Below are 72,089 nucleotides of genomic sequence, written 5' to 3'. Positions count from 1 at the left end.
CAAGATCTTGAGGTGGATCAAGGTTGGAGGTTCGAGGATGAATCCCATACAAGATGTAGAAGGGACTCTTCCCGGTACCCGAATGAACTGAATTGTTGTAAGCATATTCAGCTATCCAGAGGATGTCCTTCCAGTTACTCTCCGACTGTTGTAGCATGCATCGTAAATATTGCTCGAGAGTCTGGTTTGTTCTCTCGGTTTGCCCGTCGGTCTGGGGATGATGGCTGGTCGAAAGTCTTACATCGATTTGAGCTAATCGACAACAGCTACGCCAAAAGTGGGAAATAAACTGGCTCCCCCTATCTGAGATTAGTACTGACGGGAAGCCGTGTAGCCGGACGATGTTTTCAAGAAATACTTTGGCTAGGACTGATGCTGAAGGTAAGCCTTTTAGCGGAATGAAGTGGGCCATTTTAGAAAACAGGTCCACAATAACAAGAATGGTGTTGTACCCGGAACAGGAGGGGAAGTCTGTGATGAAGTCCATGGAAAGGATATGCCAGGGACATGGTGGGATGTCTAATGGTTGCAGAAGACCAGCCGGCCTCTTCTTCTGACCCTTGTTTTGAGCGCACACACCGCAGGACATCACGAATTCCTTTGTCTTTTCTCCACGAAGGCCACCAGAAGTGTCTCTTCACCTTTTCTGTGGTTTTGGCAATGCCAGGGTGACCCTCAATTAATGAATCATGATAGCAGGAGATTACCTGTCTTTGTAAATCGGCGTGTGGTAGGAACAATCGTCCTTGGAAATAAGGCAAGTCATTGCTTACGGTGAAATCTTTTCCTTTTTGTAACCAGTTCAGTAAGTCTGGTGAGGTTACAAGTTGTTTAGTTTTTTCTTCAATATCCTCAATGGATTGTGAAGAAATCAACCCACGATCCTTTGTTCAGGAATTATTGGTACAGGTTCTGGATTGGCAACGTTATCTCCCATTCCAATTCGGGAAAGAGCATCCATTTTGCAGTTCTTGTTGCCGGGGCGATAAGTGATCACGAAGTCAAATTCAGCAAAGAATAGAGCCCAGCGAAGCTGTCTGTAGGATTGAGCCTTGGCGGTTTTCAGATACTGCAGATTTCGATGTTTGGTGATCACTGTGACGGTGTGTCTGGCCCCGAGGAGATAATGCCGCCATGCCTTAAAGGCTGATTTAATCGCTAGAAGCTCTTTGTCTGTGATGGTGTAGTTGATCTCAGGCGCCGAGAACTTCCGAGACCAGAATGCCACAGGATGCAGTTGGTTAGTCTCTGGATCTCTTTGTGATAGGACTGCTCCCATTGCTAAGCTGGAGGCGTCGGTTTCAACGATGTAAGGGAGGTCCGGGCGTGGGTGTTTCAGTATTGGCGCCGAGGTGAATTTAGCCTTTAGCTCTTGGAAGGCTTGTTCTGCTTATGCGGACCATTCAAAGCGTTTATTTTTTCTTAAGAGGGCGGTGATGGGTTGTACCACTCATGAAAACTCTGGAATAAATCTACGGTAAAAATTGGCAAAGCCTAGCATGCTTTGAACGCCTTTCACGGAAGTAGGAGACGGCCATTTGAGGATAGCGTCTACTTTTCTCGAGTCCATGTAGACTCCTTTGGGTGTCAGAATAAATCCCAAAAATTCGACCTCAGTGACATGAAAAACACATTTTTCGAGCTTGGCAAAAAGTTTAGGTTGGCAAAGTTTTTCAAGGACCGCCCTAACATGATTTCGATGGTCAGCTTCTGAAGATGAGTACACAAGAATGTCATCTATGTAGACGACAACGCAGACATCAATGAGCTCTCTGAGGACATCATTCATAAAATATTGGAAGGCGGCCGGTGCATTGCATAGTCCAAAGGGCATCACTTGGTATTCAAATAGCCCATACTTAGTGCGAAAGGCCGTCTTCCATTCATCTCCTTCCTTGACCCGTACCAAGTGATAAGCTCCCCGGAGATCAAGCTTAGTATAAATACAGGCGTTTTTTACCTGGTCAAGGAGTTCCGGGATCAGAGGTAAGGGGTACCGGTTTTTTACTGTTATCTGGTTCAGAGCACGATAATCTATACAGGTTCTGAGGTCACCTTCTTTTTTTGGTACGAAGAACAGAGCCGAGGATGCAGGGGACTTCGACGGACGGATAAAGCCATTGGCCAGGTACTGGTCTAAATACTGTCGCAGATGAAGGTTCTCAGGCTCGGTAAGGGCATAAATCCTACTGCAAGGGGGAGTTGCACCGGGTAGCAAATCTATCTGACAATCGTATGATCTGTGGGGTGGCAAGGTGTTAGCCTGTTCCTTTTGAAAAACATCTTGGAACTCTCGATACTCTAGAGGTAATTGTGCACCGTCAGCCGTTACTGACGCTAGGCCAATGTTGGGTCGTGGATAACAAGTTGGTGTGCACTCTGGGAACTTTATCGTCTTTGCTCGCCAATCAATCTGAGGATTGTGTTTCTCCAACCAAGGAATCCCTAGAATTACTTGGAATTGAGGAGCCTTGATCACGTCGAACACAATTACCTCCTGATGCCCGTCTTCGCCTAGTATCGTCACTTCAGTAGTGGTATGGGTCACTGGTCCGGAGGCAATTTCCGTCCCATCCACAGTGGTAATGACGTCTTTAACCACCTTTGGACAAAGAGGTAAGTTCATCCTGGAAGCCAATTCGCGGTCCACATAATTTCCAACTGCTCCGCTATCAATGTATGCCTTAATTGCATGCAAACAATCCGGTTGCTCTGGGTTTACGAGGACCATTGGCATTATGAAGTGCGAGGTCAAAGAACTGGTTTTTACGCTCGGCAAGCGGACCTCTACACTTGTCGGGCGAGGTCGTTTCCCAGCTCAGGCTTTTCAGAACTCTTATCAGAAGCTCCCACTGTCTTCTTAGCTGGTTTCACCAAGCAATCTCGAAGAAAATGTCCTGAATTTCCACAATAGAGACATAGTTGCATTTGTCGTCTCCTGTCGCGTTCTTTCTGGGTTAGGGGACCCTTTACAACCCCAATTTGCATAGGTTCGACGGCTTCAACTCCTTTGGTGTGACTTTGAGGCTTAGGGAACACTCGTGTTTCAAACCTGGATCGATCCGCCTTTCAGTTTTGTAGTCTGTGATCCAATTGGACCACCAAATCAATGTACTCTGAACAATCCTGAGGAGGATTCACTACCTGGGCAAGGACGTCTTTGAGTTCGCCACGCAAACCCCTGTGAAAAAGCGTGATTCTTTTGTCCTCAGGCCATCTGGTTTCCACGATTAGCCTATTGAATGATGCAATGTAGGCCAAAAGATCTTGATTGCCCTGTCGTAGGGAAAGGAGTTCGTTGTCCAGGGCCTGCCCCTGGGAATGCCTTGCAAAAAGTCTTTCCATATTTGCCTGGAAGGTCGGGAAATCACGAAGGATCGGGTCATCCTGTGTAACCAGAGGGATCGACCAATCAGCGGCACTGCCGCTAAGATACGAAAGCACAAAGGCTACCTTAGTCTGGTCAGTCGGAAAAGCTGCAGGTCTACAAAGAAAGTGCAATCGGCATTCATTTATAAACACCGCAAACCTTTTAGGGTCACCAGAGAAGCGTTCAGGCGGTGCCAATGGCACATTTCCGGGTAGGTTGATTTGAACAGGATTGGCTGAAGCCGCTGGGATATAGCTCCCTCCTGAATTAGGTAGCGGGGTTTGCCCCGCTTGTGTCTGTAATAACTGTCTGGCGAGATCATCAGTTCGTTCTTTTGATATTATCAATTCCCTCCTAAGGGCATTCGTTTCCTGGCGGGCAGCATGAACTTCAGCTCTTAATTCCCCTAATAACTGGGCCAGTTGGTCTGTGTCGGAAGTTTCCATAGCGCCTGGGTAGGAGGTTATTGGTGGGCTTCGCGTTCTGTAACGCTCACCTGATTCCCACGGAGGCGCTGATCCCGGCTGGGCTGCTATCATTTCTTCAATTGAGAAGCGTAGAGCTCGGACGACTCTCAGGACTGGGCTTCCTCTTATCGAATGTCTGACTTGCAGGGTAAGTTTTCTGCAGGTGGAAGAAAAAGGGTTAATCACCGTTTGATGGGATTCCTTCTCCCACCAATCGCCAGTTTCTCCCACAGCCTAGCTTTCTACTTGTCTCGGCGAGCTCTCACCTTAGGCGTATAAATGCTGAGCTCTCCATCCTGCGTCTGGTGCAGGGGTGCGTGGATTCCAGTTACGTCACTGGATGAGTTCAGTGTTGAGGCTCAAGTCTTTTGTGGCCTTAGTTGTGGCACTGGTGCTGGGATGCCGAAGAGCGATGCCGCCATTACTGCACGAGCGGATGCCTGTAAGTATACTGTAGTCTTTAGGCTTTAAAAGATGGGCACCTCAATAATGTCCCTTTTCCTTTGTTTCAGGCCTCGGGATGCTGTGGGCGTAGTTTTCCATTGCCGCTGCACGTGCCAATGCACGTAAGTATAATGTTCGTTGGCCGCTTTTAATGGCACCTCTAATAATGTCCTTTTTCTAGTTTTCAGGTGCCGGGATGCTGCGGGCTTTATATCCGTTGCCACTGCACGTGCCGATGCAGGTAAGTATAATGATCGTTGGCCGCTTTTAATGGCACCTCTAATAATGTCCTTTTTCTAGTTTTCAGGTGCCGGGATGCTGCAGTTGATGCGGCCGCTTCTGCGCGTGCAAAAACTGGTAAGTTAAGATGAATGCGACTGCCTTCACCCGAACCCCTTTTTAATTATGTCCTTTGCCTTTCAGGTGCAGAGAAGCTGCCGAAGAGAAGGCCGCGGTTAGCTCCGTTGCAATCACGGATGGATCAGGTAAGCGGGCGCGGCTGCGAGCGAGTTGCACTTTTCTAACCTTATGTTTATTCTTTGCAGGTTTTGCCGGTGACTGGATTCCGGGATCTGGTAAGTATTGTTCTGTGTCTTTCTTCATCCACAGGTTGCTGCGCGGAAGCTGAAGATGACTCTGGACCTGGAATGCAGGAGCCGACTCGGTGAGCGTCCTGCTGCTGCTGCAGAATAACGCGAAGCACGTGTTTTCCATCGGGCGTGGTTTAAATAGCAGAGAAGTGCTTCCAGTGTGTGTTCTTCCACCGGTTCCACCCAGGTAAGAAAAGAGTTCCTGAATGGAGGGAATAGTTCCTCCCAGCCCTGATGGCTGGGGACTTCAACCAGACTGGATTGTTCTGGGTAAATATGCAGCATGGTCTGCCTCAGGTAAGTCCACCCAAGCATTATTACACTGTTTATCAATATGAGCCCGGCGCCTATGGCGCCTGGACTGAAACCCTTCATGAGTCTGGCGCCAAAGGCGCCAGGACATGGTCCAAAGGGCCCCTGTAGGGGTCTGCTGGGTCCGGAGTAGTGGAAGACGGGTCTGCTTCCGAGGGCGCTGGGCCAGTCCTGGCCCCTCGGGAGTAGCGCCCATGACACCTATTTCCTGTCTGATTATGGCGGTGCGTTGACATTATTATTGTGATTTCTGGCTTCCAATTGGGGTATGCCTTGCTGATCCATGCAGGTGTGTGCCTCCTCTGTGCTCTCGAAGAAATAGGATCATCCATTTTGCAATACTTTGAGTTTGGCAGGGTAGAGCAACATGTATCTCAGGTTTGCTCTCCTAAATCGCTCTTTCGTTGGCCCAATCTGTTTCTGTACATGCACAGTATAATCTGGGTAGATTGCAATTTTTGAGTTCCTGGTGATCGCGCCACTTTCTCTTGAGAAGGTCAGGATCTTTTCCCGGTCTTTAAAGTTCATGATTTTGGCTATCATGGGTCTCAGTGGATCTCATGGTGGGGGCTTTCAAGCTAAGGATCTGTGGGCCCTTTCTACTGCAAAACCTTGCGACAGCGTACTCACCCCTACTTCCTGCAGCAGTAAGTTCTCTACATAGTTCGTAGGGTCATTGCCCTCCTCTCCTTCGGGTAAGCCAACAATGCAGATGTTGTTTCTTCGGGTCCTACCCTCTACATCCTCTGCTCTGTGCTCCAGGGCCTTTATCCGCACGAGCATGCTTGTGGTTTTGGCGGTTATGTTCTCCATATTTTCTTGCACCTGAAGTTACGCTGTGCCCATCTGTTACCCTAGAACCCTGACGTCCTGGCACAGCTGATCCACATCTACGATCAATGCATCCACTTTGAGCTCTAGCGCAGTTTTTAGTGTGGCTATTGCCTCTAAAATGGGTCAATTTTCCAACCGCCCTGCTTGTTGGTTCAAGCCCGCCGTGTCCGCTGAGGTAAGCAGGCTGTTTTCGTTCTTATGGACATATGTCTCCATGCTTGCTCGTACCCCCTCTTTGTTTGTCTAGCATGTCACTATCTTCTGTCTTACGCCTTTGACTCCTTCTGCCCCTGCAGTTGTCCTGGCGTCTCTGTTAGTTTATTGCTCGGTGTTGCAGGGGGCCGCGTGGGTGCCAGATCTCTTAAATCCTGCCCTCTGTGTTTCACAGCCTGTTTATCTGGTCTTGGCTTGCACAGTAGGTTGGCGGTTTAGTTCTAGTCACTGCAGCTTATATGTTGGACAGTGTTGTTACTCTTCAGGCTTCCTCTCCACTGATTCACCCCCAATTTTGTGGGGGAGAGGGCCAGGGGTGATGGGGCTGGCCTCGGCTGCGCTTTTTTCATTCCTTGTGTACGTGTTCATCACTTCCCCACGTGTTCAGCTTGCAGTGCTGCTTTAACACCACCCTAAAGTCTGGGGTGGATGTCCCACTCTCTGCACCTGGCCTCATGGGGTGTCTCAGTGCGTACTGTCCAGTTCTCATTATTAATGCACTTATCATAACTGAGCCATTATCATGAGCACCAGGGCGGATTTATAACGTTTCCCAGCTGCAAGCCTTATGTTCTGCCTTTTTTACATTTCAGTCACTTCCAGTAGTATTAAAGGAGGGGGAGCTTGCATTGGCCGAGTTCCACCCTTCTTGTATTCTGCTGCTGGTTATCTTCTCACCACTATACTTTGAGCGGGTGTGCTCTTACCTCCACTGCAGTCAGAGAGATGCAGCCCTTTTTATTTTCGCTGTTCCAGGTGAGGATTGCATCGAGGGTCCTTTGTCTCCCCTATGAGGTTGAGCGCCCCTTTTTGCCACGCCTGTGTCCCCCAGGCCTAAGGTGGGGAGAGTCTTTTTCCGTGATGGCTTAGCTCAGCTGCCCTTTGCTGTAGGCCCTTTGTGTCCCCCGCCGTCTGCTTCTTGTTTGTTCCTCATGTGTCTCGCTGATGATGCTTCTCCTCAATGGGAGGGTTCTCGGAATGGCAAGGCTGCTTTATCTCTGATCTTGTCTCCCGGTCTGCATGATGTTCGTGCGCCCAAGCTGTTGGTCTGTCCCTCCAGTGCTCCGCCTGCAGTCTGCCCTGCTGCCGGTCTTCTTTGTTTTCTCCTTTCGTCCTCGCTGTGGGGGATGAAAGGGGTGAAAGGGGGGCCGTCACTTACCTCCGCCAGCTGCCTTCCCTCCTTCGGCTTGATCGGCTGTGCGCGCTCCTCCCCAGGCTCTAACACGCTCCTACTCGGCTGCCTGTAGTCACCTGCGGGGTTACCAGCTCTCCTACGTAGGCAGCAGCCTCACCAACTCCTTCTTCCCTGGGCCTCCTTCAGTGCTGTGACCGGCACCAGACCAGCTGCTCCGCTCTCTTACCTGTTGCCCCAATTGTCCAGGGCTCACACTGCTTTCCGACCCTTGTTCTGCTTCAGGCGCTCGAGCGCCCATATGATTGCCTTCGTATCAGCCTCCTACCACCTCCTCTTCGGATCAACTATTTTGCGTCCGCCATCTTTGCCCTGGAGCGTACCCCGCTCCTTTGCAGGCTGTCATTTATCGGAACCGCGCTTCTCCACACAGCGGTTTTCCAACCCGCCTGCTCTCATCAGCCTCCAACACCTTTCTGTTGGTTTTCCAGGCAAATCGGACCAGTTAAGCAGGTCTAATCACAGGATCTCTGAGTAGCTTTGTAGGTCTGCTTCTTCAACTCATTGCCACTAAGCCACGCCCACAAACCTTTCCTAGATTATGCGCAGGCTAGAGAAAACATGTTTAATAGACCACAAATGTTTAAAAGTCTGTCCTTGGAATAGACTAACACTTAGAAACGATGGGTTATTGGATTCTTGACGACCACTGAATGAATAAATACAATGTTGTCTCAAGGGGAATGAGTTGGATGGCTCAATTACATTTAGTTTGTTTTGTTTTACTTCTCATTTTCTTCTTTTGGGGAGGGTGGGTTGGACTGTATTATTATACAGAAAGAAAATAAATTCGACTGAGAAGCATCTTGCAGCGGTCTATTATGGCTATTGTATGTTTCCATTACTGTCAAATTTCGAAGAAAACACCATTTCCAATATCGGGGTGTTCACATGTAGACAAATAGTTGGTTGGCAAAATCTACACAGGAGCCACAGTGATTAGGACTACCTGCCATGTTCACCGTTTAGCACTGGCCCTCGTATCAGCCAGCCTGCAGTGTCCCTGCATCCTCCCAGCTTCATGGTCCAGTTCCAACAACCATTTTCAACTTTTTCTTCTTGAACAGTGCTGAACTGTATGTATGTATGTATGTATGTATTTATGCTTGTAAAGTGCCGGTAGCCCGCAGGCATCAGGGACTCTTCCCTTCCCAAACCATAACAAAATATGCCACGTTAAAAAGTTGAGATAATTACAAAAAACCTTTTAATTCCTATTCACAGTCATCTTTTTCATTTCACCCCATTTATCCCACCCCCACTTTGCAATAGCCAAACCGCTTCATCAAAATAAATCAATCAATACATACAAATACAAATGGCCAGCATTTCCCCCCATTTTTCTGTGCAGGTTTAAACTAACTAACTTCCTACAAGGCCCAAAACATATCAGCATGTCAACAGATCGCACGATAAATATGACACATAGGATGTAGGTATCTCATTCTGTAATAGCCAACATCTATAGGACAATACAGGATGAGTACATCAGCGTCAGACCATAACCCGATCTATGACCCTGTTTCTTAAAACCCTAACACATACGTGGCACTGTAAGTTTCCTAGTCCGTGGAAGCAACCAGCACTACCACACCCCTATCACGCCATTTCAGGTGGGTGAGCATCACACACTCACAGCCCCCTATCAACAGCTTGAGGGAATCATCAATAGAGGCGTTCCTGCTATCCTTTTCAACCTCAAGGTAAGCTCTCTAGACAGTGGTGTTTGCAATTATTTTGAAGGGTAATGCCAGTCCAAACATCCAATACATGCAAGTCACCAACGGTGCACAGGAACATTAATGCTTGAATGCATTTTAATGCTTTAATTAATGTAATGCTTTGCTATTAAAAATGCCATGCCACAATGAAAACATGTCTAACTGGCTTCACATTATAAACCAGTCTAGCAACGTAAAAACATATTACAGTAAAGCATGCCAGGTCACATTTAGACATAACTAGACTGGTAGCACCAAAATGTCAGTCGAAGCAATAACACGTATCATGGTTGTTTTATCACAGATGCCCAAAAAAATATACAATGCCACTATAAGAAACGGCTAGACTGGCAGCAGCCAAATGCCAGTCTAGACAGGTAATTACACTTAGCGGGATTGCTTTATCAGAGATGCCCAGTTAAAAAAAGTCAAGCCAAACTAAGAAATGACTAGACTGGCTGCACCAAAATGCCTCTAGCCACTAATACCCCATATCATGCCTGCTTAGCCTGGAGATTACCATTATGATTTATAGCACAATCCCTGCCCCCCACACACACCACCCCCTCCCTCTAACCCCCTCCTCCATCCCCCAATTTGAGCACCTCGGCCCAGATTTAACTCCAGGTCCCTCTTCCTTGTCCCAGTGCTTACATACGTATGAGCCACCTTGCCTCATAGGTAAGTACTAGGACAAGGACGAGCTTGGTTAGGAGTAATGAAGATTACAAGTAACTAAGGCAGGCATTACCTTCATGTCACACTACCTCATCCAAATTGCCTAATACACAAGTACTGGGACAAGGAGGAATGTTGCTACAACTAATGGAGATTACCAATAAGTAATCTTGGCATTAAACACAAGCAGTGGCACAACACCATTGATCTGAACGGGCTTCACTGTTTGTGATGTCATCTTTGATGTCCTAGGTGTTAGTCTTAGCAATGCCGGGTGGTGGTGCGAGTTATTGTTGCTAATCTTACCATAACTGGTGAATATCTGGGGTTTTTCAATTTTACTTGTAACCATGACGTCCCTTTAACAAAGGTTTTTCATTGAATGTCATAGTTTTTTTTTAGTGCAACTTAACTATAACGTCCCATTAACAAAGGTTTTCAGTGATATTCATGGGTTTTTACCAGTGCGTACTATTTTCCAACAACTTACTAATATCATACTTATCCATTATAGCAATTTTTATTTGTCCATTTTACATAGTGTAACCTTAAAACATTTCCATTTCCCACCTTCTAGAAGTATTTTTAACACTGCTATACACTTTTTGCAACAATTTCAACTAGTTTTGCATCCGTACATGTCTATGAACATCTGACTTCATTGCGAAGCCTCCGGACAGTGCCACATGACCATACGCTGGCGCGCGGCATGATGATGTGTCCGAGAACCCATCTGCACTTCAGGATCAAATCCATACTTCGCTGACAGCTCGAACTGCATTTGCTACTCATCTAGGAACTTTCAACTTAAAAATGTCCCTTGCACAGATCCAACACCTATTCCTACTCATCCATTAAAAATGTAGTACACACTGGATAACTGCGGGAATAACAAAAGTGGGAGATGTGAATCGGGACGGGGGAATTGTGACATTCGAGAGGTTGGTGGAGGAATTCAACCTCACTGCAATTAAGTCATGCTCTACAGCGGTATTTGCCTAACCTACGGGACATGGCAGACTGCACCCCCATAGAGAGGAACCTGGTAGTAGATAGCATAAACGCCAAAATCACCTCAGTGATGTATAATGTTCTCACCTCGTTTGCCACACCGGAGCTATCGAGTCTAAAATCTAAATGGGAAAGGGATGTGGGAGAAATACTGCCTGAAGACTGGATAACAATCCTAATGTACCCGAGGGAAACTGCCATTTCGGCCAGGTTACGCCTTGTCCAGCTCAAAATACTGCACAGAGTCTACTATCCACGGGTTGCATTGTATAGATGGGGTAAAATCACAGACCCGGATTGCCTGCGCTGCCACTAGGAAGAGGGCACCTTTTTCCACATCATATGGGGCTGTCCACACATCACGCTATACTGGCAACGCTGCTGTGACACACTTAGTAAGGTACTGGGTCGGACTGTGCCCAGAGATCCGAAATTGATGTTGCTGGGTGTCGAGGAAGAGGGTGAGATGTCTCGCACCGACAAGCTACTGTTTGCAACCACCACGGCACTGATCAAGCGCAACATTGCCAAGCTATGGGGCTCGGATGTAACCCCTGAGCATGCTCAATGGATAGTTGATGTAGAAGCATGCATTGCGATGGAGTGAAGAGTATATGCGGCCAGAGGATGCCCTGGGAAAGCGGGGAAAATATGGGAAAAGTGGGAGAATGCACAATAAAACTATTGCATGACACAGGCCAGTGGCCAGTATGTAATGGCAAAGCAAGAGTGTATAAGTAATTGTTAACATATCCTTAAGTTGTCGAAAGACAGACCTTATTTTCTTTTATGATGTTACTGGTGGTTGGACCCCCCCAGGGTCACTGTTACTTTTGTGTATTATGTAATAAAATCAATAAAATTGTTTGATCAAAAAAAAAATGTAGTACACAGTACATACTTTTAGCAAAACTGCTATTTATCTTAAAATGGAATCAGCTAATGCCATCCCTCCTCCCCAAGAGACACCACCACTGCTGTAATCAAGGAGTATAAGAAACACTACCCCCTACCTTAGAGATAACACATGCACAACATGTTCCCCTGTCCACCTGCCCCTCCATAGTAGTGTTTGGTGCCTCTTCCCTCATTTCCCTCCCCACCTTTCGTTCTAAGCTCTCCTGCGCAAAAAATAATACATCCAATAACAATAAAAGAAATTTTCCTTTAGGACCCACCTTTCACAGTTAAAAAATAGAGCAAAAAAACGTATAGACTCCATCTACTTTAAATTTATCAGTAAAGTACATAGACGCAATTAGATTTTCCAACATTCCCATTTCAGGGACTGGAACGATGGATACCGGCCTGGCAGCCCAAGTTATCACCCAAGCGAAGCGAGGGTAGATAACAAATTCTCCTGACAATTATCCCCCCATTCCAGCCCCTGCAATGGGGATGGAGGCCATTAGCACCCTAGGTTCCCAATGCGGGAACCCGGGGTGCTAAAAAAATAAAATGTTCTTCCTACAACAGTATGCCCCCGGTGTCCCGATGTAGGAAGGAAAATACTTTTTCCAAGATGGCCTCCATGCAAAGGGAAGTCAAGGTTCTGTACAGGATCCCTCTTCGCTTTCCATGGCAGCCTGTAGAAGGCGAATAGAGGCGAATAGAGAACCCTATGACCATATTACCATGACCACATTTTTCTTCCCTTTGAAACCTTTGGCAATTTCGATTAACTTTACCACAAAGTCAGTCCTAGGTGGACATGGCCACTTTAACCCCATGTGTTTTCCCTCGTGGTCATGGCCAGTAACCAGATTGTCCGGGTCATGACCTTATTCCCTGGCCCAGACAATCTGGCCACTGCCCATGGCCATAGGCTACACCTCAGTCACCAAAGGTATATCACTATGTTTTGTACCTACATTATGACACTTGTCAAAAAATAAAACACGGGCACATTTGCAAAACCATGCTTTCAGGTCCTTGCCAATGTTCCTCACACAAGTTTGCTGGAAATCCACCCACGTTTAATTTTTTCAAAAGTGTCAAATGTATGCACATACAATAGTCCTATAACCTAGGTCCCACTTGACAAAATCCATTCTGACTTTACGAAAACATTTATATCTAGATGTATAATCTTTTTACAAACCTTTGTGTGGATTTCTCAAATTGCACCACATTTATAAGCCTTTACAATATTTTGGAACCCCCTTAATTTTGCCCCCTCTTGACAAAATCCCACCAAACTTTAAAAAACATGTATATGTAGATCTATTATCAGTTCGCCAAAGTAAGTATAGATTCGTCAAATGGCACCTCATTCATAAGCCTTTACATTATTTTGGGACCCCCCTTTAATTTTGCCCTCTCTTGACAAAATCTCACCAAACTTCGCATAAACATTTAGATATAGGTCTGTTATCAGTTTACCAAATTAAGTGTAGATTCGTCAAATGGCACCTAATTTATAAGCCTTTACATTATTTTGGGACCCCCTCCTCTAATTTTGCCCCCTCGTCACAGAATCCCACGAAACTTTGCAAAGTCATTCTGAATTAGGTTGGGAATAAAATTGCAAAATTTCATGCAGTTTCATTAAGGGAGTAGTGCGCTCAAAAATATTATTGTCCCAAAGGTTCGAGCATATCACATACGTTGATCGTAAAAACTTTTTCTATGCAATTTACCGTGTTTTTCCTCACTTTTACATATGTGAAATCAGGTAGCAGGGCGTGGCCATGTTGTGCTAATCTTATCCATTGCCACATCACCCTAAGCTCAAGTGTCCTTTTGGCACTAAATCATAGTCCCCGCCCCTGAAGCTGACATCACCATTCATACCGATATTCTCCCCCTATATCTGTGACGCTACTGTGCAACGTAGCCAAATGCAGCCAATCATCACCTACGTCCAGACGTCAGTTGACGCTAAACCCGGAATATCAACACACATCATTTCACAGCACAGCGTGTCCCAATTCTGAATACAAAACACTATCTTTAAAGGAAACCGCAATACTCTGCAATTTAGAATGTGCTTTTATTTCACAATAAATTCTCCGAGAACATCCGCTGATTACCATATTCAACCACATTTTTGGTTGCTTTCTTTGTTGTCCATACAGAAATGTTTATCGTGAGACACACAGTGTTCCTTTGGATAAAAGCTCATTGGATGGAGGCACTGTGATTGGAAAAGCTTCGGCATCAGCTTGTTGCTACACCACTGTAAAATATGCCAAGGTACTCCTTATTGCAGGTAACGCGAAAGTGCATATGGGCCCTGGGCGATCATCCCAAAAAAGCGTTATGCTCATCCAACCATTGAAGTGTATCATCAACTGCCGGCTGAATAAGCCATCAATTAGTATCTGGAAATTATGACATTCGCAGTAGAGCAGGATGTAGCTATGTAGAAAACATAACAGAAATGTGTCTCAGTAACCGCTCTTAATTGAATTCTAACCGATCAATTATTTATACACCGTGTGACAACTAAGAATTAACACAAACGAGAAACAATGCAAACACAGAGAATACAACGTGCAATGTTGGCATCAACTATGTGATTGAGAGGTTAGTGCTATGCAGTGTGTTAAGCTCGTAATGGGAGGCAGATGCAGAAGTTGACTGAAGAATTTGAATAACACATAGACATCATGTTAACGTAACATTAGACTAGAATTGGGCGTTAGTGGAACCTGTGCTAACACTGACGTGGACTCCATGCATTTCGGTGCTGGCCTGCCCACGTGCCATGGGACACATACAAGTACACACCAGTTGTTTTTGAATCTGCTCACCAATTACAAATTAATCGATCCATTACTTATCCACCATGTGACAACTAAGAATGAACACAAACGAGAAACAATGCAAACACAGAGAAAAGAACCTGCAATGTTGGCGTCAACTATGTGATTGAGAGGTTAGTGCTATGCAGTGTGTTAAGCTTACAATAGGAGGCCGATGCGGAAGTTGACTGAAGAATTTGAATAACACATAGACAGCATTTTAACGTAACATTAGCCTAGAATTGGGCATTAGTGGAACCTGTGCTAACACTGACTTGGAGACTCGATGCATTTCGGTGCCGGACAGCCCACGTGTCATGAGACAAATACAAGTACACAACGGTTGTTTTTGAGTCTGCTCACCAATTACAAATTTGTCTACTGTAAAACTTACATAATAATCGGCATTTCCATTCTCTTGGTGTAACGCAGAGTGTCTGTTCAGATCAATGATTTTTCATCAAATGAAATGAAATGTTACTTTGTCCAGTTTAAGAATGCTGACCCTTAACATGTTTGACGTTTTTACATACCTCATTCCATTCCTTTTTTTTTCCTTACGAATACTCCCATTAGATCCAAGGACAGAAAACAATACAGGCTTATGCCTAGCTTGCTTTTGGTAAATCGAAGCAACAAATTCCCTCCGCAGGACGCGAGGGAGTAGACCGCTCAAGCCAGTGACCTTCAGGCCCATGGCAGCGATTCCCACGTGCACCACTGTAGCATTAGGAATATTTATTGAAAACAAACTGTTTGCTTGCATACAGCAATGCCGCAGGAAATTTCCAGAGATTTACTCATTTTATGAAAACACTCGGAATTCATAATCCACCTGTCAGCTGACCACGTCTCCAATTTCCTGCTAGCGAGCGCCGCACATAGCAAGCACCAACAGCCCCCACGTTTGCAAATGCTGCGTGCAACAAACAGTGACTGCCCCCCACCTTTTTCCTGCAGCGCCTATGTCAGACTACCTATTTGTCATGCCTGGTCCACTGCAAAGTGTTATAATTCAAACAGTGTATTGGTTTTGCTTCCACTCATAAGGTCTGTGAAGAGCAGTACCCCTGTACTCCCCACCCCTGCAATCATTTGGAAATGGAATGTTTGATATAATGTTTTACAGGGTGGCAGAGTTATCGGTGCACACAGTGAGCACCAACAGCCCCCACGTTTGCAAATGCTGTGCGCTACAAACAGTGACTGCCCCCCACTTTTTTCCTGAAGCGCCTATGGTAGACTACCTATTTGTCACTGCTGGTCCACCGCAAAGTGTTATAATTCAAACAGTGTATTGGTTTTGCTTCCACTCATAAGGTCTTTGAAGAGCAGTACCCCTGTATTCCCCACCCCTGCAATCATTTGGAAATGTAATGTGTTTAATATAATGCTTTACAGTGCGGCAGAGTTATCGGTATGCTAAATCTCTATGAAGACTTTATTCTTCTCAATGCCACTCTCCTACTCTCATTCCCTTATGGATGTGTATAATAATAATTGTTATATTTTGTATTTAGGGGACCTTGCGCCTTCAGACCTGACCATCGCACCACCTCAAACTCACCTCCCATATACCTAATATCATGGTCTTTCGCTGTGAAAAACACCTTTTTTTTTGCTTCTTGCAGCCATATACCATCCCATCCCATCCTCATGACCCCTCACCTCCTCAGAGATTATTTGATAAGTTTGACAAGAAGAATGTTGTGTTTTTTAATATGTTTTTGCTGCAATATCCGCGGACACCGCTGCTGTCCCCGAATTCAAGATGATGGGCGTTTCCAAAAATCTGGCGCACTTTGCGCTTTTCACCGTCCAATCAGAGGGCGCGTCAGGGAAGGGCATCCGCGGAGTGGACATAGATATCACTAATTTTTTGGTACCTACTTTTTGATTGTTTTAAAAAAAAATACTTGACAGATTTCCACCAAATTTACAAAAGCACACTTTCGGGACCAATCCGCCACTCCTGCCACAAATTTGGTGAAAATCCATCCAGCGGTTTGGGCTGTAGGCGTGCGCAAAACTTTTCCTCCATTCAGTCGATGGGAAAAAAAGAAATTTTGGGACCCCCCTATAACTTTGCCCCCCCCCCCCCCTTGACCAAACCTCACCAAACTTTGCAAAACAATTCAGAGTGGGCCATATACTTTTTTGCAAAGTTTGGTGAGGATTCGTCCAGGGAGAGCGAAGTTATAAGCCACCAAAAAGTGCTCTTCCTATGGGTTTAGCAACTCAACCATAACTACATGGCCGCTACCGCAGGCCATGTAATATATACACACACTTACATGCACGAACACACATTTAAAGAAAATACATTTTCTTACCTTTAATCTGTTTATTCAGGGAACAAGACCTTCAGCTCCCTGCAGCAGCCAGGGAATGCGTGTTCTCGTGATCTGCAGAAGATCTGGAGGTCCACGTGTCATGGGCTGAAGGGAAGCCCCATTACTTCAAAAAGAAATGGTTTCTTTTTGAAGTCACTGTGACTTCATAAACAAATTATTTCCGTTAAAGGACCAAACCAGAACAGAAATAATTTCTTTATGAAGGCAGAGTGACTTCAAACAGAAACTATTTCTTTTTGAAGTTATAGGGCTTGCCCCGCCCCATGACAGGGAGGCATCCTGCCTGTAGGCTTCCATGTCTTGGGGTGAAGGAGCCCTTGGACGTCATAAATGTTAATGTTAATGTTAAAGGGCACTTGTACTGAGCACTACGACCATTGGAATGTTCCTCTGGCACTATGGTGTATCTGAAAAGGAGAGTGTGGAAGGGTATAGTTAGTATGGTATAGTGGCAATAGGTAAAGTGAGAGTTGTGATGTCCTGTTGACAGCCTCAGTTCAGTTTGCACTGTTCGCTGAGCTTTGGTGCGATTTTCAGGTCGGTACAATTCCCATGTGCAGTTGTGCATGACTATGTGTTGCTTGTTTTGAAGTTGCCATGTGGTGAAGTGTGTGAGGACTGCTGTGCAGAGATGTAGTTGTGTGTGTTTGTGTTATCAAATCATATGCGGAATTGAGGTTTTTAGAGTTGGATTATTGTGCATTTTATCTTACCTAATTGCTTTGGACTACTGTGCTCATCATCTCTGTATGTTGGCTATTATCTGGCAATATAATCGACAGGAATTTTGTAGGGTGGTGGCTTTCCTCTGTAGTTTTCTTGGGGGTTTGTGGGCATGCAAGGTTGTGATGGTCTCCTCCACCCCCTCGCTAGAGAAAATTAAGTTGGGAGTATTGGCTGCCTCCCTGGGTTTCTTGTGCGTGATCTCTACCTACCGGGGTTCGGTCCCCTGAACCCTCTTAGAGACAACCAACGCTGTAACAGAAATAATTTCTTTATGAAGGCAAAGTGACTTCAAAAAGAAACTATTTCTTTTTTTCTGTTTTTTTATTTAAAAAGATGTATTTATTTTTTTTGTCTGAGGGGGCTCCCTCCCAGGAGTCGTGTGGGGCCCCCCGTACCACAAGGGCCCCCGCTATGCCAGTGTCTCTCAGGAACCTAACCTCCTTCCCTTCATAACCTACAACAAAGTCAGCTTGCTCCTGCATTCATAGTTCAGGGTTGTTTGATCTTCAGCAAATACTTTCATCATTTCCTAACTTAAAATTGCAATCACAAATTAATGTAAATTATAATAACAAAAACCGTTTCAATAAAACGGAACACTACAAGAAATCTGTACTCCAATCCAGGATTTACTTCTCCAATTGCAATGCAATCTGGGAGATGAAGTTTCCTTCCTCTTTTATTTATCAAAAGCATTTCAAGCATAAACCACACACCTAACAAAATGTCCCTGTCCCATATTTCCTTTAAATGGGTAGAAAGCAGACAAAACTATTTAGAACAAGATGCTGGCCTCCAAAACAAATACTGAAAAGAATTTGAACATGACCATGGGAAAAACAAAGCTGAGTTATTTGTTTTCTATTCCCAATACTAGCGTTCACCTTGACCCTGTCCCGGTAATGTGTATGGGTATCATCAGTATTCCGCCTGGTGGATATTCTGACCATGCATGGCTAAGGAGCAAAGTTTTGTTTTCTGTCAGCTTTGTGTTAAACTGTTTGCATAACAAAAATAACTTTTGTGGGATTCCACCCCATGATCTAACCTTCTTTGGCCCTTATTCCGTTTACAATAATTCATTACAAACTGCAGTATTTGTGGGCCCGTCTTCTGGTTGTCCAACAGCATGTGAATCCTTGCGTTAGTAATTTGTCAATATGTTTCAAGAAGTCCACTATTATACCGGGCACCATTTTGTGTTCCCCAACCTATGCTAACGAGGCTTGTATATTGTTGCAATGGAGCTCTTGCAGGGGTGGTTGAATCTTTATTATGTGGACATTGAACTGATTGCGGGCCTGTCTATCTGTCACTATGGGTCTGTTTTATTCTGTAAATCTCAACATGGGGATGGAAGATTACACAAAGTATTTACTTTGTTTGCTGAAGTCAACAGAAACAGCTGTGCAGTTACTCCTAATTCTTCGTAACATATGGGCCCCTCCCACTGTTTTTGTTTGAAAAACAATAATGGATTCCATCGACATTAACCTTCTACTGCGTTTGTTACTCCTTTGTTAATGTTATTGTTTGCAAGCACCTTAGATTTGCTTACTGATGGTTGGTGACAGCGTCAAACATCTATAAGGAATACGTTATTTACCTGTAAACTCCAGTTCTCCAGCATTGGTATCTTTCATAAATTTGCATGCTATGGATATTTCCCATCGTCAGGATGGGAATACTCAGTAACATACAGACGATCTTTTGAACGAAAAATGTTATTTGTGTTTCTAGTTTATTAAAATTTTAACACAACATTGTCTATAACAATTAATTATACATTATCAAATACAATTCACACTTATAATATCAAAACACAATCAATCTATATTAATACAAATCAAAATGTGTGGGGTTGTGGCTTGGCGAAGCGTTGTTCCTTATACAATTTGTAAGGAAGGCATGGCATCAAAGTAAGACAGACACAAGTGATCACAGTTCAAGGGTGTTTTTTAAACTGTAAAATGGGTGAGATAAACACCTAATCGAAACCTAAATCAAACTACAGCCATCGAATAATAATAATAATACCGTCCTAGTGTAATCTAGTCAAATAAAAAGGGCCTATACTAAACAAAAACTATTGCCAATCCTTACTGCTATTCTACAAAAGTGTGTGGGATAATGTTCACAAGAAAAGAAAGAAGTGTTCACAAAATTATAAGTCAGGATGTTCTGGCTGGGGTGGGGTCTCCCTTCGCCACGTTTCTATCACGGGGCAAGGCGGGACTCTCGAGCACAGCACAATCCTGGCTTCTCCGGCACAAGCTTACAGTTCCTATTCTCTATATCAGGGCCTTCTGTGCCGAAGTCTCTTCTCAAACAAAGTCTCTTGCTTCAGAGGGCCTGCTACTTCAAAACAACAAAACAAAAGTTCCTTCCGTTATCCTTTTCTGTCAGGTGATTACCCTTCACCCTTTGATCCCCCTAAGCCTTCTCTGTCATCAGCCTCCCTCAGTTGGGTTCAGACCAATCACTCACTGTGGACATCCCTCAGTCGGGTTCATACTTCACTATTTGCCTCTTGATTGCCTTTCAATCCTGATCATCCTTATTTGCTTATTCACGAGTCTTAATGTCTTTTTAAACAACCCCTTTGTTTTTAGTAAGGTCCCCCTCATCCGGGCTCAGACCTTCCAAAGTATTTTGCCAATTCAAATAAGGACTTCTGAAGGGCGATTTCGTCTCACTTGGTCACTCTGTATGTATATGGCAAGCGTGGGTTTCACACCATCACAGTTCGCACAGCGTTCCCCTCAGCCGGGCGCAAACACCTGCTTCACAACATCAAAAAGTTCTGCAATGCGTCAAGGACTTTCGATTGTACAATGGATTTGATTCGACCCTTGTATGACCACCTTAACACCTCATATTGTTTTTACCCATAATGTTCACTGTAGTCTCTTTATTCAAGAGAAGGGTACCATCCAGGGACCTTCGACTGAGCGCCTACGTGCCGGACCACTCTATCTCTGGTACCAAATTTGTTCACAAAGACCTTTTGTCTATCTTCTCTGCGTTGCCTCTGCAACCTTAAGCCTAACACAGGCTAGTCGACTATCAGGTTCTTCCGACTCACCGGGTATGCTGGACTCGTTGGTGGCTCCATTGCCGCTGGAGTCAAGGACAATACCATGATGACAGCCACGTCCCCCCGCCCTGGCTATCAGTGCGGGAGGGTGCCATGTGCCGCTGACATCCATCGCACTATCTGCCAGCTGCAATTCCCGGTCTTATGTTTCTTTCATCAGAGGCTTTGCGGGTCTGGGTTGAAAAGGGCAAGGGTAACTCCCTCCTTGACGCCCTTTCAGGTCTTGACGACTTTCTCATCCCTTTGAACTTCCGTCCTGGAATGGCTGCTTCCTCGTGCATTCGACCCTGCTTGGAGTGTGCTCTGGTGCTCCAACTTTTATCCCAATGGGGAAGGGAAAGGGTAGTCAGGTGTGTGTGGTTGTCGGAAATTGCCTGACTCTGCCTGACCCTTATTTTGGGACATGTCAGGTAAATGGCTCGGTTTTTAAGTATCCTACAAAGCAGGATAGGGAAAAGGTGTCACAAGGAAGCGGATACCACGTCTCAAACTTTCAGTGTTCCACTTCCAATCCCAGAGGACCCCCCTCCAGAAGATCCTCCCGCACTGGTTCACCCCAGGTACTGGATCCAATAGCGTTGGCCGTGTCCTGGCCACCTGGATGACAGATTCCTGGGGACTAGTGAGTGAGACACCTTCAGGTTTCTCCAAATGCCACAAAGTTTCATCAATCTGCACCGAATCTTGCATAGTCATCTGTTAGGACTCTCCGGAAATTACTGGCTACCTGACATTTGGACACCTCACCCCTTTGCCTGGATTCCAGCAACACACTAAATTTGTTTGTGGGTTTGTGGCTTGGCAAAGCCTTGGTCCTTATATAATTCCACACTGTTTTACCAATCTTCACCAAATTCTTCAAAGTTACCTGTTAGGTCCCTTTGGACATGACTGGCTACATAACATTTAGACACCTTCACACATGAGACGGTTGCCTGAAATCGGTGAAACATCAATGTGGTCGTAGAAGGAACGGTCCCAACATGAGGAACAACACTTGAGGTCCATGTTGGACCTCAAAAACCATGCTTCAAGGCTCTAGGATGCACAGTATCTGAGATATTTGCACCGCAATGAACTGCACCATGCCAGGGTGAGGCAACAGGTGGGGAGAGAGTACAGAATGTGCCAGTATGCAGCAGCTCACCAACTCATGCCTCCCCCCCCAACATTTACTCTGGGGTATGTCAGCCAGCCACACGTGCCCATTGTCAGTGCAGTATACTTCAGGGTGCAAAGCACATCAAGCAATAAGCGAATCTGAACAGCAACATACAAGATCACTGATTTTCAGCAATTGATGAGAGTGTTATCATGTCTGTCTACCGAACCCATTCGGATTTGCAAGTATATTATAAAATCCATAAACAGTTCATAGTATCTACTAATATGACAGAAACACAGAATCAAAATAGTAATGACAGAGTTACACATGTTTACTGATGTGTGTTCCAATAAAACAGACCTATACAATAAATACAATCAATTAAGGTATACATTCTAAAATCCTCCAATAGAATTTCACCTAAGAACTGATGTGTCACCAATTAATGATGCATGTTCTAAATTCTTTCAATAACATTTTCACCTAGCAACTGGTATACCTTCTCAATAAAACGAACAAGCACAATAATTACTGGTTTGTTACTGGCCATAAACAAGCCATAGCGATTCTGCTCAATCGACTAGTATGTCGGGATCTGTGCGATTTGGCCATGGAAGAAGTGTTCGCGGCGGCATTGACCGCAGTCAATTTTGCGGCGAAACCAATTTTGCTGCGTCCAAACTCCACAAATCTATGCCCACACTCACCCTCCTAATACATCCCCATTCTCCCCCCCACTTACCTCTTGCATGTCTACTTCCTTCTGACCCTGCAGCGTCAGTTTCATCCCTCTTACACGGGTTGGATCCGATGCCACAGGGACCCATTTTCTCTTTTTATTTGTCCCCCTCCTCCAATACTCAGGAAGCGGGGGCCACCCCTGCTATCCCCCAAGGCCATCAATACCGAACATGGGGAGCAGGTGGCACCCCTGCAATCCGTGCTCCCCATGTTCAGTAGTCATCACCCAATTTGATCGATTTAAATCGATCGAATGGTACTGGACGAATTCGGTCAAATGATGTACCATTCAATCAATTAAAATCGATCAAGTTGGGTAATACCGTATGTCAGATACAAATCTCCCCAACCATCGGTCTCTGGGGAGACTTGTCTTGTGGCATTCAACAATCAGATGATTCCATGACTCTTCTTCAGCCTTACACAGACGACAACCTCTTTTTTTCATGCACCAGTCCTTGCTGGGAAAACAGCACATCTAAGGAATTCAAGATATTAAACCTAAATTACAGGTATGTCATTCCGATACGGCAATAGGGAAAAAAGTACAAGTATTCTGGCAAGTTGCTGGTCCTCTTATTTGCATATTTATAATGATTTTATACTTTATACTCTCGCATTTTCTCACATTGGTTACACCAATCCCGCAACTTTACTTTGTTTTTTATTAAACTGGGGTTGAATATCAAATCCTCACATGTGGAGCCTATATTTTCCAGATTTTTTAAGTGTTCAGAATACAATTTATTCAGGAATTCTGACAAATGTTCCCTAAATCCTCGTACAGTGATAGGATTTAGTATCTTGTATAAATGCATTAGTATTTTATACAACAATCGAGTCTAGTGATTGTAATCCTAACTCGATCCTTACAAGCAATATAGGTAAGGATTTAGGGAGACTAAAGCATTGCTTCAATATAAATCCCTCCATCATATCTAGGGAATATTGTAGCATTGAGATAGTTTATGAGGGGACATAATGTGAAGGCACAATACTTTATGCATATCTTTCGCATTTGAGCTTCCAAAAGGACTAGTTTATCATTCAATCTTCCAATAGATGACACAGTCTTCCTTGTTGAGTAAAAAGGAAAATGTAGGTAAACAATGTGATCTACTATGCCCATAGAGATGTTACTCAAATACCACTTACATTTACGTCCCTTTTTCCCCTTGCTACAGGCCATGACTTATGATGTAGCCAAATTTATTTTTAAAACATTATTATTTATGTGATGTACTAGTGTGGCTATAGACCTAGATAGGTGGGAACTCCCGTCTTCTGCACTCTATGGGTGGCTCAATGAGGATTTTTGTTTATATTTGGTTAATTATTTGATGATATAAGTCAAACTGACCGTATAGTACTGAACATTTTTACATCTATATGTAAAAAGGTTCAGTACTATACGGTCTGTTTGACTTATGTCCACAAATAGGTTGTTGATCTTTTGAAAATGATAAATATGGATTTACCATATAGTATTTTGTTTTTTGCGAAATTCTACAATTTATTTAGATTATTGGGACTAATATGTATTTGCTTGAATATTATTTTTTCCAGATTTCTTTAAGAAAAATTGTGCAAATTGCCCCTGAAGAAGTGCATTTGTTCACGAAAAGCGTTGGGCTTCCAATAAATCATTTGATTTGTACCAACGCATTTAACTGTGTCAATGTGTATTGATATATGTTACTAAGTAATTACCTATTTATTTAAAACATAAGACTATCATCAAATAATTAACCAAATATAAATAAAAATCAGGGCTCCTCATAGAGCCACCCATAGAGTGCAGAGGACGGGAGTTCCCACATTTGGGAACTTGATCTATCTTGTACATTTTTGCAACCCATATGCCAGGGTTGTTATTTATCTCCTCTGAACCTTAAAAATACTAAATCTCAGAGTATAATCCTATGAATCATGCTTACGCAAAAATCAGGTGTGCAGATTGATCTGTTCTCGTTGTTGTATAGACCTAGATAGCCCAGTGGGGGTCCTATCAAAAATCATGATGTCGTCAGCAAATGCTAGTGCTCTTACTGTAAGATTACCAATTTTTGGTGGTGGGGAATTTTACACCTTCTAATGAATCAAACAAGTCAGAAAGGTACAAGATAAACAGGCGGGGTGCTAATACGCACCCCTGCCTCAACCCCAATTTAGTTCATATCGCTCTAGTAACATTGCCAGTCATATTTAGTCTCACCTGGATTGTAGTGTCTTTGTGAAGGGTAATCAGGATATTAAGCAACCCCTCTGGAATACCCCATCGATATAGTTTGTTCCCAGTAATGATCGATCCACATAATCGTACGCAGAAGTAATATCAATGCATGCCATATATAAGATGTCATCTATATTTTCAAATGCTTTATACTGAAATTAACTTACTATGAGGCAGTTTAAAGTGCACCCCAAGCCTGTCTTAAACCCAGTGTGATATTTCAGTGCTATATTTGCTAATTTCTCAAGATCTTGTAGGACCATAGATACAAATGTTACTACAAGAATCCAGCAGAGCTATCGGATGATAGATTTGCAGAGCTGTATTGGGTCATTTCTTATGAATAGGAACTATGTAACTCTGATGCCATGATTTGGGAAGCAACCGAGTATCGATAATTTCCACAAAAAGACCATGCAAAATAGACTAACAAAACAATTTCTCTTTAGAAAATGAACACCACACATCTTCAGGGATTCTATGGATCTGTAGCTCATACTGAGTTTGACCCAAACTGTTTACCATTTGCCAAACGTCTTTGGTATTATTTGTAGTCAAGGTTTGGACCATGTTAGAGTTGTCTTTACGATTTCAAGTCTATGAAATTTCATCCAATTTGTATACATTTGTTTCAACTTCCTTTTACCTTCTTTACTTTCTGGTTGACCTTCACCCCAAAGTAAACTCCAAGGATCAAATATCTTGCCTTTGTTCTTCATATTCTTAATCAGTGGATGAAAAAATAGCCCCTCTAAACCTCTAACAACTCTGCAAGTGGGACTTTCTTTACTACACCAGTCCCCTGCATTATTTTTAGAATTACATTATAATTATCCAAATTTTACTTTACAGAACCTGATTGCAACAAGTCATTCAGACAGAAATAAAATTCTCATACTGATTACGACACCATTTAATTTTTGTCCCAGAATTAGAGATTACAAGTTCAGTTAAAGTATTTACAGGTATTGACTGTGTGATAAATAGATGCATTCTTAATTCAAGGTGTGCACAATCACTCCTACCATTCTTGTTGACACTATGGACCTAATTCACAGAAGCGTTTTATAATGGCGCAATCCTATAGAAAAACACTCTGTGAATCAGGCCAAAATACAGCTGCTTTTATAAATAAATTTGCCCACAAACATATTTAATCAATGGTGCTATGGCTGCTATTAATATGCCATGTGGGGACAGACGGAATATCGCCTGGCACATTTCCATTAACTCTTTGGAGGTCCCACTGAGCCATCAGCTCATTCCACATAAAACCCTTTATTCCCCATCTGCTCAAATGATGGTGTATTAGATCACCCATACAATTACAATTTAAATTCACGAGCAATCACAACCTCATTTGAGTGAATGGTATTGACCCATTCATCCATTAATTCACTAGTCACATTGAATAACTGTTTCTGCATGGTTCTCTTAGTATTCCAATAAATGTTTACAAACAAAACACAAACGTTGTTCCATAGAGCATTCACTGCGACAACAGCTTCAGTCTGCACAGTCCACGCCTTAATCTCCAACCAGTAATTGTTATCCAAATCAATCAAATTACCCCCGTAAGGAAGACCCTTAGGAGCTTTTACAGTCTTTGTTAGGAAAGTACAATAGCCATCCAATAGGATAGTGTCTAATAACCAAACTTCTTGTAGGAGGAACACCTGATAATCTTTAAGACAGAAACCATCACAACTCTTACATACAAAGCTGATGTAACCACAAGTGTTCCATGATAGAATAGACAGATCAATCTGATGAAAGATGTGACATCATAGGTAGTGACTCAAATTTGCTTCCTAATAATCCAGGAATCCATGAACAGTCCTTTCTATTAGAGTCTGACATACCATTTGATGGTAAAGACAATGCCATTGGTACAGTGCTTATGGTACGCTTATTCAAGTACATTATAACAATGTACCATAGTTTTCAGATAGATGAATGCTGTACCAGCCACAGTGGATGCAAATTATAAAAATGTGTTTGACATTTTGAAGGCACACCAGAATGAGGTGAAACTACATAAAGCTCAAATTCTTTCGAGACAAACGTGATCACTGAGAGGGTAGAGTGTACAATTTTCAGACCAAATATGATGAAGGGGGTTCCAATCAGTCTAGGGAAAGTATCCTACAGACATATCCAGCCAGTCTGGCCCAGACTGTGATCCGGAGGTGACGGAAGGTGGCGGAATTACTAATGGGGCCCTGACAAAAAATATTTTTTTAGAAAGGCTCTGGAGAATAAAGAAAGGCAATTTCAAGGAAAACAGCAATCAGGAAAGGTTTTGAGATCCGTTAGTCACAAGTACTATAACCAAACCTGGGTTAAACGAGGCTGTAGAGATGGTAGAGGTGTTAGAGGAGGTAGACCCAGATCCGCAAGCAAGGATAATGAGATCTTGAATCGCGAAGCAGCAGCGTCTGAAAAAGCAGTGAAACTTGTGATGAATCTTTCACATAGAGGTTTGACTGCCATAGAGGAATCTGTTTGAACAAAGGGCTATAATTTTCCCCCACGATTAGGAGTGATTGGCTTACCATTCAAATTGATCTCTTTAAGTTTGTTATAGAACTCAAATTAAAGAAATACTTTCATCAACAAACTTTAAACATGTACAAGGGTAATAGACCGGAACCTGATAGTGATCTACTGATTTTGGATGTTGAGGACATACACCTATTAAGGAGCTTGAAGAGGAAGATATGTTCTCCAATATCGATTTGTTGAGAGAACTCCAAATTGATTCTAAACATTTGACCAATATTGAGATGAAGGATAAATCCTGGTTTATTCCTTTCCTAGGTACTGAGAATGCAATACAATTGTTTCAACAAGAGGTAGTTAGAGATATTCATGATTTGATTGACAAAAATGAGTTTGTAACTGTACATCACAACTTGACAAAGTTAGAACGACAGGCCTTGAAAGTTTTGAAGGAGGATAGTACAATTATTATCAAGCAGGCGGAAAAAGGGAGGGATGTGGTAATCATGGACAGGAATGATTATATAGCTATGGCAGAATCATATTTGAATGCACCAGGATGTTATGCAATAGTTAAACCTGATACTATTGCAGAGATAATGAGAGAATCAGGGGACCTAATTCTCAAATGGGTGAGAACTGGTTTCCTTATAGATGAGGATAAGAAGTTTTTAACAACGTCCAAACCAAGAACTTCAACGATTTATTTTTTGCCGAAGGTCCACAAGGTCTTTTATAAGATACCTGAGGGAAGGCCTATTGTAAGTGGATTTGGTTGGGTGACTGAAAAGTACTTGAAATATTTAGATAGCATTATAAGCAAAAAAGTACCAAAGTTGCTGGCGTTTCTTAGGGATACCATGTAGTTTTTTCAAACTTTAGAAACATTTGAATGGATGGATGATTTTATTTTGGTCGCATTAGATTTGAAGTCATTATATATGTCCATCAGACATGATATGGCTATTAAGACAGTAGAGTATATCTATGCAAGCAGATATGCTTCATATTTCTTGCATACAGTGATGTGAAGGAATTGTTTGATTTTACTTTATGTAATAACATCTTTCTGTTTTACAACATTTTGTAAAACAAACAAGGGGAGTGGCCATGGAGGCTAATTATGCCCCATCGCTGGCCAACCTCTTTAGGGGGTATTTTGAGGATGTCTATGGGTACTCCGAGACAGAATATAGATCCAGGATCAAGTTGTGAGTCAGGTGCATAGATGATATTTTTATTATTTGGCAGGGGAATCTTACCAAGTTAGCTGAGTTAGTGCAGTATCTGAATGATAACACATTTGGTATAGAGTTCAAGATGCATTCACACCCACTGGTGATTCATTTTTTAGACATACATTGTTATGTGAAAGAGAATAAAATTATGTTGAGTACTATGAGGGAGCCCACAGAAGTGAACACAGAACTTCTGGCTACAAGCTGCCATAAGTCCAGTGTCATTAGGAATATGCCTGTCGGAGAGTATATCCGGGCACGTAGAAATTGTAAGGAAGCAACAGAATTTGAGAGTGAATGTAAAAACTTGGATGCAAGGTTCTGTAGAACTGTAAGGATGGTGACACAGTACTCCAGTGATAACACTAAGCTATTTAACATTTTGCGTAAACATTGGGGAATCCTGACATTAGATTCAGACCTACGGCAATACATATCCAAGAAACCGGATATTGTGTTTACGAAAGCTCTGACACTAAGAATGAATTGTGTCCTATATTTCTTAAACCCCGAGAGAGATCAGAAATGTGGCTCATGAATAAATTGAATTTTTTTTTTCAAATGTGGAACATGCATGATGTGCCAATGTACCAGAGAATGTATGAATGTGATGATCAATATTAAGGAAGTGATGGTAATAAGTGAATTTATCAACTGTAAAAGAAGATATGTAGTTTATGCAATCACATGCCCATGTGGAATATACTACATTGGATTGGAAGCACAATCCATGAGCTGAGGGTCCGGATTGGCGAGCACATGTCCGCAATAAGTAAGGAGGATCCGAGATTACCATTATCAGTACATTGGGTGCAGCAACATCAGATGGACAAAAAAGAGGACTTAAGATCCTAGGCCTTTTGACAATTCCGAAACAGAGGGGGAGGTGTGGTGGGGTATAGCGAGAGAGAATTAAGGAGAGCTGAAGCTCGGCTAATATGTAAACATAGAACCGTTATGTACGGTTTAAATACTGAGCACAAGATGGGGGCCTTTCTGTGAATAAGGGTCAAGTTTCAATAAATGTTTGTGGTATCTTGTGTATGGGTCCTTAATGTTCAGTGGACGGAGGTATAAAAATCACTTTGTGAACTGGATGTGAATTAAGCGCCGGACCTGGTTGTCCGCTAGGATGGTTTCTAATGCTGAGTGGAAGGAGGTAAGGGCAAGAATCATAGCTCTCAACTCACCCCCTTTTGGCGGGTGTCACCCGCCTTGCAAAGGGCTGACTCACCCGCCAGGCCTCCTGCACGCCCATTCATTCCAATGGGCGTCTCACCCGCCAGAAACAAAATCGGGTGATTTCACCCGCCTTTGCAAGACAAATGGTTAAGAGCTATGAAGAATTCTGTGTACTATTTGTGAACCAAGCGCCAACCCCGTGTGTTCGCTAGAATGCGTTCATTGTGTGCATGATACGGGCAATGGAGATTTCTCCTACACAGCAAAATAAGGTTATCAATAGTGGTGCAAGGCACAGTAAATGTGAGAAAAACTGAAAATAGGGGTTTTATAGATATGGTAGGAAAGAGGAGAGTAGGTGAGTTTTAAAAGGCACGGTATGGTTGCTCAAGTAATGGCACTGTTTAGATTCGGGTTTGCAAACCTATCACGTTTTGCATGGAGGACTTGGGATGTTAGAAACATCATGACGGCCACGTTCCATGTCGGCATGGAAGCAGGGTATATAAACAAAGTTATCAATGGGCGGGCTTCCGGTATCATTTGTGCGGATTGCAGCCGGTCGAGCCATTGGGATTTTTTCTGGAGCTCAATCACTCAGAAGAATGAGTAAGTGAGATAAGATGAAGTTTAGTATAGCATGAAATGACTAGCTATATATGGGCCAGTTATGGACCAGTTTTGCTGGGAAGAAAGATGTGGGGGGAGCCTGGGTGCCTGTTTGTGGCAGGCTTGAAACCTGTTTTGTCATGCCTAATTCAATATCAGAAACGAGGCGCGTGCAATGTTTGTTTTGTTGTGTGCTTGTAAACATTTTAAAGTCCTCATTAGTAGGAGCACTGGGGAACAACAGGTGAGGGTTACAAGCGTTGGGTGTAACGATGGTGCTTTTGAATCATGTTGCAGGTATTGGAGAATAATTTGAATGCTGAATCAATGAGCACACAAGTGTATGGAAACTAGAAGGGAGATTTATGGCCGGCTGGAGGTATCCAGGTAAAGGGGCCAACATTAACTTTTGTGCTACCTTCTCTTTCTTCGTTTTTTCGTTTTTTCCCCATGTAGGGAGGTTGAAAAATTCTCACAGAACAAGAATACGGGTAGGATTAAGAAACAGTAATGAATAGTGAGCTTGTGATTTGTGAAGGAGTTGGTTGGAGCACTGTTATGTTATAAGGTGTGGGACTTAAAGAAGTAACTGATGAAGACATGCAACAGTGATATTTGGTTGTGGTGTCCTCTTGTTTTCTTTTGCAACCCATGCTGGAACATGATATTGTATCTATGTGGTGTAATCTTTTTGAAAAATTGATGGAAATACTATTTGGTAAAGTATGACATTGATTTGATATGGTTTCTGTGCCATTGATGTTAATGAATATGTATTGGTATTGTAGCCCTAAAAAAAGACCTCATGGAAAGGTTGAAACACGTGTTGGCGTACCATCATTAAAAATGATGAATTAATAACTTTTAGATCTGTTGATCAAATGTTGAACTTTTAAAGGGTACAACAATTTGAAGAAATAACTGTTGGTGTACGCGCATCTGGTCAGGGGTACACAAATGTTCTCCATGTTTTCATTACTACTGTGGGGCTCATTACAAGTATGGCGGTGCAGGAACAAATTGGCGGTAACAGAATTACTGCCACTTTTCCCGCACCGCCATACTACGAGTATGGCCCTGGAGTGGGGAATTTACCTTCAGCATTATGGTGGAGGCAAATTCTCCCACTTTCCCCTGAAAAATCGGCAAAATCAGCAGAATTACCGCAGCGGTAATTCCGCCAAAAATGCCCCATAGAGTCGAATGCACTCTAAAAAAATTGGGGATTTTCTCCGCCACTGCCACTTGTAATCCGGTGGTAATTCCGCTGGGTGGTATTCTAGTGGATTTACCAATGGAATACCACCCAACTCATAATGATGCTTTCTAACTAGTGTCTGCAAATCTAAAGCCACCAATACAAAGTGTTTTGAAAAACTGTGGCTTTGAAGAACCTTGCTCCACAAAGGCGACTCCTTACAATCCCAATGTTTATACGTACAAGATAAAAGTTTCAAAATCCAGTCAATGAAGTCGCAGGTCAACTGTATAAGGACGGTGAAAAGCCTAACCATCCCATATACCGAAGAAATTAATTAATGAAAATACAGGACTCTGCGCCAACAAATAAAGTTGAGTTTAAATCATAATTTCTGATTTATTGATCATCAAAGACCGTTGAGCCCATATGGGCTCAACGGTCTTTGATGATCAGAAATGATCAATAAATCAGAAATTATGATTTAAACTCAACTTTATTTGTTGGCGCAGAGTCCTGTATTTTCATTAATTAATTTCACCAATACAAAGTGGTCTTAGGTGGCCTCACCTTCACGAAGGAGGGTGAAGGAGGGCAAAGGATTCTTCCTTTTTATCGTCAGGCAGAAAACCCAATATTCGGCCTATCTTAAACCGCAATTTTCTGCCATATTCGGGCAGGATAGCCATGGCATTGGCTCCCATAATGATGGTCACAGCAGTTGAGATGATACATTTGCCACAGGTATCAAGCTGTTTACCTTCCATGTTGGACGGGCATGCAGAGGATAGGTTAGCTGGACCCTTCTGGGCTGCCGCCGACACCACTGGCCTGTGTCCACAGGCACTTAGGAGGATTTTTCATGGTGAAGATTCTGCCTTCCCATATGTTTACAATGACAGGTATGGCAACTAGAGCTTTTGTTGTGTACACACTCCGCTGGTATACGAAACACTCCTTCTGTTCCTCAGGGATCAGATCAAACAATTTAGCAACCCTGGAGATGAGGGTGTGGTAGGAACCTACCTCATCAGGGAGATAATCTCTGAGCAGGTGATCCTACGGTTCACCATCCCCTGGTATCAGATCATCAAATTCGTATGTGGTGTTAGTGTCGTAGAGACACCACTTGGAGGTGAGATCCTCAGAATCAGTATCTGTGAGATTGATAGGAGGAGGAAGAACAGTTGCAGAGACGCGTGACCATTACATCGCCCCTGGCAACACCTAACTCGCTAGACTCTGTCCGCCCCGCTACTCCTCGCCCCCATTTACAGATGTACCCCTCTGTATCCTACCCCGCTGTATATCTGTTCTGTTGTTACCTCTGAAAAGTATCAGATCATCAAATTCGTATGTTGTGTTAGTGTCGTAGACACACCACTTGGAGATGAGATCCTCAGAATCAGTATCTGTGAGATTGATAGGAGGAGGAAGAACAGTTTCAGAGACGCGTGATCATTACATCGCCCCTGGCAACACCTAACTCGCTAGACTCTGTCCGCCCCTCTACTCCTCGCCCCCATTTACAGATGTACCCCTTCTCTGTGCCTCTCTGTATCCTACCCCGCTGTATATCTGTTCTGTTGTTACCTCTGAAAAGGGCTTCATTATGCATCTGTACTGTTGCATATCTCTGTAAAGCGCTCTGTTACTTCTCATAGCTAGGTCTGCGCTCAATCAATACCATATCATAATAATTTTATTTTAAGTGAGGGGCTTCCAATCAGAGGCGAAGGAGCAGATAATGGACCAGAATGTAGATCCTTACATGGAGGAAGAGATGGGCAGGCAGCCTATGTTGCAATTGTCTTCTTCTCTCTCTTCTTCTCTTGATTCCCTTTACGGAACAACTTCTTTTTTCCCCACTTGGAAAGTATCTCAACCAGGGCTTACCCTCCACCTTCGCTCTATGCGACGGGTACTTCGCCACCTCTAGCGACGCTGGCATAGTTCCTTTTTTAAAAATACTTTATTTGTATTTTTCCAACCAAACAATACAAACTCAAGGTCCGATTTCCCCGATTTGTGCAGTCCCGAACTACATACAACATTGTTGTTGCTCCTTTTCTGACACATTTCAACTGTCATTCTCTTCCTAGCATACACTATGTGATGATGTTCTTCTTTCTGCTAAACGCCCATACTATTCTGATCTTCTGCAAACTCAATCTACTCATCCTAGGCATTTGTCTCTCTATCTCGTCTTCTTTTTCCCCTTCTCTCGATTAGTCAGTTAACTCTATCTTAACTGATTCTAATTTTTCTTACTTTTTTTTTTTAAAGGTGGCCACTCTTTGAGCGGCCTTCGTTCCTTTCTCTACTGTTTTCTCTTCTTGCCTACTCTCCTCGCCACCTCAGTTATCATATGATATAAGTAATTTATAACGTGCCTGTACACAAGTGTTTCTAGGCGTGACAAGACAAGGAAGGGAGGACAGAAGGAGGGCAAAACAATGATCTTACTAGGCCTTCTTTCAATCAGATCGTGCAAGTATGGGGGTGGGTGGGAGAGAGGGGGAGAAGTGCGAGGGGAGGGGAGAGTGCAAAGTTACTCGTAAGTGCTGCCAAGAGGTGGCGCATACGTGCAGCGAGTTAGGAGGCATTGCAAAGGCAACTGGTAGTGCAGGAGCCCAGTCCTGTAAGTTCAGTGGGTGGTCAGGTAACCAGTTTGCGCAGCAGACAGCGACATCAGCAAGGGAGAGGGAGAGAGAAAACAGAAGTGAAAACAAAGGTTTTAAGTTGCTTCCGGAACCTTCGGTGGTCCTGCTCAAGTTTGAGAGCAGCAGGGGGCTGTTCCAGATGGAGACCCTAGCTAAGGACAGAGATCTACCCCCCCACTCTCTACATGGAGAAGCATCTGACCCTCAGAGAGTTGGAGGTGGAGGAGCAGAGGGCTCGAGAAGGAAGATGCTTGGAAGAGAAAGTTGGATGTAGTGTCGTCCCCGTTCCCAGAAAACCTTGTCGACGATGCAGAGGGTCTTGAACTTGATCCTCGCAGCCACAGGGAGCCAGTGGAGAGATTTCAGGGCTGGAGAGATATGATTCCTGGGCTTAAGGCCAAGGACAAGTGTTTCAGACCTGCTCTGGATTAGTTGTAAAGTGCGAAGAGTAGAGGCAGGTAGATTTAGAAAGAGGCTGTTGCAGTTGTCCAGCCTAGAGAGGACCAGGGCTCTGGAGACAGTGAGCATCTGGGGGACAGTGAGAAAAGGAAGACTACCTCTGAGGAAGTGCAGCGTGACTTCTTAGAGACGTTAGAGATGTGAGGAGAGAAGAAGAGGGTGGAGTCGAAGATGACACCAAGGTTCTTAGCCTCACAGGAAGGTGCAGGTCGAGGGCCCAGTGTGGGCAGCCAGAGTGAGAGAGGGGAGGAAGGAGCAGGTGTCCCAATTAGGAGGATCTCAGTCTTACTGGCATTAAGGCATCTCATCTTTCTCTCAGATCTCTAATTCTGAGAAAAATGTTTTTACTTGCTCATGCCCACCCTACTGCTTCTCCCTCTGATCCGATTCCTTCTTTATTCACCCTGAAGGTTTATCCCTCGCTGGTCTCTTATCTTACCTCTCTCTTTAATATTTCTCTCCTTGCTTCAACCTTTCCTTCTTCATTTAAGCACGCCTCCATTCTTCCCATTCCAAGAAATATTCCCTTGACCCCTCACCTCCCGCTAACATTCATTCCATTTCTCTTCTTCCCATCACTCTAAGCTTCTTGAGCACCTTGTCTATTCCCAGGCCTCTACTTTTGTCACTGGAAACTCTATTTTTACTTGTTTTCACTCTGGCTTTCGCCCTCTCCACTCTACTGACACTGCACTAGACTCTTCTCTTCTGGTTCTATTGGATTTATCAGAAGCTTTTGACACTGTGGATCATACTCTTCTTCTATGTTCTCTTTCTTCTTTTGGGTTTTCTGGTTCTGTTTTGTCTTTAGTTTATTCATATTTATCTAACCGAACGTATTCAGTAGCTTGGGCTGGGTCCTCTTCTGACACACTACCTCTTCTTCACGGCATTCCTCAAGGTTCTGTCTTAGGACCTTTTCTTTTTGCTCTCTACACATCTCTTCTTGCTGCTATCATTTTGTCCTTTGGGATATCCCATAATTTCTATATGGATGATACCCAGCTATTTCTGTCTTTCTCTTCTTTTCCATCTTCTATTCATAATAATCTTACCTCTTGTCTCCTAGCTATTAAATCCTGGATGTCGGATAATTTTCTAGTCTTAAATAAGACTAAAACTGAGGTTCTCTTATTTTCCTCCCCCTCCTCCTTCTGTTGTCTCATTTCCCCCTTCCCAACTACTGCTTCATCTTCTGCTCGTAATCTTGGTCTTCATCTTGATACTGACCTATCCTTTTCTCATCATATTTCTATTACCTCACATGCTTGTCGCTAGCATTCGTAAATCTTGCTGTTTTCTTACATTTGATGCAACTAAGCTTTTGATATCTTCGCTTATCTTTTCACATTTATTCTACTGCTCTGCTATACTTTTTGGACTCCTTGTCTCTCACTTGGTTCCTCTAAAGTCTATGTTCAATGCTTTTATTAGTCTCCTATATCTTCTTGTCCCTAAATTTATCAGCCTTTGTCTTCTCTTGGCTGGCTTTCTTTTCACTCTTGCCTCAAAGCCAACTTTCTCTGTCTTGTCTTCAAATTGCTGTATGCCCTTGCACCCTCTTATCTTTCTTCTCTTGTCTCATTTTATCCTCGTTTGCGTGTTCTTGGTTCTCAGTCTCAATTTCTATGATCAGTTCCTCACCCCCCGTGCCCAATCACGGTTTTGGTATTTTGCTTTCCTAGCTGTTCTTCCTCTATCTCTTCGTTCTATTACCTCTTATTCTCTATTTCGAATTACTCTTAAGAATTATCTTGTTCATTTAAAACAACAACTATAAATACCTTTTTGTAGTTTTAAAATCCTGCATTTTATTGTACTGTAAAGTGTGTTCTCTGTTCAGCGCTTTAGCGTAAAGCGCTATATACGTTACAAATAAATACAAATACAATTCAGAGACCAGAATTTGCAATGTAAACAAAATGTCCATAAAGATGTTACGAGGCTCCGGTTGAGTGGGAGCCGGACTTAGAGGCAGCCCAGAGGAAGCCATAATTGCCAGCGAGGGTGGTATGACAGTTGCATTAGATGGTGAAACTTCCACATAGTCATCAGAAAATACACTCAGTGGGCCTTCTAAGTCTGTATCAATGACATGTTGTAATATTCCCTCAGGGTGGAGGGGACCATAGACGGATCTGAGACAGCACAAGGCGCATATGGAGCCAGAGTAAAGTGTGGATGCGTACAAGTAGAACTTGGCAAGGCAGAAAGCGTAGACACTGAATCTCGTTACTGAGAAATCCCTCGCAGACGAGGAGGCATACACATTGATCATGGACATGGTGGTCATAGAGATGGTCCTAGTGGCAGCAGCCATTGGCAGACTGTTTCACTGTAGACTGAATCGTCAACGAGGATGTAGCTGGAATGGGCGTGGACGGGACCGTCAATGGGTCAGAAGACTTGATCTTTTTATGAGCTGTCGACCGGGCTGTCAATGGAATGGCCGTCAGCGGGGCCACAGATGGTGTCAACAAGTGCTTCTTTGCAGAAGGTGACTCTGGACCAACATATAACGTGGATGAGTGCTTTGTTGAAGAAGCCGACATTTATGACACGGTCATCACTGATGGGGTTGTAGGCTGTGTTTTCGACAATGTGGCATCCCAAGCATGGGCAGTATGCCCTTTACCCACAGGAAGAATCATTGTGAGACCTCGACTTCTTGGAAGAGAAGGTACTCTCCAGGGGTCTGCTCTGCCTGAGGGAAGCAGGACTACGGACAGAGGTCGAATCAGAGGCTCCAGGGCCATATCTAACCAGGCCACCAACTTTCTGGGACAGTACCGGAGGGTCTTGTTGGGGACTGACTGGCAGATGGACTAGTCGTTGATCTCATGGTCAGGGTAAGACAATAGAAGCAGTCATCATGAAGATCTTCAATATAGACTCGTCATGAAGATCTTCAATATAGACGTTCTTCAGATGACATGCAGAAAATGTCTTGAAAAGGCTCTTCTTTCTGGTGTTAGCCATGGTGTCTCAAACACTATACCAGGGCCTCAACAAAAGGAAGATGAAACAGCACCTTTGGAAGTGAAGAGAACCTGGAACTCAACCACCAATGGGAGGAGGAACCCCACAGGAGCTCTGAACATGCAGTAAAAATCTGAACATGGCCTCTGGGAGTGGAGCTAAGGGAGACCTGCTAATTGGTTGTGGAGCCATATGACCTAAAACTACTCTAATAGAGCACTAAAATGGTAGCAGTTATATAATTTTAATGTTACAGAGGATTCCCAGACTGATGATAGGGAATATTAAAAAAGCATGTGAGTCTATGAAGGATCCAAAGCTGAAGAACCTAACATAACATACTGTACAGTGGTGTGGCAGTTATCATTCTCCCTAAAGCTTGATTTGGGAGTCCCACAACGTTTTCTAGTAGGCTATACAGTGGATGGGCATTTTGTTTCGAAACATATGCATCTAACTTCTCTGCTGTAACTTGACTATGGATGAATTATTCTGCTATTTGATTTGCTCCATGATAGGGAGTGCTTGTGGGATTTTCTTGTGTTTCTCAAGGGTTTCAATTAAAATAATCCTCATTTACTATATATTTTTCTATTTGTTTACTTAATTATAGAAATTCCAAAGAGCTAAACAATAACATGGATTGTGGTGACACAAACAATCTAGACATATCCATTTGAGGCCACATTGATGTCCTGAGGTCAAACATCCTATTACCGCACCATGCTCATTAATATAACCTGTTTGGTAGCCCTGTTATTAATCAATACAATATCTGCCCCAAATCATCATCTTTTTTTCTTCCACATTTCATAAATTGAAAATAACCCAAACTTTCCCACATTAACTTTCTGGTGGCTTGTCATCGGGTGATGGTGTGAATTCATTCAATAACTCCACCCAGTCCAGTGATATATTCCCTTCTCTGTTTTTTAAATTTTTCTTTGTATTACTTCTTTCTCTGCTAGCACCCATCTTCAGATATGTATCAGCCACCAATGGACCCTTAGGGCATTTTTTGGCTAGTAGGATCAAAATGTTATCTTCAGGAACATTTTCAATAAATTATTGAACTAAACAAAAGAAGAATACAATGTTAGCTTCATATATTTCTTCTTTTAGCCCCTTGGTAGAATCCCCAATAGGCACGTGTGTGGGTTACATCCGAATGATCTTTATGTCAATGTATTGATTCAGACTATTACTTCATGCCAATATTCTTGGATCAATGAACATTACCAAACCATACGCCAATAGCCTGCACAAATTTGTTGGCATCTGGGACATTCATGAGGTAAAGCTCACTTTAACATGTGTAATTTCCCCAGAGTCATGTATACAATGTCTAGAATGTTGACACAAATTAGTTTAAATCTAGAATTTCTAGAGACTTTCTGCACTTGGGAGCTGATCTTTATCCACGCTGATCTGCAAGCTAACCTCCTAAATTGTTTTCCTATTTATCACTTCTCTTTAATTCTAGTGATATCTTCACATTTACTAGTTCCTTGTATATATTACAAATTATATCAATTTCTCACCCAATGGAGAATAGTTATTAGGATCGTAGTTGCCTCTGGTTCTTCTAGGATATTTCTCCATGTATTTGCAAACTGTCTTAACTACTGTCTTGACTCTCTTGCTTCCTTGGTTCACCCAACCCACTCCCTTCACCTTCCTCCTCACCTGAGCTGTTCGTAGGTGAAGTATCTTCAATCAAATGTCTTCTAGTCAGGTAATCCTTCTCTTTCTTTTGCAGCGTGGGCCTTCCTCGGGTAGAAGCCACAGTGGCTGCCTGTAGACTGCAGACTTGTGGCTCCTATCCCGGGGACAGGCCAGAAATGAAGGAGGGGAAAAAAAACCTCTTGATGAATTAGAGTCACGTTCCCCAGAATCCGGCTGGTGGAAGAGGAAAGTGCCGGTAGCAATTGCTAATATACTCATGTCTGCTCCAAAAGGTATGCCAGAACAGTTAGCCTCTTGTATGTGAAGCTTTATCATCACCCTCTTTCAAATCTGTTGCCCTGTCTGGATGATACATGTATTTTTGCTCCGTCCCATGCCATCCCATCTCAATTAAAGGCCATCTCAAATTTGAGGGAGTTCGTACAATAATCTACCATCCTCCGATCACATATGTTTTTCCATTTTCCCACAGAATACTGGATATCCAATTCCCTATGTTGGTAGTGACAGTGCTACCAAACATCTGTCTCCCGACCACAAAAGCTCCATCTTCATAACTAGCATTTTAATCATATATTATATATATGCGAACTAGTACAATAGTCTTGGGAAGGTAACCATTGCAATTTTACTAATTAATGAAAACAGGAGATTTTTTTTTAACCAAACCTTGATAGCTTCAACAATCCCATGTATTGCTCTTACTGTATTATGTGTGAATGTCTCCTGAAGGAAATGGAAAATATGTATACCCAAATATCTTAAGGATTCAAGTTCCTATCATATACACCAGTCTGGCAGTATATTGCCCTGCTTTACTCCAAATCCTGCTAATGGAAACATTTTCGATTTAGTCTTATTGACTTTGAATTCGGCTATTTCACCTAACATGTCTAGTATCCCTATCATTAATGTTATATTAGGTGATGGATCCCTCACACGTCATCAGCATAGAGAGAACGTAACCTTCGGCTAGCATTTTAACTTGTTTAGTTGTCTTTAAGTATATTTAAGTTCACTTTAAAGCTGATTGCAAGCAACATTTTGTGATTATTGCCTACTGCAATTTTTAAATCGTTCTGTTCTGTGCCTAAATTACCATTGTACTGCCATGTCAATAGGAAATAGATACTCTACAAGTTTTTTATTTGTGGGTGCTTTCAGATGTGATTTTAACATCATAAAGGGTGTAAAGTGCAAGGCGGTCCGTTGGGCTGTCTACTTTGTGTTACCTATCTTCAGATTAAGCACGGGAAGAGGAACAACATTTCCCTTTGTTCCCTGCTCCTGACGCGGCTTGAACGCATCATTCACTGCCGACGCAGGGTATAACTGACTTGCGTCAGTGCGAAGCGCTGACGCAAAGCCTGTTTTGGCCTGTTTACGGCCTGGAACGGCGGTCGGCGGGAAAGGCTGATCTTCGACTCTACGGCATTAGAGTTACCCGCAGATTAGGTAAGCCACTCCTTTGGGGGGATGGATTTGATGTTTAGTGAGAGTCACTATAGTTACAATACTATGACACTGAAAGCCCTAGACAATAATATGGGGGCCATTACACTACGTAGTTTAAATAAAATACGAAACTTAGGCATTAACCATCAGAGGGCATAAAAGCAGGCCTAATTAATGCTAGATCGGCATGTGCCCACTCTACAGAAAAACTGGCACTGATTGAAGAAAAAGGACTTGATATTCTTTTTCTAACAGAGACCTGGTTCACAGAGGTCTCTCAGGCAATCCTTCATAACTTAGTCCCTGAAAATTTTCTCATTCAACAAATTGACCGTACGGGAAAACGTGGTGGGGGCATTGCCATTATATATAGGGAAACTCTACGCATTTCGCACCTCAAGCTGCTTGACTGGGGAAGTGACTCACAAGTGGGACAATTTACATTCAAGCTATCTTCCCAATCTGCTGTTCATGTAATTCTAGGTTACCTCCCCAGGTGCCTTTAAGGAATTTCTGGAAAATCTGGACCATTTTCTAGCCACAGTAGCAAGTAAACAGACAGAGGTCCTGCTACTGGGGGATTGGAACCTATGGCTGGATGATCGAAGCCACCCAGGCTCGGCGGAACTTTGGGAGTTATTTGACACCCATGGTCTCAGCCCTTTAGGTATACTACCTACTCATAATAAGGGTCATTGCCTTGATCTGATAGTAACAAGAGGTAATTGTATTGAACTACTTAACAACACACCAATCTACTGGTCAGACCATTCATTTCAACTATTTGCTCTAGTAGCCAAATCAACAAATACTCGAGGTCCTGTTGAGGCTGCTGGGATACTCTCTCGGCGCCTTAAAGACCTAGATAAAATATCGGCACAGGAAGTGATGAATGCACTTTCAGAGATCAATAATACACTACCTAGTGAAGAGTTCTTCCTTACCGGAACTAAAGTAATGGAGGGAATCTGCTCTAGAGAGGCTTCTAAAAAACCTAGGCGCAAGAGGATTTCTAAACCATGGTTTACCAACAATTTGATTCCTCTACGGAAGCAAGTTAGTCTGACAGGCCGAACCTAGCAAAGGTATGCTTCTGAAGAAAATAACATTAAAGCTAAAAGGGTGCTTCTGCTCTACAAAAAAGCTATTTTTGAGGCGAAACAAATGTTTCTCCACAAAAAAATAAGTGATGCAGGTAATCACTCTAGAGAAATCTTCTCAGTTATCTCTAAATTTCATAATCCAAGCTGTAGTGACCTTTCCATTCCTGCATCCTTGGTACAAGCTGATGCCTTTAATAATTTATTTCTGGAGAAAATTGCTACGATCAAAAATAACATTGCAGCCCTAGATCCTATTCCTTTCTCTTCAAAGTTGTTAAATTCTGTGGATGGTAAGGAATGTGATCAAGTTAGTGCTCCACGAAATCAATTCAACTTTTACCATGTAACAGTGGAGGAAGTCTGTGCACTGATGAAGAATCTGAAGCCAACTAATGATTGCCTATTTTCCCTGCCAGCGGTAGAAGGCAAACGTATGGCGGTGGAAATTGCGCCTTTTGTTGCATTATCTATTAACAAATCATTGGATCAAGGATTAGTACCATGAATGCTCAAATACACTACACTAACACCTCTTCTGAAAAAATCGATTTTGGATCCTTTAGTCCTTCAAAACTACTGTCCCATTGCAGGTATCCCCTGGCCAGGGAAAATATTGGAAAAGGTGGTGACTTCCCAACTTCAGGCATTTGTTGAAGAGGAATCACTCCTTGATCCCCTGCAGTCGGGGTTCCGTCCTAAATTTGATACAGAGACAGCAATGCTGTTAGTTTATGATGAGTTGTTGAGGGTAGCTGACCAGGGCAAGCTTTCACTTTTAGTGATGCTTGATCTGTCAGCTGCCTTCGACACGGTCAATCATGAGATCCTCCTGGAGCGACTGCGGATGACTGGAAAAGTTTCAGAACAAGCTATCCAATGGTTCAGGTCTTTCTTGGAGGGACGTCAACAATGTGTTAAACTGGGTGCCTTCACCTCGGGTCCTAGTAGTGTGGACTGTTGGATCCCACAGGGCTTCTCACTGTCGCCTCTTTTGTTTAACCTATACCTTCGACTAGTCATGGAAATCTTGAGACGTCATGGAATCAGTTTCCAGTCTTACACTGATGACACTCAGATTTTCATCACAATCGATAAGGTTAAAGAAACCATTATCAAAATTGGAGAATGCCTTCAGGAAATCAGTGAGTGGATGGTCTCTAATCAACTGCAACTGAATACTTCCAAGACAGAATTCATTATGTTTGGTCGGGAACACCTCATGACCGCAATAAAAACTCAACCTCTTCCTAAGCTATTAGGAGTGGAACTTACATTCTCCACAAAGGTGAAAAACCTCAGCTGTATTTGGCAAGACAATCTGGGTAGCGAAAGCCAGGTTGGAGCCAAAGTAAAAACAATCTTTTATTCCCTGCGGCTCCTACGACAAACACTTCCCTATATTCCACAGGAAGACTATCCTCAAGTAGTGGGTGCACTTACGAATGCTCACCTGGACTACTGTAATAGTCAACTGGTGTGCATTCCGAAAAAACAAATCAGCAGACTGCGAAGAGCGCAGAATGCTGCAGTCAGGCTGATCTATGGGCTAATAAAAAACAGCCCATGTCTCATTTTTCCACCGTCAACTCCATTGGCTATCAGTTGAAGACCATATAAAATTTAAAATAGCCTGTCTGATTTTCAAATGTCTGAATAATGTGGCACCAGACTATCTTAAGGAAATGTTTAGATATTATCAACCATTAAGACCCCTTCGCTCAAGTGACCAAGCACTATTAATCATCCCCCCATCTACATTTGTTTCTAGAGGGGATAGAAGATTAACCGTGTATGGTCCCAGACTTTGGAACAGTCTACCCAGGGAAATATGGAATTCAGACCCCCTGCTTAATTTCCGTAAGGCCTTAAAGACATTCGTGTTCAAATAAAATGTGCCCACTGGATAATATTTAGATCTTCTTCTTGCTCTCAAATATACTTAAGAATATACTTTGTCCTAGCCTTCCCAAGTTGTTAATACGATCTGCGCCATTATACGGTTAGGTCCGTTTAGAGCATGTTACAAATCCATCAAATCAAATCAAATGACGGCGCTGAGTCCGAAATCCAGCATCCATTAAATAGTTCCTAAAAATCCCAGCTAAACGTTCTAATGCCAAAGTGAATAGAAATGGGTATAATGGGTATCCTTCTCTTGTACCCATAGTCAGTGTCCACCTGGGAAGTCTCAATCTACCAGTTATCATCCTAGCCAGCCAAGGGTTTCCTATACAGAAGGACAATACGCTATATTATATTTGTTCCTATTTCATCTACTTCTAGTACCCTAAACAACCAGAGCTTTTTTGCATCTAGGGACATCATTGCCAAATCCTCTCACGATTTAAATGGTTTGTCCATTATATGATGTACCCTACGGTGATTCATTGAGGTGTTACTACCCCCTTCTACTCCAATGAAGCCACATTGATCTGGGTGGATTCATTTAAGCGTTAGTCTCAGCAATCTTGCCGCTATTACTTTACCCAGGATCTTTACATCTACATTTATTAAATACATTAATTATGTGAATCACAATATTTGGGGTCCTAGTTAAAGGTTAGCAGTGCTGCTATTAATGTCTCCCTCATGGATTCAGGAAGAATTCCGATATGTAGGGCATGTTCATGAATCTGTTTAAGTTTGGGGACTAAAATATCAGCATAGGGTTTATAAAATTCGGCTGGTAGGCCATCATACCCTGCTATCTCTCCCCTTTCCAAGGCACCGTTTGGGATAGTTTATGTAATTTTGCTTGTTTAAGTTTTTCTCTAACTTCCATCTCCTCATATATTCCCCTTCTAGAATTCAAAGTATTGTAGTACTCTTGATTTATGTAATCACATAAGACCCATCTTCCCTAAAAATCTGTGCAATGATTGTTTGTGGTGCTTCTCCCTTTGAAGCCATGCCAGTACCTATCCAGCCTAGTCTCCTTCCCCATGCATCTGACAGATATAATGAGCATACTCAGATTTTGAACTTGTGTTTAACTTCATTGATACATTCAATTTTCTTCCACTTTTTTTCAAAATGTATAGAAGGGTAGGTTTTACACCAAAAGGTGGTGGACACGTATACATCCCCTTGTTGTGACTTTGACGGTCTCCCAGATAATCCCAACATTATCAACAGCATTTTCATTTTGATTGGGAAAATATTTTATTGCATCTTGAATCGTACTCTGAAAAGCTATGTCTGGCATGAATTCTGCTTGTAATCTGCACGGTCGGAATCCCAGGTTTACAGTAATTCTACCTGGGGTGAGTGATCTGATAAGATATTCCCTAGATATTCAATTTTACTGAACAAATTAATGGGATCTCTCCCCCTGAAGTTGTAGTCTATTCTAGATTGGGAGCTATGCGGTTGAGAGTAGAAAGAATAACCTACGTTTTTCCCTTGTATTCTCTCCAAGGTTCTACTAAATCAAGATCTAATTTAATTCTTTTCAATTTTTGTAAAGCCTGTTATGCAATCTTTTATGTCTGATGTATCTTTTGGAGGCTACTAGAGGCTCTAATAAGCAATTCGCACCTGGGGAAGGGTGCTCAGCCAATCAGATGGCTGGAACAGCAGGCGAGAATACACAATCCCCACCCGCTGTCCCAGCCACCCGAGGCCCTTCCCGGGGTGGCGCTTTTTTTTACCAACGTAGGGAGGTTCTCCCTGTGCCTCCCCACATTAGAAAATCCCAATTCCCCTCTACCCTCTCCAATTTACCTGCGCCTCTGGTCCCCGATGTCCCTCCTGTTTGGCCACCGCCATCGAGATAGAAAAGGGACTATGTCCCTTTTCAGATGACAGCTGCCATTTGGAACATATTTTCCATGGCTGCTGAAAACCGAAAAACGACCTAGTCCCTTTTCCATTTTTTTGTGTTTCCTTTTTTTCTCCTAAGGGAGATGGGCTTGCGCTCATCTCCCGTCAGATGAAAGAAAGAAAAAAATATCCGCAGCCTGGTAAATCTCGGGGTATGAATAGCTTTCATACAGAATGCCATATCTGTAACCTCCGACCAGCTTTAACACTTCAGGAAAATATGTACTTTTGTCCGCATTAGGTGCATATGTATTGAGTAGGCATATATTACTACCATCTAAGTGGCTCATCAACGTCCTTCCTTCCAAGTCTCCTAAACTCTTAGTTATGTGCAATTGAGGACTCCTGGCTTCCCATAGAATAACTCCCCTTGGATATGCTGAATAGTTAGTCCCATGAATCTCCCTCCCCGTTTCCACTTCAACATGTTCAACTCTGGTTGCATCAGGTGTGTTTCTTGTAGTAGTGCCATTTGTACTCCACTTCTTTGTAGATATGCTTCAATGTTCCTTCTTTTTGACCAGTTGTCCATCCCCATTACATTCCAGTCAGCAGTCTTAGCCCTCTCATTGCAATTGTTTTATCAAAGTCCAGACTGTGAACCGTCTTTCTCTTGTAATAGAGTATGTAGTCTTCCAGATTTCTTATCCTTGTCTAATATTCTCACATTCTTCAACAATATAAGATCTTTAACTCCTTCTATTGTGTTCCCCCAAGTCCCATTTCACACCCCCAACAAACCTCAAACCATTATTGGAGTTGCAAAGATTACATTTCTTCCATACATTGGATGGCTATTTACCGCCTAAATACCTGCAAATCATTTTAGCGGCAAGGGGAAGAAGGTGAGTTCTAGAGTTACCAAACTGAAGCAGTATAAAGTAGCAGAGAAAGCTATAGAGACGCTTACAATCCTTCTACTCCTGTCCGTTTCCACAATAATAGATTTGCATTTGTTCTGGCAGTGTCTCCTTTGGGTTTATTACACCAGTCATTCAGTTCTTCCTTCCTGCTGGAAGCACCCCGGAGCGCATTGGGTTTCTTGCTTCTCTTGACAGTTGCATATCCTCCATGTCCTGGTCTTCATCCTTTTCATGACCCTGCTTTTTTGGAGAAAATTCTCCATCATTTCGGTCAAACTCTCTGAATGGTTTTGATTAAATTATCGTCTGTCAATTCCAAGATAGCCGCCGGACCGTGAGGGTGCACGTCTCTGTGCTCCGTCTGGGCCAAGACACAAGGAGGCATTAGCAATTGCAGCAACTGGGGACTATGTATCTCCCCCTCAACATGCATAGGAGGTGAGGCGCACTGCCGAGGATTGTACAACAACTTATCCTGCTGTAACACGACTGTGGGACCTGCTTGAGGAGCGAAGCAGATCAGCTGGGAAATGTGCACAGCAGAGCCTGCCAAAATCCAGAAGCAGTGGAACGGGCGAAGGGGGAGACCTGACTGCCGACGGAGCAGCAGAGATACAGCAGGAAGAGAAAACCACCCCCATTACCTCGACGAATACCAGAGGAGGGACAGAAGGGATAGCAGCTGGAGCAGCGGCTCAGAAGAACGCAACATCGAAGCCGGATTGAACAGTGACTTGCCCAGAGCTACAGAGGGGGTGAGGCCGCACATCTTTACCGCCTTGCAAATGAGCACATGGAACAATCCCACTTCATCTGGTGGAGAGTCTCTAGCTGAGGCCTTGTCTGGCTCCCCACACCACATCATCAACATGGTCTCGGTTTGTGTCTGTCCCAGTATCAGACAGTTGCCAAGGCCTTGCTTGGTGTCCAATCTCCCTAGGGGATCGTGAAATTTCATCCTCCTTGGAGGGACCAGGGGTGCCTTCAGGTGATCGTTGTGGAGGCACCACGGTCGGTGCCAGTTCTGGCAGCCTTTTATGCAATGTGGCCACCAGCGTAGTAAGGGTGGTAGATATGTCCAGCGATATGTCCCTTGGTGGAGCTAGCTGCACAGGAGGTAATCCGCCCCCTGCAGGAGTTGGATGCAAGGGTGCCATGACTGGTAGCCTTATCAGGCTTGCTTTCCCATGTGGCGACATAAGCTATCCCCTAGATGGTGAGATCATGCATGATGGCGGGATAGAGGGCAGCTTCGGGGAACAGGGAGGGGACATAACAGCCTCTACATCCCTTTCTTCAGAGGAAGAGAGACTTGGCTTCATGATTATGTTCGCCTCAGGGGGTAACCCTACTCCGAGATTTGGATATGATGGTCATGGGAGCGATGCCAGTGCCGATATTGTGTTGGTGGAGGTGGATGGAGTTGTGACAGCTGATGGAGCGGTGATTGTGACAATGCGAGATGACACTGTTTTTGTCATCGACAGGCTTGTCAACGGCGGTGTCATTGTTGAGGTACTTGCTGACGGGGTAGCGGCGACTTGGTCGCTGACAGGCCAGATTTGATGGTTGACGACGAAGAGTGACCCAACATATTTATAAAAATGACTAGACTTGCTGGACAGGTTTGCTTCAGCTGGGCGGGGGAAAAGGCCTTGACTGCCCTTGCCCTTAAACACCTTCTGCACCGACATCTGTTGGCGAGGATTGATCCTTTTAAGACAACCTTGGCTCATCGTCCAATGCCTCCCTGTCTTTTTCTGCCGCTGGCGTGCTATTCGTGCAATCTAGACTTTTTTTTGGAGCTGGTTCATTAGGCCGTCCTGCCCTGCCGTACAGAGCCATGGTTCCATACCAAAGTGGAGTCAGAGGCTCCACAGGATCCTCGAGTCAGGCAACGAGGCATCAATGAGGATCACGCAGTGTTTTATTGGAAATAGACTGGCAGATCTCCCAGTCTTGTATTATGTGATTTGTAGACAATATAGGCAATCGTCGGGGTGGTCGTCAACATACACATTCTTCAGGCCTTGGCAGGCACATGACTTAAACAGGCCCTTCCTTGTGGACTCAGTGATGAGGTAGGTCCAAATACGCAGACAGTGAATTTCAACATTAACAACGTCGGAAAACAGTCCACGGGTTCTGCACCGTTGCCGCTTGCAACGGTTGTCGACGGATCGTCCAAAAAGTTTTCCGTGATAAAGATGATAGATAATACAGTTTTATAGTAGATATAATGCAGAGAGAGATTTTTGAGGGCTGGAGTTGTGACAGCTGATGGAGCGGTGATTGTGACAATGCGAGATGACACTGTTTTTGTCATCGACAGGCTTGTCGCGTCATTGTTGAGGTACTCACTGACAGGGTAGCGGCGACTTGGTCGCCGACAGGCCAGATTTGATGGTTGACGACGAAGAGTGCCCAACATATTTAGAAAAATGACTAGACTTGCTGGACAGGTTTGCATCAGCTGGGCGGGGGAAAAGGCCTTGACTGCCCTTGCCCTTAGAAACACTTTGTGCACTGACATCTGTTGGCGAGGATCGGTCCTTTTAAGACAACCTTGGCTCATCGTCCAATGCTCCCCTGTCTTTTTATGCCGCTGACGTGCTATTTGTCCAATGTTAATGTTAATGTTAAAGGTCATTTGTACCGCGCACTATCACCACCGGAGTGGTCCCCTGGCGCTCTGGCGGCTCTGAAAGAGGGAGGGAGGGTGGGTTAGTGGGTGAAGCCTGGAAAAGTGCAAGATTGCAGTGATGTGCTGTTGGCAGCCTCAGCCCGGTGGTTCCATCGGCTGGGCCTGGGGTGTATGCGGCCGGTAGTCGTCGTGTGCTGATGTGCGAGTCTATGAGTGTTTTTGTTTTGTTGTTGCAGTGTAGTGAAGTTCGTGTGGTTTGCTGCGCTAGAGGTTTGTGGTTGTGTTTGGTTTGGAGTTTGAGAGGTGTATGCAGAGAAGGAAATTGTTAGTGGTATTGGTTAGTTTGTATCTCTATCCTGGACTGAACCGGTTGGGCTCGTGTAATCTTACATGACGGGATGCTTGTACACCCTGAGCCTCAGGAGGTACGTGCCCGTTTTTGCATTCGAGGCCGTTTGAGGATTTAGCTGTCCCCTCCGCCCACTCCCTTAATAACCTTGCATGCTCCTCACCCCCTCCACATGACTAGCGCAGCTGCTAGTGTCCATACTTCCAATTGTGTGGTGATTGGTGGTATCTTGTCCGTTCCACAGCCCTGTGGTACCTAGTTGTGGCTGTACGGGCGCTGGGGGATGGTAAGGGTTGGCTGGAGTAGTTGCCTCCGTTTCTCTGGGTCTCGCGGGTGGACCTCTGTGTCCAGCGTCAGCCCTACTGGTGCTCAGGGTACTTCTGTCGGATTCTAGGGGTTTGTCAATGTCCTTTTTTGATGAGTCGTTTGTCTTATTGTTGTTTCAGTTTTAGTCTCTGGTGTTGAAGAGGCAGGTTTTTAGTAATTTTCTGAATTTAAGGTGATCTTTGGTGTTCCTTATTACTTTTGGGATGTTGTTCCAGGTTTTCGTGGCTAAGTGGTAGAAAGCGGTGCCTTCGAGTTTCTTCTTGATGTAAGGTTTTTGTTCCAGTCGAATTTCGTTGGTTGACCTGATCGGTCTCGTTGGCTTGTAGATTGTTATTTGCAACCTAGACCTTTTACTGGAGGTGGTTCACTAGGCCGTTCTGCCCTGCCGTACAGAGCCATGGCTCCGTACCAAAGTGGAGTCAGAGGCTCCACAGGATCCTCGAGTCAGGCGACGAGGCGTCAATGAGGATCACGCAGTGTTTTATTGGAAATAGACTGGCAGATCTCCCAGTCTTGTATTATGTGATTTGTATGTAGACAATATAGACAATCGTTGGGGTGGCCGTCAACATACACATTCTTCAGGCCTTGGCAGGTACATGCCTTAAACAGGCTCATCCTTGTGGACTCAGTGATGAGGTTGGTCCAAATACGCAGACAGTGAATTTCAACATTAACAACGTCGGAAAACGGTCCACGGGTTCTGCACCGTTGCTGCTTGCAACGATTGTCGACGGATCGTCCAAAAAAGTTTTTTGTGATAAAGATGATAGATAATACAGTTTTATAGTAGATCTAATGCAGAGAGAGATTTTTGAGGGCTTCCCACACGAAAGTGCAGTAAAACAGATCCGAAGACGGCCGACAGGGGAGGAGCTAAGGGAGGTGTTCCTATTGGCTGTGGGCAGTATGACCCAAAAAGGACTGAAGTAGAGCACAAAAGTGAAGTTTCAGTTTAGGTTTAAACTGCTCTATGTTAACTATGATTTCCAGCCTGACGATGGGGAATATTCACAGCATGTGAATCTGTGAAAGATCCAATTCTGGAGAAAGTGAAGACTATGGTCTACCCACTCTTGTGCAGTTATAGGCACTTCCAGTTTATCACCGAAACCCAAATCTAGGCCAGATGAATGCTTAGCAATGATCCCCCCCAAAATCTTTATTATCAATGCAATTCGCGAATTTGCACCAAGTATCCCAACAGCACTCACTGATCTCCAGTTAAAGCACTTTACATTTTACATGTCTGGCACTTATTAACGCAATATCCGGGCAGCCTCCAATGGAATCTTCTTTTTGCTCTTGCATTTGGGTAAAACCCATCTATTGCTGACACCCTGCTGATGGGGCTCTTTGCAATTCTTTGTTCTGAAGAGTTCCTCACAAGATTTAATAAGAGCAGAATGCCACAAGGACTGTTTAGAGAGTGTTGGGACCTAGGCAGGTCATGACACTGGCCTTGTTTTGTTTAATAATTTCCCTCATAAAATCTTTTGCTAGGTGCAGCCTCCAGAGTAGCACACGCCCCTTTGTAGATTTTGACAATTGGGCTGGAAAAAGCAAAATAATCACCAGAGCAGTGTTTGCACCTCATCGCCAGGTCACGGAGAGTGATTAATGATCACTATTACAGCAAGCTAAATGTCAAGAACTCGATATTATGCCAACTAGACATGGGAACCAGAATGTAATTAATTATACTTTTAAAGCGAACATTGTTAAAAGGTAAAGTTTCCGGCAGAAGGAGATTGAAACCTCCAGTTCACAGCTCTACTGTAAATAAAGTATTTTTTTATATACCGAGGCTGTTCATTTGTTGCCTTCCTACAGGGATGGTGTGTTGCGTACGTGTCAAGTGTATTGCTTATCTGAAGTGACATTATTTTGAATTTTCTGTGGAATGTCTGTTTTATGCTCCTCTCCTATGTGTATTAGATATACATAGACCAAAATTGCTGCACCGCAAGTATATATGGCAAGATACTAATGGTTGTAAATTAGGAAATGCAGTGTCAGAGGAAGCACCTTCATGCCTGCTTTTTATAATTGGTAGTGAAAGCAGAAATGATCCTTGGGCACAGATACAAAGACTATTGTTGCCCTGCTCTCTTGGCTCAGTAGATAAAAGCTTCTCTTATGATCACATCAGCGAGTATTCCATCCCCGCCTTGGGGACTGATGTTTCTGGACATGCAGAAGTATGATGCCAGAGATGTGGAGAGAAGGGAGTGGGACAATAACCCCAAAGACCGGGGCAGAGATGTATTGCCAGAGATAATGAGTGGAACATATGTAAGGGAGCCAGTTAAGGGAGTGAGTTTTGATCTCATACTTGAGGATGACGAGAGCATAGAAAGTGACAGGGAGACAGATTGGGTAGACATGGATGGTGAAGAGGGGGGAGAAGAGGCAGCACAAGCCCCACAAATGGATACCACACCACCAGGTGTAGGAGAGATAGCAGATTTACTGGGGGCAAACTTAAGCCTGCATCCACCCCTCACATCAGTACTTCCCATAAATGGAGAGCATAAATCACCATATTTCTTCAGAAACTTGCCAGAACGCCAGCGTCGCCGGTTAGCTGAGACATTGAAAAGGAAAACTTGTGCAGCATCACCTTTGCGCAAGAAAGGGTAACACATTTCCCACTGCTTCACAAGGGATTAGGGCAACCTCACTATACTCCATGAAATCAGACAGATAACAATTACTTGATGGATAAGCTACCATCACTGACAGCAGGGGCTGGCCGCTGGATCTACAAGCTAGAGCGAGAGACAGCTGGGCTAGCATTAGCTATAGGTGATATGAAAAGCCTATGTGCATCCATATTGGGTGAACAGGCAGAGGACATGTCGAAGTGAGCAGGCTATTCTGCAGTGACAGAACATAACACCACTAATTATGACGGGTCACCATTTAATAATTGCACAGCTAATGTATGGAAGGCACCAAGGGTGCTATTTCCAGATCAATCTGACATGATTGCCATAATGACTAAAAAGATGGGGCCGACTGAGGACCCCGCAGCCTATATTCAAGGCATTAAAGCACGTTGGAATTTGGAGACTAAAGACATTGGGATAAAAATATACCTGTGTTTTATCACATTCTATGTCAGGGCCTACATAAAGAAGTACAGAGAAAGTTAAAATAGATTGTGGTGATTGAAATGAGACCATGGGCAGAGATACAACTGACAATTGTCAATCACTGTAGGTTAAAGCAGGAGAAGGATCAAAAGAAAGTAGAGGAAAGGCAAAAGTAAGAGGCACAATTGGTACAGAAGAAATTATCCAAAATGGCGGTAGAAGTAGCAGTATTGATAAATACAGGAGACAGGAATTATGGACAGGGAGTTGTCATGCCACAGCAGGCAGGGGTGGGTATTTTGCAGGAAGAGGGGATGGTAATTTTTACCCCAGAGGAGGAAGAGGATTTGTTCACAGAGGGAGAGGATTTGGGTTTGGTGGGGGACAGCCCCGCTTTGGAGGACCTCGGGGATCTGGAGCAGTATGTTGGACATGTAGGAAAGTAGGACACATTTCACGGGTATGTAGAAGTAGTGGAGCAATGCAGCAAGGTGCAATACAGTATGGGCCAAGAGGGGGGATGGCGTATCCAGCACCATATGGTGCACCACAGCAAAACTAAGAGTACTATGACTACACAAAATATTCACCAGATCAGACACAAGCACAGCAGGTGCAGCAACCCCAAGGGCCACATATACAGCCACAGCTAGTGCCACAACATCCACAGCAGACATTGCCACAGCAACCACAGAGTGTAGTGCAATCACAGCAAGCGGTGACATACAGGGATACCAATATTCTGCCACTGCCACAGACAGCACGAATAGGAGGAAAGACAGCGGTTGGGGGCAACCTTTTTACGGGAACAGGACTGAACATGTATCCCCAATAGGACAGCCCACAGAATAGCTTGATGTGCCCTATCCTATCAGTAACCACAGACCGTGAACAGGAACCGATCATGGAGGTATCTATAGGCGACCAGACTCTTTGTCATGATTCATGTACCTGGTCATAATGGCCAAACCAGCCTTTTGGCTGGGGCAGGTTACAGGCTTCCATGGTGGCCTCAAGGGCCACAAAACACCATCAGGGACTCTCTTGGAGACAGTCCTGGCGCCTCTGGCCCCAGGCTCATACTGTTATGTGAAGGACAACATTTGGTTTGGGACTTCAGTTAACATGGAGGCACTCACATAGCTCAGTTCGACAGAACTGAGCTATGCGGTTTAGTGTTTCGGGTGTGGCCGGGCCTGGGACTACTTTACCTGGAACTACTTTACTTGGGCTATATAAGCCACACCCACACAGCCGCACATGCTTCGTGTTATTCTGCAGTTAGCAGCGTAACGCTTACCGTGTCCAGTTCTGATCTCCAGTGTTTCTTGCATCCTGCCACATGCTGAATCCTGTATCTGGAAGAAGAAGAACATCATTATTCAGCGCTTACTTGTAAGTAGCAGCCTGGCTTTGGTCTTGAATCTTCCATCTTCAAACTACCACCAGCTGCTCACCTGAATTCACGCGATCCAGGGATTCTTCATCACGACGCTGCATCCATCTTCAGAACTCTGCAGCAACCTGAAAGAGACAAGAGAGACATTATTAGGGAGCACTTGCTCACAGCCACGCAAGAACAACGAAAACCACTTACCAGGTGCAGTCTCTCCTTGATCTCGGAACATCACAGCGGCCCGGAACATCATAACGACCTGCAAAGGAAGTGGCGCAGGCACAGCTTAGCAAAAAGAAAAGGCAAGAAGGCGCCGCACACCGCACATTCACTTACCTTGCTGGGATTCTCATCCTATACAGCACAGCAACGCCAAAACTCTCCAACTCATCTGACGGAAAGAAACTAGAGACATTAATAACAACAAAAAGACTGTACAACAGTAGTACCTACCTCATCAAGCAAATCGGAGTCACAGCAGGCCTGGACCCGAACACGGGGCAACGCACCAGTCAAGCAACTAGGTTGCAGCACGCCCACACCTCCTATGCGCCCCTGCACAGAAACGCAGGACGGAGAGCACACCATACCTGATATTAGGGTGGGGAGAGAGACTAGACTTAAGGGAGGAATTTGAGGCTGAGGGAGGTGGGAATCAATCCAAGAGAGACGTTAGCCTTATATCCAGTTCTCCTGTATTGCAGGCGCTCTCCACGTTCAACACATTATCAAGAGAGAGGGTTCAAGAGTGCTGATCTTCCAGCCAGAGCTGAGTGGCGTCCCCGTGGATATCAGGTGAGCGTAACACTCTTTCCTTCTCACTGGGGCAACAAAGTCCTGTGTCAGAGAGGGCAGATTTACGATGTAAGAAATATTCATGGACACTCGAAGGCTTTTCTGGGGCTACAGGTATGGTTTCTTTCATTGACAATTTGCCTGTGACAGTAGGAGATCAGACAGTAATTATTCCATTCCTATATTCCAGGAAGACAGCTGTTAACATATTGGGAAGAAGAAAACCTGAAGGGGGTCCCCAGGAGATTATTGCACACCCGTCGAATCTGGAGAGAGATACATAAACATATTGGCTGGGAGAACAAACCAACTCTGATCCAGCCCCTATGACACAACGCATACCTCCCCGAAATCCTACGAATGGGCCACTTTGCCACCTGGGAGAGGAAAGGAATATCCACTCTGGCAGATATAATCCACGAGGGCCAACTGAGAGACTTCGATACATTGAATGCAACATATGGACTAAGGCCTATGAACCACTTCAGATATCTCCAACTCACACACGCCATCAACACCCAATTCCAAGATCTCACCGTCATACCTGCATGCTCCCCTCTAGAAACAAACACCCTCCCACATCAAATCTCCTCCAAGGTCACATCTACCCTCTACCAGGTGATGAACTCCTTTGGCTCTGGGGAACTCGCACACCTCCGAGGGAAATGGGAGCAAGACCTGGGGGCATTGGAAACAGAAGAATGGGTGGAGGCACTGAGGTCCCCACGCGAGATTGGAATAGACGCAAAAATAAGACTGATACAACTCAGGATCCTGCACAGATCGTAGTATGCCAGAACGCAAACATCCAGATGGGGGGGAGACGACGATGCAACCTGCCTCTGCTGCAAGAGGGCAGAGGGCACCTTTTACCATATGGTCTGGGAATGTGGGGTATTGCAAGAATTTTGGACAGCGTGTCTGTCGCGCCTCTCCAGAGTGCTGGGAGTCCCAATCCCGCACGACCCCAAACTCATCCTATTGGGAATAGGGATAGAAATGGACCTCACCAAATATGAAAGGACATTTCTAAGTGTGGCACTGGGGCTGGGAAAGAGACTAACGGCGAGTACCTGGGGCTCTGCGGACAGAATAGGTATCGACCGATGGTCCAATGAAATGGACAGGTGCCCCTCCCTAGAAAGACGTATCTACACGGCAAGGGGGTGCCCCCGGAAGTTCCTCAAGATATTGGGGAAGTGGGAGGAACCGGTATGAATTCAGGAACCGGGAAGAGCCTGGACACACCCTGCACCACCACAGCACGCCTAACCCCCTCCCCCTTCGAAGGACTTACCATCAACTGTACTGTTAAGTGTTATGATCACGCTGTCAAGTCACTTTACCATGATTATAACCTGTATATGTGTTGTTTTCTCTGGTTGAAAATAATAAAAATAATTTAAAAAAAAACATATTGGGAAGAGATCTTATGGCCAAACTCAATATGTCAATATCATTCACAGAAGATGGCATAATATGCTCTACACCAGGCATATATTTCCAGACAGCAAGATAATATATACACACCTTTCATTGGCAGAAAGTGCAGAGGGAAGTACCAGTGAATCCTGAAGTATTTTTCTATGGAATACAAGCAATGTTAGCATGGCTTCCCCGCATTGAGACACAGTTATTGAGACTACCCACAGACTTTTGTATTCAGAACACAGATACCTATCGATGTAACTGAAGGGGAACTAGTTAATTGAACTAGAAATGGCTGTAGTGAGGGAGGATAGAGTGATTTTACATGGCACTGATGAGGAAAGGGTGAGTTGGCGCACAGTAATAGAACTTGACGCATCACACAGACTGACCCAGTTGGCAGATGATGAGTTGTTGGACTACAGTGACTCTGATGATGAAGTATTGTTTGAGATAAATATACCATGTCAATTGAAAATAGAGTATACGGAGGTGCAACAACAAAAAATGCTAGCAAGAAAGGTACCATCATTCATGGAAGAAGACTTGGCAAGGGTACCCGACCCACTATGGACGACCAGTCCATATGATGTGGGGTTGTTAAAAGGAATTAGACTAGTAAAAATAAAATTAAAACAAGCGGCCAGTTTACCTCGAGACAAACAGTACCCAATGTCCAAGGAAGCAGAGGAGGGTATTTTTGAAACAATAAATGCACTCATGAAGCAAGGGGAAATAGTGTCATCAGAGTCTGCTTGCAACACTGCTGTACACCCAGTGAAAGAATCCAAGGCAGGGTCCTGGAGATTCATACAAGATGTACACTCCTTGAATAACATTGTTGAGCCTGAATAATTAATACTCAGAAAGTCTCGTGAAATTGATGACATATCCTGGGGAGGGAATAAAATCATGATATTTGCTGACCTGAGCAGACATGTCATGGAGAAGAGGAAATGTTTTGGTGTGGCAAAGGAAAAGGCAAGGCTCAAGAAACTCAAATATTACATGATATATCCTGCAATTTTTTGTGTTGTCGTGGAGGGTCAGTTGCATTCATTTGCTGATCATTAGAGTGCAGAGGCTTTTTTAACTGATCTGGACATTGAGCCAATGGAAGCAGCCTCATCCTTCCAAAGCAATCAAAAAAGAAAAGATGAAATGCGGACTTGATGTCAATATCCTAGTTTGTAAATACATATTTTTATTTTATCTTTGTTTATTGAGTTGCCCCCCCCTTTTTATGTTTATTTTTGTTCAGACTCATATTTCGTTGATGTAAACAGACTTGATATTTTTTGATTATCCTTGTTTTGTTCGGAGGCTTAGAGATTAGAGGAGCCGACCTACTGCCTGAAGATGTATCTTGCGTGTCTTCCGTTCGTCGTGCCTGTGAGCCCAAATGCGGCTGGATTCATTTGTATGGACTGTGGCCTTCTAGGTGCACTCAGAGTTTTTCGGAGGTGCTGCGGATGGCACGCAATTATTCCTGTAGCAGGTGAGGCTGACCGGGATTCCTCTGGGGAGCTGGGCAGCTAAGCATCAAAGTGGGAGAGGGGAGGAGAACGGGAGTACGTAAGGGAGCTCAGATGCCTTATCCCTTGTCAGCTGAGCCGCAAGTGGAAGAGGTTCCTAGGGAATATGAAGCATGGAGGTGTGAGATGTGGGACTTGTTTAGCGGCTTGCTGTGGCCATGGCTATTAACTATTCCGGCATGCTGTGAGAGTTTGAGGCGGGGCCAATTATGTGCAGAAATGTAACTAACATGATTTTCAAGCGCCTGAAAAATCTTCAATGACTCGGTGACATAACAGGAGCGATTATGGTACCCTGGCTCCTATAAGGTCAGGAACGTATGTATATCCTTCGATTTGTATCCCCCTAAACACAATGCAACATGGAAGCACAAGGAAAATCCTGTTATATTTAGGCAACCTGGTGTACAGAATACGAAACCTGTCTAAATGCTAGTCTGCGCAAGTTTTACAAAAGGAGAAGGAGTAGGAGTAATCCAAGGGAAGTAATGGAATGGGTGGAGAGGGGATGCATCGGTAGTGACTCCCCCTTTTTATCCTTGGGAATGGAGACCTGACCCTGTGGAAGGAAGGAAAGAAAAGAAAAATATATAAAGTTATATATAAAGTTGTTTTGAGCCTCCTCCTCCCCATAATTCCAATGGAATGGGATTATTCGATCCTCATTTGAACCACGGATGTAAACTTTTCCTTCATCTCTTCATTTCCGATGGCCGATGGAACTGTTACTGTTACTGGTTGAAGAGGAAATGCCAGAAATACACATTTGGTTTTGGGTTCTGATATTTACAACTCAAATCAACACTCCTTCCTTGTAAAGTGCTCTGTGATGTAACTAATTTATTGTGGACATTAATGTAAATAATAAGTTTTAAGGACATGAAAGGGGGCTTTCACAGTGCATTCTTACTTGAAGATATATGGGCAATATTGGTCTTTTCAGTGCAGATGTCAATGTTGCCTTTTGACCTTTATTAGTAAGGGTGAGTTTTTTGACATCACATACCCAAGATGGGGTGTTTATCGAGGGTGTTATAATGTTGACATGTGTTATTGCTACTGAATTTTGAGAGAGGTGACTAGCTTTTATTCGAGTTGGAAAGATTTGTTATCATTTGAGTTGCCTAAAGGGGGAGGTGTTTTTTTTGTTTTTAACATGGCTCCCTTGGCCTGACTGATATTGATATGGGTACAGGGGGAGGATGACATTTTAGGGGCAGATATGTTATTGTTTAAGTGTCTATAAACTGCATAATGTCTTTCATAGGAATGCAGGCGTAGACTGATTAGTTAGGAGAAGACTTATTGTGCTGACTTTCTCTCAGCTGCAACTATAGGATGATAGTTTCTTGAAGGACCCTTTTATTGGATAACCACATTGATAGGAAGTGACTAACTGAGGGGACGTAGCTCTAGATTATGTGGAGGTTCAGGGGTTGAGGTCTTTAAAGGGGCATAGACACATTTTGGGCCTTAAGCTTGTTGTATTGAGCATCTAATAGTGGCAAGATACTGTACACGCAACTAGAAGGAGGTGCTAATGGTGATTTAGGGGTATCTATGAGCATGGGTAAATAGGGAGCTTGATGACTCTGCGGCTTGGACCCTTATATGCATACATTCCTAGATCCTCTCCTCTAATCTTGCGTTGGAGACAAGTGATTGTGGACTGATCGAGGAGGGACCGAAGGAACCAAAGGACGTAACTCATATGTTAATCGGACCGGACTGTAGCTGCAGCGTGTTACGCTGCTAATTCTGGTAACTCCGGTCAAATTTGGCTAATTTTGGCTAATTCTGCTATTCTTGTGCAAACGCAGAGTTTGGGGTAATTCCATTTGTGCTCCCAGACACTCCTCTGTGGTGGAGTGTAGGCTGCAGTGTTGGCTGCAGAGTGTGTGATCTGTCACTGTTGCAGCCCGTTGAGGCTGTGTGTGCCGTACAGACGAACGAAGGTACAGCTTCACAATGAACCTGTAAACAGAACCTGTAAGCAAGAATAAGTATTACGTCTTGTTGCTTTATGCTTTTGCTGTCCAACGAACTGCCACATTAAGCGTACAGGACTTTAGCTTTATCAAGTTAAGCGCTACTTTAATCCTGGATTTAACTGTGTCACTGTGTATGTGCTATAACAGTCTATTTCTCTAGGAAGTTTTGGTTTGACTCCCTGTGGATAGCTAGTGCAGTGTAGTCACTGTGACAACGTCTATTTTATAATCACTCCATTTGCACTTCATCGGTTCGCTTTTTGGGGACTGTGGGCCTCGGGCCTTTGACCCAACAGCAAATTGACACAGCGTGGGCCAGACGCTGAGGCTCTAGGTCAGAGTCCTGTTGTGGACTGCCTGCTGTTTGCTGCCTATTCAGTCCTCTTTCTGTGGATACTTTTCTGACCTTTCAAAACCGCCCGGCACCCGCAGAGCCGCAGCAGAGTCTGGACACTGAGTCTTTGGGTCTTCAGGCTCACTGGTGTCTCGGTACCTCGGACTCTGCGGGCCCTGCGGTAGAATTCCGACTCTGGCAGTTTCCACATTCTTGGGAGCTTATACGAACATCTGTCATCTCTCCTTTTACTCAAACGAAAAAGATGGCAAACCTAACGGACCCACAAACCAGATTAAGAGGGAATACTGGACTGAGCCTGATGTCTCCACCTCCGAAACCCACACAGCAAATGATGCTTGAACAGTCGCTTTCAAAGCTGAAAAAGGACTATGTGATGGCCCGCCAACGGACAGATCAAAAAGTAAGCGACGTTGAAATAACTGTGACATCCTTAGTCCTAACCCCCACGGGCTTACTTTCACCCCCGGCAGCTGATCTAGTTATAACCACAGCTCACTCTACTCCCCTAGGCGATGGACTGAACATCCATGTAAAGAAGTCCTTTGCCTTACTGTCGGATAATGCATTGCAAGAAAGCCTAATGTCGGCCATATCATGCCAAGGCCGTACGACAAGCGCAGTTGAGGAATCTCAGTTGCCTCCACTGATGATGACACCTAGGCTGATCGCGCTAAAGGATGATCATTTTAGAACAGCAAATGCGGCTCAACCTCAATTGGAGAACGCGGCATTAGTCAACCGTAGAGAAACAGCTCTTCAGTCAGCCTATTTCATTTTCCATAGTCCAAATATCTGCCCGGGAGAAATAAAAAGACAGGTCTACCACAAGCCCTAGTAATAATCCCTGCAGCAACGGAAGGGCACAAAGACTTTGGCTGGTCCCCGGACGACAGGAATCTACATCCAGACAAAGCTGTAACACCTGAACCAACTCTGCTGGATAAACAAAATATCAACGCGCGGTGTCGTCGAAGGAAAGATACTGACGACCTAACCCACCGCATCATCTGTCGCTAAGGAGAAGGAAGATATGACTGTTGTTACCCCTATGACTGACATTCCAGCAGAAACCCGAATGAGCGGGACCGCAATAGAGGGGACCGCGAAAAAGAAAGAAAAAGGCTCATGTGCGAAAAAACTCTGGCTTCAACTTCATACAATAAACACCAAAAAAGAAGATCAAACGCCTTACCATCAACAATCCTATCATAACCCGGCCGCCTGACTTTCACTCGACATCACGGAAATCGAGTCATTGATAAGTACTCATGAAAAAAGGAGGGTAGTGACGGAAGAAATGGTGGATAGAAAGAAGACTGAGTTACGCTTCACCTCAACGCCGCTTACCAAACATGATGATATCTTTTTTCCCTATCATGAAAGAGCACCACCAGGATAGAAGCTATGAACATGAACCTAGGGATGACGTACAACAGGCAGAGGAAAAGCGAGAACAACAATTTTCTAATAATCAACACCCGAATAAGTGTCAATGCGAACAACCCGATGTGCAGAATCATCAGCACATCCCCACTACGATGCTTGACCTGCAAAATTTGCTTATAGCAACAACCACACAATCATGAATCCCTTTTCTAAAATTGCAAGAAGCCAATGTAGATGCTATTAAAAACCAAGCCACTCTCATTGCGCTTATGCATACCAAACAGATCCATATAGAAAATGTCATCTTGCATATCCAAACATGTTTAGAAATAGAAGGTGAAATGAGCCGGATGTGGCAAACAAGGTTTGCTGATATAGCTAGCGCTGACCGAGCAGATAGAATGCAAGTAACGACCGCTATGATGATATTGATGAAAGAATTGATGAAAGATCCTGCTAAAACGGATGATCCTACTTGCCCAACTCAACCACATACCTAGTTAGATCCATAGATACAACATGGTAATGAAACGAAAAAACAGCACCCTAATCCTCTGACTGAGATCTCACAAAGACAAAAACAAGTCCTGAAAAATCCAGGAAACAAGATCCAACCGGTGATGGACCTGCAAAACTTTGAAATTTTCACACAAGCAAAAGATCTTGGAAAAAAAGAACTCCTAAAGAAAAAGGGAAGAAAGCAAAGAGACGACAGATGGGATCCCGTGCTTTTTTAAGGAATGTATCACTCCCACAAGCACAGCCATCATGTCCAGATGATAAAAGGCAAAAAGAAAAACAGATAGCCTCTGTGTCGGCAGTTCCAGCAATAATGCATACAAGATCCCCAGATAGAACAGCAACAAGCCATGCAAAATCAGGAAGAGGCATATCGAGCTGAGATGATTAATCTCTCGATATACATCGAGGAAACATCCATATCCAATTCTGAGTTGGAGATGGATCCAAATGACTCTGCCATGATCATCCTAGATCATTATTCCATCGATAAAAGCACATATTCCTTAGATACTGAACTTTTGTGTGAACGGGAGAGACGGGAGAGACATTTCGGATGATGAGCTTATGTGCTCTATAAGAACCTCAAATTCAATGACTATTGTAAGAGAACAAGATCAACGAAGGACGGGAGAGACTTCTGAAGACCGACCTAAAAGAAAGAATAATGGGAATAGAGAAGCGAAACCTATCGACGGAAATGAACGGACCTATACATATCTGAAATTACTGATCTTTTCAGATTCTATAAGAGTGCACGAGAACTTCTCTATCACCTTGTTGCAGTACAAAACAAGGAAAGAACCAGTGATTTTAAACAGAACAAACATACTACGACTATTCAATGTGATCCCTGAATGGAAGGACATTTGTTCACAAGATCTAAAATTAGTTAGATTTGTAGACGAAATGACACTAGACAAAGTTGTCATTGAATTCTATGAGCAAGATATATTGAATGGGATCACAAATATGGCGAAACATCTTGAATTTCTAGGCTTTCACTGTGATTCTGACCAATCTCAGATCTCAATACAACAAAATTCTTGTCAACTAAGTACACAAGGTGCACATGAGACAAATACCAGCAACCCTTGAGGCGAAATATCGATGAGAACGGTATGAATATCAAGTAGAGAATAGAATTACCAACATGCTCACCAAATACCTGATAGGAGCTGTCACTCTCTTTCCAGGTGGAACCTTGAGAAACATCACATATGGAGAGACATGTACGATGTATCGTATAAAGAAGAAAGGATTACACCAAGATACTCATAACCACGAGAGGAACAGGCGGGTCTAGAATGGACCATATGTTCATGGAACACTCAGGGACATGGTCATTTATTTCAAAATGTGACCCCAGAATTGGAGAGATGTCACATAATATGACTACAAGAAATGTGGATCACAAATCAACCAGTATGTTATGGATTCACAACGTTCATGAATCCAGCCGTTCAACAGATTAAAGGAAGACCATTGCAGCTCTGCTGACATTGATAAACATAAATTCAGTCTGGACAACATTAACCTCGATCAACTTGAACTCTTGGGTGCAATATACCATACTACAGAGGATAGGTGTCCTGAAACCTCATTTTCAGAAAAACAACATGGTGCTTCGCTTGGGAATAATAAATTCATACTGGAATCCCAAAGCCATCAATGAGGCAACTTTCATTGACACTGTCTGTTCCGTGATTGACGTAGACACAGATAAATATCGAAATATTGAGTTTATCATTTGAAATGGCAGTAAGAAATATGACCCTGTCGGGAAATTTGCAAGATGCAAACCAGCAAATGATTCCTACATGGACCCGCGGCTCTCTCCTAGCATCCTGGATGCAATATATAATACTGATGTAACTTACACGGATAAGAGCGACCATCAACTATTGACACTTTCATGGTCTGGTATTGGCCGACAACAGAGAAATCAAGCTCTTCCTGCAATGGAAATAACCGTGGCCAGAAACAGACTTCTACTCAAGCCAAACCAACTGGAGCACCTTGCTCATAATTACCAACAAACCCAGATGATGGGCCTGGATAAATAAAATTACGAATGGCTTCTTGATCCATATAAAAAAAAAGCAACTACTAATCCAAAAGATCCAACAATATAACTTGCAGATCATGGAGAAGAAAAAAGAACTATGCAACCTATTGAGAGCTTTGCGAAAGAACAGCACGGAAGAGAACTTTCAAAAGATAAGATCTGCAAAGCAACGATACAAAAATTGGATAAAGATGACAAGAAGCACCTTATACCAACTTGATGCAGAAAACATCCTTGAATCTTTCAAAAATAGAAATACACGTGATTTATGGAGTCTCTTGAATCCAACGACTAATAGGCAACATCACCTACTACAGAATGTAGCAGAATCCAAGTGGAGAGAACATTTTGCCGTTTTATACCGCAAAAGAACAGGCAAAATGACAGCACATAATCTGTCAAATAAAGAGAATTGAAATCTGAATTGGGATAAGGAAACCATACTGAACATTATTAAAAATCTAAACAGTCATTCACCCCAGCACGGATGGCTTATCAAATGAAATAATTAAACAAGTGCCAGAATTAGGGTCAGATATCATGATAGAAATTCCTACCCTAATCAATGCACACAATCAGATTCCAACTACATGGAAGAATGCAACCCCGATTTCCTTTTTTAAGCAGGGCAACAGAGAAGATCCGGTCAACTACAGGCCGATTGCCCTGCTTGATCCTTTGGGGAAAATATTTGGGACTCCTCTCCTGACTGAACTTTGCACCTGGGCAACAACAACAAAAAGATTTGCAATAAGACAAACTGGCTTTTTCCAAAAAGTGTCGATAAATGTAAATCTCATCCTGCTCAATCTCACCAAACAAAAAGTGCTTTTGAAAAAAATTACAGTTTGGGCAGCCTTTGTTGATTTACATCTAGCGTTTAATGAAGTCAACCACCAATTGCTATGGGCAAAACTAGCAAAATGGAACTGCCCCAGTAATATCCTTGAGCCCATCAAATTGCTATACTCCAACACAAAGATACGAGTTAGACTATCTAAAGAAGGAGCTGAAACTGCCTACATAGAGACATGGAATGGTCTAAAGAAGGGATGTCCGTTGGCTGCTACCCTTTAAAGATGAAATGAAGTCGAACACTCTAAATCCCATGATAATCACCCCTATTGCTCTCCCGCTTATGATGTAAGCGGGTGACATTGTGCTACTCGATAAAACACCTAGGGGGCTTCAACGAAGTCTAGACATGATGGGGATTTATATGGAAAAAAATGAGCTAAAAGAAAAGTAAAGACTCTGACCCTATGCATAATAGGTACTCCACTAACTGCAGTCTCTACATTTAAGTATCTGGGAATTTTGATAAATCAGTCACCAAATGAAAAAGAATGCGTAGCACAGTTATTGGTAAAGACTCATTCACTTACCCGACAAGGAATCTGGAAAATATGTGAAATTCTCATTTAAGCCAATCGTAGCCTTTTATAGAAAAAAAAGTTGTGCCGCTGTGCTTTACCTATGGGAGTGAAACATTGATCAAACTCCCAATTAATATCTGGCTAAAGATTGAAGCAATCTTTTGGAGGAAAATCCTCATGCTACCACCTTCCTTCCCGATGCTGAGAATTAGATTTGAGGTCGTAATTCAATCCTTGACTTCACTGGTCCTTTGGAAAAAAAATGGATCTCTTCCGTAAAGTGATGAGTGAGGACGAGATCCCAGCAATTGACATCCTATGGACAAAGACAAACGCCATCTGTACCAAAGCATAGAATGAATGGAAGGCGGAAATAATAGCGATTTTAAAAAAATGAAGATTACCACTAGAAATGCTAATCAATCACCCACAAGAGGTCAAGCGGAAAATGAAGCGCAATGACTGGCTTAAAACAAGGAACAATAAGGCAAGGTTCCATGATAACCTATCATGCGATCTAGACATCAGAGCAATAAATCAATTGCCCAAATATTTGTTGATTTTTCCATATAAAAACATCAGGAATACTTATTTGAAATTACGTCTGAACATCTTACCGACAAGACACAGACTAGCCAAAATAAAGCAACTACCGATCTCGCAGCAAAACTGCAGATTTTGTCAGAATAAGGAATGCATTGAAACAATCCATCATATCATCATGGAATGCCCTGACCTGCAGACAGAAAGAGCTCTCTGCAGAGATTGTTTTAAAATTTCTGAGATACGGACAGACGCAGAAACAAGATGGGCACAGACCTTGTTAGGTCATGACAGGAATCTGATATTTACCATCATCCAATTTTGGAACAAGATCATGAAAAATGCGGTTCTGCTGTGAAAAAACCCAAACAAAACCCCCAAAAACCTATATTAAAATAATACTGTTTACTGGACATATAAGAAAGAATAAAATGAAAAGTTTAATTGTCAACTATATCATTTTAATAATAAAAGAATATATAAGCTACTGCAGGACTGGACAGATTGGTGAGAAAGAAGGTAGAGTGGAGTCTATGGAAGTTTAAAGACTTTTGAGGTTATTCTTTTGGGGTTAGGTTGTGGTGTGTCATAATCTATGTAAATTGGGGGGCAGAATTGAGGTAAATAACAATTGGATACAATTTAATGTTAAGGGTTTGTGTTGTGATGAGCATTTTTATGTGGATTCTGAGATGAGTGAATAACACTAGTAAGGAGCAGAGGAAGATTTACTTTAACAAGATACTGGGCACAGGCTTCAGGGAGCATAGTTAGGGATAGTTTTTATTATGTATATACTAGTCTTTTAGTAAAATCCAAGCTGTGCTGGATTTTGTTCAATCAATGTAACTGTTTTGTGTGTTTGTTCATTTTTGTGGTGAAGAATCCATCAAATGACGCTCTACTCCTTGACAATGATACAATGTTTCCATTTGATGATAGAGTCATTAGGATATTGAAAATGCAAATATGATACAGATAAATGTTTGGTAAGTGTATGGCCGGAAATAAGATGTGGATATACCTGCTGACAAAGTCTATAATATGTGAATTGCAATGGGGATGTTTTCTGTGAGTACTTGGAATGTGAAAGGTCTGAATTGTCCAAGGAAAGGAAGAAAGTGTTGTTTAAACTTTGGAGGGAGAGAATTGATGTAGTCTTTTTACAAGAAACGCACTTGATGGATGGTTCTGGGGATCTTCTAACTAACTCAAGGTACACAAAAACATTGTTGAACTGTTAATCTTCAAAATCTAGGATCTATGGGGTGGGGATTCTGTTCAGGAGGGGAGTATTGATAAAGTAAGTATGGATGAGGAGGGGTGTATTATACTTGTGGATTTGAAGTACGATAGGATCTACATATGGACCGTGTACGGGGGGGGGAGTTCTTTGAGTCCTTGAAGGAGATTTTACGTTATATGGGTGGTGGGGTGGTTATTCTAGGGGGTGATTTTAATTGTGTAATAGATTATAAAAATGGATAGGTCTTCGACATGTACTTTTATAGGCCAGAAATCAAGTAAGGAGTTCCAGGAATTTATGAGGAGACAAGGAATTTTCGTTTTACTCACCGTTATACGATTCCTATTCTAGGCTTGATTACATCTAAGTGTCGGATAAATTGGTCGAGGCAGTGATGGAGACAAAAATGGGAGAGCGTCATCTTTCAGATCATTTGATGGTGATGATTAAGTTAAATTTTAACTTGGATTGGCAAGGAATCCATAGGTGGCGGCTGAAACCCTTCATCCTGAATGATAAAAGCCCCTAAAAGGCTTTTAAGAATTTTACAACTGAATATTTTAACGAGAGCAAAGGGTCGGCACACAGCTTAGTGGTATGGGATTGCTTTAAAGCCTCTATTAGAGAGGAATTGATGTACTGGACTGCTAGGGTACGGAAAGTGGGAGAAGCAAGACTGAAGGAGATTGAGCTGGAACTGGGAAAACTACAGCATAAGTATGCTTTGACTAAGGATAAAAAAGATAGAGTTGAGATAATTGGAGTGAAAGAGGCCTTGAAATGTAAATTGGACTTGCAGATTGAGAAAGGTATGTATTATATGAAGCAAAGATATTGTAAGGAGGGGATCGCGGAGGCAAACTATTAGTAAATAGATTGAAACGTTTCTCAGAAAGACCATATGTTCATAAGATTGTTGACGGGTTAGGAAATATTGTTGTTAAAAGGGAAGAGATAGGTGAATGTTTTTGTTCCTTTTATGCTGACATGTATACTGAAGATCTTGCTCCCCAGACACGTGAACTAGATGGTTTCTTTGAGAAAGTTGATATCCCTTCCAGGTCAGAGGAAGGTAGGAATTCCATGGTTGCCCGAATTACCATCTCAGAGGTTTTGCTAGCAATTAGTGTGCTGAAGGTTGGGAAATCGCCGGGTATCGATGGTTTGCCGATCGAGTTTGATCAGAAATTTGAAGAACAATTGGCGCCAGAACTGTGTGATCTTTATAATCATTTTTTAATGGAAGTGTCTTTAGGTCACTCAATGAAGGAGGCTATCATTACGGTAATTCCAAAGTTAGGAAAGGATGTGACTAGGTGTTGTAATTATCTCCCTATTTCACTGCTCAATGTGGACATAAAATCTTTACTAAGTCATCATTCCATTTACATAGAGGCACACGGCAAAGCTGCCCTTTATCCCCTCTCCTTTTTGATTTGGTGCTGGAGCCCTTGGTAACATATATTCAGCAGAATGGGGGAATTGGGGTCTATGTGTGGGAAGTGGAGAAGTCAATGTATTGGCCTATGCGGATGATGTGATTATTTTGAACAATCCTGAAGAAGGGGGCCACCTCTTAAAAAGTATGATTGAAGAAGTGGGAAGGTTGTCCGGTCACCGGCTCAACTGGGGGAAGACAGTGGTAACTCCTGTGAAAAATTCTCTCATTCGTGGTGAGCTGTGTGGTTGGAATTGTAAATGGGAAGGTGTATGTGTGAAGTATTTGGGAGTTCATATTGTTCAAGATGTCAAGAGAATTGTCGATTATAATGCAGATAGGATTATTGATGTTCTCCAGAGAGATGTTAGGAAATGGGAACGTATATTTTGACTATCTGGGCTAAAGTCAACGCGATTAAAATGCTGTTGGTACCAAAGGTTTTATATATTATTCAGTCGCTTCCATTGCAATTCACAAAGAAAGTCCTCGGACGTATAGATAGGTTATTTCAGGAGTTTTTTTGGGGAGTGGGGAAATTGGCTGGAATTCTCGACATATTATGATTCGAAGCGTCCAAGATGGTGGATTTGGATACCAGGTAAATCAGAATTACTGTAGGGGTTTCCTATTGAAAAAGTTTGTTAGCTATACCAACGGTGACCAGAACCGGATGCAGTGGTGGGTGCAAATAGAAAAACACAAATTAGAACTACATGATGTAAAGAGTCTGTACTCCTTTGGGTGGCTACCTAGACAGGTGTCGAATTTGCAGACCGTTGTTGTCACCAAAGATGCACTGACTTCATTGATAGTGGCTAGTGGGCAAGGGCTGTTCATATATAAGGAGGCGTCACTTTGGCATAGCCCAGGATTACAGATTAATAATAGAATGTTGAATTGGAGAAGTTGGATTAATAAGGGCATTTTAACAATTGGTGATATTTGGAACGATGGAGGAGTGGTAGCCTTTGGGAATTTAATGGAGAATTTTGGATTGACTAGAAAGGAGTTAGGAAGATATAGCGCCTTGGTGGCCTTGATATCTGAAAGACGACAGATGTTGGATGCACCGCTCTTGCAGAAACCGGAGGTTTGTAAATGATTTACCTCTGTCGCAGAAGGTGTCAATTTATTTAAACTTATGTGATTAGAGGAAAATTGGTCGAACTCATGGGAAAAGTTAAGGTTGACCTGGTCAGAGAAGTTGGATAGGGAATTGCCGGTGGAGGACTGGGAAAGCTTTGGAAAGTTCCAGTTAATGCTAATGTAGACTTGCATTTGCGTTACATTCATCAAAGGATATTGGGTATCGTTTGTTGGACCCCTGTGTGTATGTGTGCTTTAGGCATAATGGCTGTTTTTGGGATGTGGGAAGGAGAAAGGTAATCTGTTACATATGTTATGGGGTTGTGAGAGGGTGAGGGGCTATTGGAAGCAAGTGCTGGATAGGATTGACGCAATCTGGAACATTGCATTTCCACGTAACCCTTTAGCAGTGATTATACAGTCACAAAGATGTGGACGTAATAATGACAAGGCAACATTGTGTTGGATTAATAGAGCCTTGCCAGTGGTGACTAAACAGATACTAAAAGTGTGGAAAACAAGGAAGAAACCAGTGGTTGAAGAACGGCTCTTTGATGTACAGACTCTTTCTAAGTATGAGAAAATTAGAATTTTGTAAGCAACGCAAAGAAACAGTATATGGTAAATTGTGGGGACCTTTTAATGATCTCTATGGGTGATATTGGATTGAAATGTGGAGAAGAATTGTAGATATAAGGTATTGGGGTTTGGGTGGGGGGGTTGTATTTGTCCTGTTCCTTGTCTTTTTGTGTTCTTGTCGTGTGTATAGTTTTTTTTTCTTTCTTTCTCTTTTGCTCATGGTTATATCTAAAGTTAGTTCTGGATCAAGGGGTGAGTTGTTGTATACCGTTAAATGCTTTCTTTGACCCTGTTTCATGATTTCAGAATTGTTAGTAATCCAATGACCTACTTCATGTTTATTGTTGCGCTCTGATGTCTTGTTTCAAACTAAGAAATAAAGAGTTTAAAAAGAAATGTGACTTGAGTTTCTGGCATGGTATTTGATTTGATTGTCCTACCACCGCCATCATCAGGACATATAAAGAAAACTCCATTTCAGATCACCTTGGTGTGTGTTGAATCGTTTGGCCAGCAATTTCTCTGCCTTATCTCATTATTGTAGATGTTTGCTGATGAGAAAGAGGAAGCAGGAATTCCAATCACTATCCCGATGGTTGTATATTGTTGACTGCTTGCCGGCATAGCCAGAACCAATCTCTTGATGTATACTTCAAGCGCTCATAATTTTCCCTCTGTGCTGCAATGCTGCATACGCGTGCACTCGCTTATGGGCAGCCATTTGAAAAGCTACAGCCAACAATAGACACACATTCAGAGACTAGAATGACGGGAGATGCAGTACTAAGAGCAAAGGAGAATGGAGAGTTTGAAACCGTTGAAAGCATAAGACTACCTGCACATTTTTCAGCACATGCAGCAGAATTAGTAGCAATGATTATGGCACTAGAGAGACATGAAGATGAGGAACTTACGGTATACTCTGATTCTGCCTATGTGAAATCCACTGTGCATTCTGGACTGTCACAGTGGACAACGAGGGGTTTCCTGTGTACTGATGGTACACCCGTGCAGCAAGCAGCTCTGTTCGAAAAACTGATTTCTGCATTTTCCAAACCATCAGAGGTTGCCGTGGTAAAATGCTCAGCACATACCGGAGGTTCAGATTTAATTTCCCATGGAAATGCAGCAGCAGATACTGAGGCAAAACAGGCAGCGTATTTGCCAGACATAGTGGAGGTACCAAAGTACATGCAAAAATGATGGCAGTGACTGAAAGTTACAATGTACTGCCAATACCACAATTAATAGAGATACAAGGGCATGTATCACCATAAGAGCAGAAGTTGTGGGAATAAAGAGGCTGTTCATTATGCCCAACGGATCTTCTG

This window comes from Ambystoma mexicanum, chromosome 6q (genome assembly GCF_040938575.1).
Source record: "Ambystoma mexicanum isolate Mex_15411 chromosome 6q, UKY_AmexF1_1, whole genome shotgun sequence".
NCBI lineage: Eukaryota > Metazoa > Chordata > Amphibia > Caudata > Ambystomatidae > Ambystoma > Ambystoma mexicanum.
Note: the sequence above shows the minus strand (reverse complement) of the source record.